The sequence below is a fragment of the Pleuronectes platessa genome, chromosome 10 (genome assembly GCF_947347685.1).
Source record: "Pleuronectes platessa chromosome 10, fPlePla1.1, whole genome shotgun sequence".
NCBI lineage: Eukaryota > Metazoa > Chordata > Actinopteri > Pleuronectiformes > Pleuronectidae > Pleuronectes > Pleuronectes platessa.
This window is the reverse complement of record NC_070635.1, coordinates 24,943,545-25,006,455: the sequence shown is the minus strand read 5'-3', so window position 1 is coordinate 25,006,455 and position 62,911 is coordinate 24,943,545. Positions and strand designations below refer to the sequence as shown.

General features: G+C 40.6%; 2 protein-coding genes across 2 annotated transcripts; one reads left to right on the top strand and one right to left on the bottom strand.

The window, feature by feature from the left end:
* Positions 1-6,011: 6,011 nt before the first annotated feature.
* On the top strand, positions 6,012-7,298 carry pou3f2b (POU class 3 homeobox 2b). Its single transcript, XM_053432975.1, has one exon. It carries the CDS (start codon positions 6,012-6,014, stop codon positions 7,296-7,298), a length of 1,287 nt encoding a protein of 428 aa, XP_053288950.1.
* Positions 7,299-23,837: 16,539 nt separating this feature from the next.
* On the bottom strand, positions 23,838-41,619 carry fbxl4 (F-box and leucine-rich repeat protein 4). Its single transcript, XM_053432067.1, has 9 exons — positions 41,482-41,619; positions 39,223-39,859; positions 36,494-36,830; positions 34,538-34,782; positions 34,097-34,310; positions 30,998-31,069; positions 29,266-29,390; positions 28,498-28,685; positions 23,838-27,313 (listed from the first exon to the last, which is right to left on the bottom strand). The coding sequence occupies exons 2-9, from the start codon at positions 39,717-39,719 to the stop codon at positions 27,150-27,152; spliced, it is 1,842 nt and encodes a 613-aa protein (XP_053288042.1). The 5' UTR covers positions 39,720-39,859; positions 41,482-41,619; the 3' UTR covers positions 23,838-27,149.
* Between the last annotated feature and the right edge of the window lie 21,292 nt (positions 41,620-62,911).

The window sequence follows — 62,911 nt, the reverse complement described above, 5'->3', positions numbered from 1 at the left end:
TACAACAACTCCACGTTGTGTCTCCAACCAAAGCTGTGCTCTGCGCCTGCCTGAGCTCATACACTTTAGAGGTGAAACCAGAAAGAAAGAGAGGGATAAAGAGACAGAAAGACAGAAAGACAGAGGGAAAGGGACAGAAAGAGAGGTAATCCTCCCTTTTTCTGCTCCCCGGGGTGGTCTCTTCATCCAGGGCCTCAAAGAGGCACAGAATACACCTCCCTGCCACAATGGAGGGAACCCACAGGGGCTATTGCTATCTGTGTGTGTGTGTGTTTGTGCGTGTGTGTCTGTGTGTGTGTGGGTGTCTGTGTGTGTGTGTGGGGTGCAGCTTTAAGCAGGCCTTTGAGTGGCCTAATTGCATTGGAATACAGCAGTATGAGAGAGCGGGCTCAGATCACGGCGGGCTGCTGGAGGGGTTAGCGCCCGCACCTCGACATCCACACTCAGCAAAAGAGCCCCGGCACAATGCACACAATTAATGCTCTCCCTCTCGTTAACTCGCTCCCCACTTTTTGTCCTCTCCCACTTTCCTCTCATTCTCCTCCCTCTCATTCCATATCTTTCTCTCCCTACACCCTCCCCTCGGTGTGTCTTCACTCAACCACTGTATACAACCTGTCAGTCTGCCTCTCTTTGATGCACACAACAATTACGGTAAGAATGTGAGGCGTGGGTAGGCTCCATTATGTAAGATGGGAAAACGGGCCTCAGCAAGGACGTTTGATATCTGAGTAACTCATCTGAAATAAAAAACAAAACACTAACATGAGTTCTTAGTCTGTGAGAAATGATCTGATCTTGATGGAAACGTGTTAAATGTTTTGCCTTTAACAATATAGACTACGGCAACAGAGCTGACCATTCAAAGACACAGTTTTATATAACTTGAATAACATCAGTCAAGTTTGATTCCCGAGGTCTGAGCCAAACAAGTCAAAGTTGTTGCAGGTAGTTGAGCTGCAGAGCAAAGAGGAAACCATTTAGTCATGATTGTGCCCCGACGATGAGACTGTAATAAACCAGTAATGCTCCTACAGGGAGGTGTGGTGTCTTTATGGTGATAAATACAGAAGTTGTTAAGATCTTATTGTACTTACTTGAGTTTTTATACCTTACACTAATAGTACAGATAACAAGTACAGATTGATTCATTGTACATTATTGAGAAATTAGTCTGACTTATTTTTATATATAAATATATATATATCAAACATTCTTTCTTTTCAACCTTCTCAGATATAACTATTTGCTAGTTCTTCTCAACTTCTAGGATATTAAACTAAACGTGTTTGGGCTTTGGACGGTTTCTAAGAAATAAAAAGCGATTTAAAGACATCACTTCCAGTTCTAAGAAGTAGAAAAGCATTACTTTGAATAAAAGAATGTGTCTGATACATTTCCCTTACATTGTTAAAATTGCAATTACTTAAATTACTCAGCGCAAGATCCTACTTAGCTTGAAAGTCGATTCTGATCCATGCTAGTTATTCATATGTCCACATCATTGTTGTGAGGTGTATGTTGGACGGTGTTGTGCTTCAAAACTGGTTGAGCACCTCTTCATTAGACCAGTGTGTAAACAGCCTGTGGTGTCACACTCTGCACCTGCATGAACCTGCACAATGACAAGCAAACACCCAAGTCAAGGAACAATAAACAAATCGTATTTTTGAGTGGAGGGGGAATTAAAAATGTCTACTTTGGGAAATTTTTGGATTGCTCTATATTACACACTGCCAATTCCCAGTGGTGTTTGTAATATGCCTGATTATATATACTATATGTATTTCTTACTGTATCCTCCCTCACCAGCTGACAGTGGAGAGTTCATTACATGTAAATGAGTCACACACACACAGACAGATTCCAGTCCCTCTCCTCCTCTGATTCCAACTGTCCTTGTCTTTAAATGGGACTCAGTGGACTGTGTGTGGACCAATCAATGCTTTTTAAAAACATATCATATTTAACCATCCGCTTCTTTGATTTTCTTCATAACACGAGCCGTGTCTTAATAAAATCTAATTATTTCCGCTCGCAGGACGCTTTCTGGTGAGAAATTGGCAGAGGGATGTGAACTGATGTATGGGGAGACAGTCGCCTAATTAGAGCGTTAGAAATTGAATCTTTACAGCACACGGGTCATATAATTATCCTACTGTTAATTTAACGCTTACATTCTCTGCCGTTCATTTTTAATTCCCTTAAATGTAGTTTGGCAGCAGCCCTCAGCGCTCCGCTCTGGATTTTTACAGTAGAAGAGGAGGCTGCCTGGTCCCTTAATCTGGCCCCTCTGACTGACTGAATAACTGAGGACCCTGCAGTCCAAATAACAAGGCTCGCATCATTTATGCATTGTTAAGCCCTGTAATTGAAACAAGCCATAGTTTGCATATTACACCATTAAAATAATGTGCTTTGCGTTTCTCCCAACACGACTATTTAAGCCTGTGTGGCGATGTGGTAATTCCTTGAATTATAGCCTAATTACCACAATGTTCTTTTGATTTGGCCGATTTCAATGTTATGCCACAGTAGCGTTCAATATTACCAGGATGAATTACTGAACCGTGTCTGGAAACTTTTCCGCGTACAACTTAAATTCTAGGTTCTGCGTGTGGCGCCAGTGCAGCTGGATTCACATCCAAAAAAGATTATTAGCCTATGAAATGAGACCCATTTAAGGCCCAATCAGTAATGCTTAATTGAAGAACTTGAGCTACACATGGAATATAAGCGTGTTGTGTGATTCTGTAGGCCTGGTTTATAGGACTGTTCATTGATATCATTCATGTAAACAGTCCAACACATTGTTAACTTGCGCTGTTGTTTACTGTTTATCCTCACAACAAAAGACATGTTAATTACAAATCATATGAATATATTATATTGAAATTATGGTTATGTTTGGGGGGTTTCTATGTTTGAGACACACGATGTGCCTTTAAAGGAGGAATATAACATAACTATGCATTTATTTAGCAATTTGATGGCCATTAATTCAAAGATAATTACAGTTTAAAGCAGCATGGTGAAAAACAGCTTAAATGGGAATTGGTTTGTATTTATATAGTGTTTATCTGATCTTGATGACCACTCAAAGCACTTTACATTACAGTTTGCCATTCATACAGTGTATCTATTGGCAGCACCTTTTTTTCTATGAGGGGGAATCAGGGTTCAGCATCTTGCCCGAGGACACTTCGGTATGCATATGGGGAAGACTGGGATCGAACTGCCGACCTTCTGGTTGGAGGACGACCACTCTACCCCTCAGCCACAGCCGCTTGTGAAATCAAAATCCAACCCAGGTCATATAAAGCAGAGAATAGAGAACATCTTATAATTAGCACTTGTCCTTTGTTACATGCCGCTGTATTGTTCCCACACCTCACATGACGTGTGTCCCTGTGTGAACTTTTTGAATAAATTTAGGATGCTAAGAATGATTTGTCTGTCTGCACATTCACTCTCTGTTTTATCTGGACATTTTGAATAATTTTCGTTGGAAATATTTCTTATAAACTGCTTTTTTTATTGATTTTAATTTTACTCCCTGGTCCAAGTTATTAAAGAAAAATGTTTAATTACAGTTTCAGTCATTTGCATAGTTTGGAAGTTATAAATTGAGAATATTGAAGAACTGTGTGCATTGATTTATAGGTTTAATTTGTAGGAAGTGTGTATTACTTTATTTCTGTAGGACTGAATTGTTATAGGCCTTAGACTAAAAAAGTGCTTTTTAATTAAACATATACAGGAGGAATTATTAATACATCTGAACATTCACAATTAAGGGTTTTGTGGAAAGTTAACGTTAGAAGTTTTGTTTGTAATTTCTTTTTTTTTTCACACAGTTTGCTTTATCTCACTGGAGTGTGAAGAGCAGCTTTGAGGACAGACATAATCTCTCTCATCTTTTTCACTTGCTCGGGCCCTTTCTCCCTCTCAGGGCCCTGTGCTCTTTACTCCTCCCTCCTTTATCCCTGCGAAGGCTTTGTCCCGACACCAGAGAGCCTTTCTCTCTAAATAGAGGCCTTTAGATAGTCCAGGGACGGGGTGTGGGGGTTGGAGGGGGGCGAGGGGCAGCGACGCAACTGCCGTTGTTTCATTTACCTCTCCCTATGGCAACGAGCAGTGGTCGGCCAGGAATGTCCCCTCTCTGGACAAAGTCCTGGTCCCCGAAGCTGACACCGAGGGGGACGACAGCTGGGATGGGATGGAAAGCTGCCCTCCTTACCCCTGGACCAGAGGCCTGAGTCTAGACTTAATCCTCCTCTACACGTGTGTCTCTCCTCACTTGAAGGGAATGATGAGTGGCCAAAGAGGTTTTTCACACACTATTAACTCTGAAATAGTTTGGATATACGACCAGAAAAATCATTTCTGAATCTGTTGGTGTTAAGAAGCATCCTGGAAGGATCCCAGTGCGGCTGCACCACGCTCTGCTGGTCCCACATAGAACCTATTCAGTGCTGTAAACAACCATTTAGAGAACACAACTCTACATTTACCAAAGGAACATTGCAGGGACGAAGGCGCAAAAGACAAAAACTTTTTTGAAATATACATCTTTTAAGTCAGTCATGATACAAAATCTCAGCCCCAATCCAGGCACCTTATTTCTTTCTATGTGTAGCCTCTCTTACTGAGATGGAGCTTGTAAAATTGACTTTACAGCCTATTTGGAGACAAAACTTTATTTGATTATTTCATGGGATGTTTAAGGTTTTTAATTCAAGGACATATGAAACTTCCCTATGGGCGGAGATATACAAGTCTACACTTTTATTTGTATTTGAGAAAGTGCAGCCAATTAACCAATTCATTATTTTTTTTAAATGCAAACACACTAAAAAGAAAATAACAGACTGATGTCAGCACTCAGTGTAAGTGTCACCTTTTCAAATGACAAACGCCTCCATTTGAACAAACAATACATCTTAAAACCTGCATCTTCTGAATGCAGATCAGGTGCAGTCAGGAGCAGGCTGCATGTCAACAAATGAGGTCAATAACTGCTCAGTCGCAATTTACTCCAATTTATTGCTGCTTAATCGTCAGGACTTTTTATATTAAATAAAAATATTCACCTTAATTGTGTCTTCTTTCATCTTTTAACGTGATTTTATTCCTCTTACATTGTACCTTAGGGCTTACATCCAGAAAATCATGGTGAAGTTTAGGCTGTAAGACAAGGTTTTTTTTATTTGTTGATTTAAAACCAGTTTGAATAAATGTTATATATTATTATTACTATGTTATATTATATTTAAATTATAATTATTTTGTCTCACACGTACATAACTGGCAAAATGTCCACATTTAATTCTGAACTTTGTTAAGGAGTAATGTAGCAGTAATGGTTGATTGATTCTCCTTAAGAATCAGGGTACATCAATAATTTAATTCACACACATTTACACACACACATTACACTGCACAAAATAATACAATTGTATTAATTAATAAGCACACGCCTAATAACGTCTCAGCAGAACTCGTGAAAACACTCATCTGTACTTTTCTGTCGAGCAGCTCCAATTTGCAGCCTGACCTGTTGTATTCTGCAGATAACATGAACATGCTCTGAAATCCAGCTTGCTTTGTCGCAAAAGTTGACGCTGTCTGATCACATCAGGATGTTGCACACACGTTTCCAGCATTTTTTGGCATAAACGTGCGCGTGATCACAGCCAACTCTTAAAAACAAAAAGTAACTCAATGATTAGACATACACATCAGAGGAAACCCTGCTCTCCACGAACTAGCCTGCACCCAAAGCCGCAGTCTTGATACAACATGATTATCAAAGTAAATCAACTGTATCTTACAGTTGCACTGCTCATCCCGGTGCTCCGTCTCCCCACGCTGCACTCCGGCTCTCCGCGTCCACGGGAGCCTCAACTCGCACCTCTCCGACAAAGAGAGTAGTGTTTGCGGAGACTTCCCCGCAGCCAATCGCCGTACCGTTGCCCCGGGTAACCACGTCCATCATCTTTGCCCGTCCAATGAGTGGCAGGGGCGGGGCGGAGTCCAGGTGCGCCTCGGCGTACACTTGGCAGAGCGCCTGGGAGCCGCTTGTGGGCAGGAGAGGATCTGTCAAATGCGAGGTTCCTATAATAAGAGCGACCAGTCCGGCTCCGAAAGTCATGGCGACCGCAGCGTCTAACCACTACAACATACTCACCTCCAGCGCATCCATCGTGCACTCGGAGCCTGGCAGCATGCAGCAAGCCACGGCGTACCGGGACGCACAGAGCCTGTTGCAGGGCGACTACGCGCTCCAGAGCAACAGCCACACGCTCAGCCACGCACACCAGTGGATCCAGGCGCTGTCCCACGGAGAGGGAGCCCCGTGGTCCTCCAGCCCGCTCGGCGCGGAGCAGGACATCAAACCCACGGTGCAGGGCGCCCGGGACGAGATGCACAACTCCAGCAGCAACCTGCAGCACCAGTCGCGGCCGCCCCACCTGGTGCACCAGACGCTCGGGAACCACCACGACAGCCGGGCGTGGAGAACAACCACCGCGGCTCACATACCGAGCATGGCGACGACGAACGGCCAAAGCCTTATTTACTCCCAGCCGAGCTTCAGCGTGAACGGGATGATCCCGAGCAGCGGGCAGGGGATGCACCACCACATCCTAAGAGACAGTCATGATGACCAACACAGCCCGCACCTCAGCGACCACGGCCACCCGCCGTCCCAGCATCAGCACCAGCACCAGCCGGGGAGCCACCACGACCACTCGGACGAGGATACGCCGACCTCGGACGACCTGGAGCAGTTCGCCAAACAGTTCAAACAGCGGAGGATCAAGCTGGGCTTCACGCAGGCGGACGTGGGACTCGCCCTGGGGACCCTGTACGGAAATGTGTTTTCCCAAACCACCATATGCAGGTTTGAGGCCCTGCAGCTCAGCTTCAAAAACATGTGCAAGCTGAAGCCTCTGTTGAACAAGTGGCTGGAGGAGGCGGACTCCACCTCGGGCAGCCCGACCAGCCTGGACAAAATCGCTGCGCAGGGCAGGAAAAGGAAAAAACGGACTTCGATCGAGGTAAGCGTAAAGGGAGCGTTGGAGAGCCATTTTTTGAAGTCACCTAAACCGGCAGCGTCGGAAATAATCGGCCTGGCGGACAGTCTGCACCTGGAGAAAGAGGTGGTGCGGGTTTGGTTTTGTAACAGGAGACAGAAGGAGAAACGCATGACTCCTCCCGGAGGAGCTCTGCCAGGGAGCGAGGATGTGTACGGGGACACGCCGCCGCACCACGGGGTCCAGACCCCGGTCCAATGAACTCAGCCGGACCGCTCCTCCAGGACTTGTTTATCCTTTTTATTTATCCCCGAGGGTATATATAAATCACTGGACTATGAAGCGATATAGTGGTGTTTTATGTGTAATAGATTGCAGTGAGTACTCACACAATATCTGCAGTGAATCTGTGAAACCCGGAGAGAGAGCGAGGGGAGGACGGGACATTTGATTTCCTCTCCCAGAGCTAAAGGAACATAAGCCTGTGTTGTGTTCTCCGAGGATACATGGCCAGCACTGTGACTCCAGTCGACGCAGTTTCGAGGTGTAGCCCCCATTGTGTTATTGAAATCATACTTGACGAAAACAAAAGTAGAGGGAGGGGGAAAAAGGCATACGTGTTTTTTAGACGACAGGTACAGCTCAGCGGTTCCCATTTGATACTTTCTTTTATTTTTTTAAACCCAATTCAACATTTATTTTGTCCTGTGCGTAAAGGGAGAGCAGAGGCGTTTTAGTTTTATAGCTCTACACTGTGCGTCCAGCAGTGGATGGATAGATGGCTGGGTGGGTGGGTGTCGCAGTGGGGGTCAAAGGAGCTGCGTTAATGGAGTAAACTGGGGGCCAGTGGAGGCTGCGGCCCCAGTCCAGTGGAGTCCAGCTGAGGGTGAGCATCGGCCGAGTCCCATCTGTCAGCCAGGCAGCACAGAGCCGCTCTGCGCTGCGGGAGGAACTCTGCTGGAAGCTGCAGGCCATTCAGCTCGTATTTATTCTGAGAGGATGTGGTCATGGACATTATTATTATTATTATTATTATTATTATTATTATTATTATTATCATTATTAAGTTCACTGGCTGACCTCTCCAGTGGCCTGCAGTGCAGTCGGGCCCTGACCAAGTATTAACGTGATATTCCATGATATTCTTCACAAAACCAGCGTTAAATAATATAAATAATATAAAATATCCTCTGAGAGTCTCCCAGCTCAGGCTCCGTGGCGATTGATTTGATTATCTGGCACTTTTCCCATAACAGGATGGGCTATAGATATATCTACATAGATATATGTCAGCAACTCTCACATACATTTTGGATCCACTTTTGTAAATATTGTATAACTTTGAAAAGTCATGTCTTCATCCCTTTTTTGTTTTTCTTTCTTCACTGGGGCACTTTTCTGGATCGATGTTTTCAAAAACAAGCGGGCTGAGTTTTCTTGTACTTGTTTGCTATTTAACGTTATTATTTTTTATTTTGTAGCCGAAGTCATGCTCGTTTGCGGTTTTATAATTTGCTGTTTTAATTTGACTCTGACGACGTGTTTAAAAAAAACACGTTTTAATGAGTTTAATTTTGATCAATTGTCCGATGAGTTATTTTTTCTTTGTGAAACTACGTTAGATTGTGTTTCCAATCAAATGACTGTCTGAATTCAGATTTAACATTACTTTCAAACCATAAATGAACCAGGACAAAAACAACGAGATCACCACCATGATTAGTCGGTTTGGAAAATAAAATAAATAATGATAATACATTTCTATCTAAATTTATATTTTAAATCACATTTGGTGACATTCCAAAAATTGCAGCATATGATCAAAATTATTATTATTGTTATTATTATCATTATTATTGTCATTATTATTATTTGTTCGTGAGCTTGTTGCCATGCGTTTTATTTCAGCCATTTTGTTTATCTTCGTGCTTTATTCTAGGGGAAAATTGTTGTGGAGAACTTTTATTTTGTTTTTTAATGAGATTGTAATTTATTCTACGGTGGGTTTTTATATAGGTGACACGAAGAGCAAGATATATATGAAATGACAGCAAAGAGGCTTTTGTTTTGAAGGGAAGGAGCGATACTTAGTTTTATTTTGTTTTATTTGACTTTTTTCCAGCGGCATTGCCACAGCTTGGACCGGTACATTTAAATGTACATAATACATATTTTCTCCGCACAGCATATTGTCATTTTTGTAATTATTTTATCGTATCTTGTTTTTTGGTTTGAAGCAAACACAGATATCCAGGGATGGGTTTTTCCTCTCTCATGTGGGAACAGAATTTATCTTCTCTTTTTTTTTTTTTTTCATGCCATTGAGATGTTTTCCTCGGTAGCTTTATTGAATCGAAGTTTAAATTCACTTTGTGGGACGTAGACCTGACCTGTAGCAATCCGAAGCCGTTTTCCTCTGGTTTTGGTTGAATCGCCTGCTGTTAAACCTTTATTTTTATTTTGTATGTTTTGATGGGGGTCGGGTGGGGGGGGGGGGGGGGGGGGGGGGCTCTGTGGGCTCTGTCATAATCGCTGGATGAACTTGGGGTGAAGCAGAGGAGAAAAATGCCTGTAGGTGTTTCATCACTTGACACATGAACAACGGACTTGCACATTTTTAAATAATGGGGTTGATATTAAACAGCTTTTTTCCAACGTCAAGGCTAAATGTATTTTTTTACCCAAACCTGAAAGATGATGATGATGATGATGATGGTGATGATGATGATGATGATGATGCAGTGAGTTCACTGTCTGCTCTGCAGCTGTGTTGTTTAAAAAAAAAGAAAAAAGAGAAAGAAAAAATCTGTCTCTTGCTTTGATCCCATTGGTCTGGGCGGAATTAATGGTGGGGAGAAAATCAGGGTTGATGAATGGAAGATTATGAGCCGATGATGTGTTGTTTCTGCCCCGGGCTGATTTTAAATCGACTGGCTCTGCCTGAGAAAACCTCCGCTTCAATGTAAGGTTAAATTAGGGGCTCCCAAAGTAAGGTGCTAGGACCCACAGCGGTCCAGGGATTGGCTGAACGTGGCCCAGCAGATTTTGGTTGCACTTCCATTTCACTGAGACTTAAAGGTATGACTTTGTCTGTTGTATGCTCACAGTATTGGGAACTAAAAAAAACACAAGCTTAGAAATCAAATATAAATATATACATATATATATATTAAATCTATAAAGTTGAGGGTTTGTTTTGTTTTTTGTATTCTTGCTTAAAGACATAAAAACCAACAACACTTTTTTATTTATTTCACGTAATAAAACCTTTTTCAATGGATAGTTCATTCATATCAGTCTAAATCCAAAAATATAAGCTCTCCATCACATCAATAGCAACATTTTAATGAGCAGACCTCTTGACTTATCTGTGAAACTGCTAAACCAAACATGTGTACTCACAATTCTGATACAGATAATGATAAATAAAAGTTTTTATTTCTTAAATAATATTAATCAACTTCAGAAGATCAAAACTTGCTTAATTTTTACAGCCCAAAAAGTCCCAAACAAAGCAAGTTTGCAAGTTTGCAAGTAAATTCAACAACCCAGACTTTGAACGCACCAGGGATCATTTGATTTAAATAACTGCCTCCTGCTATTCAAACAAAACCTATTGTATTCAATTTACATAATATTCCCTCATCACCACTGAAATTATCTGGATCAATAGATAAAGCAATGCCCTAAAGAGGAAAAAGAAATCCACTATAATATTTCTATAGGGACTTCTAGTGACAGTGATATTGACAGTGGTGACCGTGGTGGCATTTCCCCATTCTCCAGTGTGTCATTGCTCCATAATACTCCCAGAGGAATGTATGGTGTGATCGGATTCTAGTTGATTTTATGATGAAACTGATGGCCATAATGCACAGTTGTTATTTCCTTTCCTTTCCACCTCCTGTTTTGACTAAAAGATATCTGAAAGAAAAAATATATAAATTCATATTCGTTTCAATTCAGCTCTGTTTCACTCCACAAGCGGCCGGCCTCTGTCCTGCTGTTTGCAGCAGTAGTGAGGAAGAAGAGTATAAACTGAGATTTACAGGGCACACTTCAGCATCATTATTGATACATGACAAGGATCAATTGGGTAATTGAAAGCTGATTTCTCAGTGATGACCAATAAGCCTAATCATAAACCAAAACAAAAAGTAGGGTGCTCTTTAGGATCCTAAATCCATTGAACTGAGAGAATAAACAGAACAGACTATTTTAACTAGCTGTTGCGATGAATGATTTCCTGTGGGGACTTCATGTGTGACTATGTAAACATGTTTGTACTTGCTGAACCTATTGGCACTGTCTTTCTACTGTGGACAAAACAATGACATAAAAAGTAACAATTTTCTCAAGTGAAAAATTTGTAGGCTGGGCATAATATTCCAATAATACACAGGATTAGAGCAGCCTATGTGGCTTCTATTCAGAATGTGTCGTCAATGGTAACATGCATTTTTCTCAGCCGACATTTTGACTTGAGGCCCAGATGTTCGGGAAAACATTAACAATAAGTCTGTTGTTAATGCTCAACTGATTAATTTCATTATTTAAACCCATGCTTCATTGTTTCATGTAAAAATGTCCCTATATGTTTAATTTGCCTCCATGTAGGCTGATAAGCAAAGCTGATATTATCTCTCTTTAATGCACTACAGTGGCTCCAGATTACAGCACAATACAGCGCGATCATTTCCACATGCTGGTATGTTGCTGATGCAGGGGAAATGAGACGCTGACCCTCTGTGCATCATCGTGACCGTTTGACCTGCCATTTGGACGACTGGCATGAAATGACACCCTGACATAAAGGCCTCTCTCTGATCTGTGAAGTGGACATTTGTGGAGCCAAGTAATCAAAAAATAAAAAGTGTGCCCTCCTGCCCTTCACCCACTCTTTGGCAGATGCAATTAATAGCATGTCGCGTTAATTACACCTTCCTTTTTATTTAGGTGACTTGAAATTTCCCATTAGGCTTCTAGGGAGGAAAAAAATTAAAAACTCCACTGTTGTGGTGCTGAGGAGAAACAACACAGAGGGGGGATAGTTGGTGCTCTAGCGCCATCTAGTGACACCATCACAACCCAAGGGTGAGTCGAAGCTGTAAGTTTATTACACTGTGACTGATTCAAACTTACAGAATCTATTCAAATCTATAAAATCATTAAATGGGGACCGATTCATGTTTATAAGAGTTTAGTTTGTGGACTAATGTTTTACTTTGGGGGTGTTTATTGCAGAATCATTTATTCAGTATTTGATCAAAGGCAGTAGAAGCCTTAACAACAATGTTAACTGGTATTAAATGAATACAATAAGATTATGATTAAAAGGCCAACACTATTTACAGTCAATAGAGATCAAAGATATTTTTAGCAATTTCTCAAACTGCATTCAGATGACACAGTCCACCGTTAGTCCCTGTAGGACTGTTGCTATTAATCTTCCTGACACAAATAGATCAGACATCATCACATGATTATCATATAATTAGGAAGTAAAAGGTACACTTTCAATATTAGTTTTCTCTTTTCAAATGAATTAACATAAAGATAATTTTATCAAGTGTTAGCGTTTATGTACAAGAGCAAAACGTAAAACTCGAGAAATTCAACTCAACATGACCATGTTATGATTACATTTAACATAGTTATGAAAAATTATAAAAGATGAATAATTACAATGGATACATAACTATAGTTTATATAAACATTAGAGAAAATATCAGTCTAAGAATATCCACTGAATCATACATCAGTGTTTTTTGTTTTTCTGCCTGCCTGTAAGCAGCATTACACAAACACCCCTAAACAGATAACCAGGAAAATTGGTCAAAGGATGTTTTATGGATTAGAAAAGAACCCATTACATTTCGGTGTGGATCTGTATCTGGGGACGAATCCAGGAACATTGGGGTTTGGGTTTGTTTTCACTTTATTTGACAATTTCTGCATATTTCTAAAAAAAATTATATAAAGATCTCGAAGAAAAAAACATACAAAGTGTGTGTGTAAATAATAGTGGAATGATTGGATTTAAGGGGCTTTGGTGGAGGAATGTGCTCTACTGTGTGCCATTCTAGTTCTCCTAAGTGATAGTGCCGAGCAACACATTTTAGAATTTATTAACCAACTCAAAATGTTTAATGGTTGTAAAGATTATAAATTAAAAAATTCTAACTTTGCTGCTTTTTCAATCATTGTGTGAATGTGGATTATTGGGTAAACAAGCAGTGAGCCTCGTTGTCAAATGACATTCAGATCGGTAACAAAAGTAAATAATGTAATAAATGATGCCTGAGTTCCATTGAGCTGCCTCAGTTTCTGGGCTGTAGCTCACTGAGACACTCAAGACCAGAGTTAATGTTATAAATGACACCTATGATTTTCCTACTGTGACGAGTAAAACGTAAAAAAGAGCAGTGAAAGACCTCACCTCAGGCTCTGAAGACTCGCAATGGCCATTTTAAACTGGGTTGTCACATTAGTAGACTAAACAATTAATCGTAAAATGATACGACAATCAATAATGACAATTATCATACAAGCAGCCCCAGATCAATAATAGGAGTATGATAATCGTGCAGACCAATACACTGGTTGCAGAGAGCTTTTTTACCAAACTTCACATCTCAGCCTCACAGCTCTTTGCCTGAAAAGCAGCTAAATGTGAAAGGACATCTCAGCCTGTCGAGCCTGTCCAGACGAGCTGGAAACCTCATCGTGCAGAGTGTCCTCTCCGACTGTCTGAAGAGCCTTTGACACACATTGTGATCAGGTTATCAGGAGGAGAGCTGCCCATCATCTCTCCCTCTCTTCTCCCTGGCTTCTCATTTTCAGAGACAGAGTTGGTCATGCCTGCACCTAATAGTTGCTGTTATTACGTGAGACGATATGTAAAGTACAGCAACCACTTCCTGGTGTCAAGATGCGCTTAAAGTACCAATACGGACTCAGCAGTTTTAGTCCTGTTTCACGAAAAAACATTGTGTAATGAGTAGATTCATTTACTGATAAGCATTGTGACAAATTACAAATTAAAGAGTGAGTACAACATCAAGCAGATATATTTATGTCCGTCCCTGAGAAACAACATTAATACCTAATCTTCCTCTGATCATATTATGTCATTTAACATTGTGTGCAGCTACATCGTGTTTCAATATGATTTCCTGGGGTCTAATTAACTTTGAAAAATGAATGTTCAATTTTTGTGACTAACTTTATTGACTCCCTAGAGATCTCCATTGAACGTGTTTGTACAAAGTTTCCCTGTCAAACATCATCTCTGAATCTTGTGAAGCTGAATCAGCCGTCTGTATCAATCACTCATTCAGCCTGTCTTTCTCTCTTCGCTCACACCTCCACTCCTCCTCCTCCCCCCTGAGCGCACAGATAACAGTGATACAAGCTAACGGCCTGAACGTAATTCCACCGTTTGACATTGTTGTTCTTCAATCTCACTCAGATGCATCGCAGCTAATTACACTTTGCACACTTAAGTACACAAATGCGTGTGTGCGTTCATTTGTAAACGGGTTATTGTTTAATTATAACTTCACATGAACTTTGCTGAGCAGCGGGGCGAAACGTGTCTCCCCTTCAGCACATAATTATTCAGGCTGTAATTGCTCGGCCTGTTTGTGAAACATGCTCATCTCTCGGAGGCCATCTTGTGCTGTGCACCGTTCAAACCCAGCACTAATGTTCAATGAAGGGGAATTACGAGTCCTTTTTCAATGAGAATGCCTCATAATCAAAGCGCTGACCTTCCGGTTAGTGGACGAGCCGGACCAACTCTATTGCCTGAACCACAGCTGCCAAAATCAACACTTAAATGTGTATGTCCTTTCCGCCTAGATGAGAGAAGATGAGTTACGGAAGCTAAAAAGCCCAACATCTTTAAATGGATTGGTGTGTGTGATAAGCCCTAATAAGCCAAAGAAGTTGAAAACCTCTGGTCTCTGACACATTTCTGAAAGATGTATCTCTTGCTTTCAAAAAATAAAATGACGAGTAAGCAAAAGAACAGGAAAAAACTTGGCTCAAAAGTGTTTTGATAAATATCTGGTCTTCATTTTGAGAAACATAAGCACTGAATCTGCACCAATAGCATCTGATCAGGGTTTCGAAAAATGTTCTCAAATGTGACTTCACTTGTTTACAGTAATTACAGCAGTTAGACAGTGTGTACAAAATGAAAACTGTTATCCTGGTGGATTTAGACATGGCTAAATAAACATATCCCCTGCCTGCTGCTTCAAAAAGCTACATATGGATTATAGAATTTAGTTGGATTTGACAAACTCAGTACTGACATTCTCCATATCCTTAAAAACAGAACAAAAATAACAAGCTGTCGACCCAGCAGCGCGCTGACTGACAGGGACGACTTCGTTATTAAGAGTCTAAGGTGGGAAACAAGAGAAGGAACACCACGCCACATAATGATGGGTATTACAAAGAGGCCTCCCTCAGGCAGGTCTGAGGTCTGTCGAGTCTCCGCCTGAGGAGGACAAGACAGACCACAGCACTCTGCAGACATGTCTCACTGAGGATAAGAGTATTACTGTACTGGCAGGGTGCTGCAATATTTCAAAAGGAATGTTCATGTGTCACTTACGTGGTTTGTATAGAGAACAATATAGCACAGGGCAACCTTGCGCTAGCAACCACTAACCCTCTATTTTAATGTTGGATTTATTATTCAGGAACAATATTTCCATCCATATATTCCCACTGAAGATTCATCAGGCTATGTCTGTACGTGCTTGAAAGACAAATAAAAAGCTGAACTAATTGCTGTGGATCCCCCCAGGATATATCAGCTTCACAGAGTGGCGTGACAGCAAGGAATCAAGCTGTAGCGCAGAGCGGAAAAGCCTCCATGAATCACGCTTGCATCCGTTCTCGCGCACACAGCAGCAGAGGCAGCAGCGGTGGTGTCGCTGGCTGAGGAATAATCATTGGGGAGGCAGTCCAAATTAATACTTCAGCCGAGGCCGCCTCGTTCTCCGTCATTAGGGCACATTACAGGGCCACAATATACATCATTAAACCAGGCATAAACAATTCATTAAAACACAGTTAAGAAGACAAACTAATGTCACGTCTCCCTGTGGTGTTAATAAACTGTAAAATAGCAGAGGGTTAAGGACATAAACGATCAGTCCACCACTACTGTTCAGTCAGTCAATCTGACTAAAGGCTTCTCTGGTGGTTGTGGATTCAGTAGAAGACCATCCTTTCCTCCAGTCCCACTTTACACTAGTCTTCTGACAAGGCCTTGGCATGACAGAGTAACGTAATCATTTTTTACGAAAGTGATAGTTCACTGTGCACTAAGGCTGGAGAATAAGTAAGAAAGCCATATGAGCAAGTTAAAGGGATAGATCACCCAAGAAATTCACTAATCCTCTACTCACACCTATGGAGGGGAGGGTGAAGTGTTTGAGGCCACAAAACCCTTTTGGAGTTTCAGGTTTAAACAGCTTTGCAGCCAAATCCAATACAATTGAAGTCAATGGTGACCACCTCTTCAAACGTAATAAAAAACTGAAATAAGAAAAAATGCCTTAACATTGCTTGTGTGGTGTCATCAAAGTGTTCTAATGCCCCAACATTCAAATTAGACTCGAAACACTTTGATTAAAAATGTGTTTTAGCCTAACTGTCCTCTGATATCCTCCCCTGGAGCCACGTTAGCAGTTGAATCAAATGCTTAAGGACACTCAGATGACACCAGAGGAGGCATTTTATTCTTCTTTTTTTTTTAAGTTGTTCTTTTACAGTTGAAGAATCTGTCACCGTTTACCTCAATTGTATTGGATTTGGCTGCAACACTGTTTGCCCTTGAAAGTGTTTTGTGGACTCAAACATTTCCCTTTAATCGATTGAAGCAATGAAGAAAAATATGTCCTTGAAGGATGGCAAGAGAACTGTGGAGTCACAGAGCAACAAAGCTTTCAGTGTCGGTCATCAGTGTTCAGGTTATTTCAAATCTGGTGAAAGGGAAGCACCCGGTTTCATCATGACAGAGGCACAACCTTTTAACACAACAGTGGTGTTCGCGGTCATGTCAGCATCACTGCATGTCCAACCCGTAGCACAAAGGCTGACCACACAGCCAGACAGGGAGGAGAGAAAAATGCATACTCTTGAAAGAAAAGCAGGGTCGTCGCAGTCACCCAAGGTGGCAAATAAATACAACACATAAGTAATTATCTTGAAAATACTTGTCTTGGGTGGGCCAGAAAACCCTGACGTGCACACTTCTTAGCTTCTAGTCAACCAGCCATAGTCAAAAGGTTTTCATCCTCTGTTGTCTGATTCCAACTCTCTGGGGTAATGGTTTCATCATCCATAAGCCCTCATAGAAACACATATTAATGCCATACTGTAAGCACACCTTCTAGTTCAAACACAACCACTGAATACAACCAAAAACAAATAGAAAAATTATACATTTCAACGGAGCTATGACTTTAATGGGACAGTCCAACCTTTTAAAGGTTTTTAAGTTAAACCAATTATTATATTGGATGATTTATATCTGTTGGATTTCAGGCTCATCCTACACCAGGCTTCTGTCAGGAGTTTATCCTAGCTTAGCAAAAATGATCAGCGATACCACTAGCATCAGTCCCCCAACAGCATTTTTTTCTTTTCGTTGATAAATTAGCCCGATTTAGGCTAAACATTTACCATTCTTATTACTAAGCTAAGCAGGAGATACTTCTGTTCTTTTTAGGCTACTTAGCTTAGGGCAGGACATAATGCTGTTCCTTGTACTAGGCTATTAGTCTGACTTTTGGCAACATGACAGCTTGGAGAATCAAAGTGCTGTCCATTTCTTCTGATCCTCCTTGAGATGGTTCTACTCCTTCATTGGAGTCCAGCTGTGTTTAATTAAACTGATTGGACTTGAGTAGGAAAGGCACACACCTGTCTATATAAGACCTAGATAGATAGATAGATAGATAGATAGATTACTTTATTCATCCCCGAGGGGAAATTAAGTCGTCATAGCAGCCGGTACATTTGAATACAATAAAATACAATACAATAGAATAAAATATAAAATATAAAATATAAAATATTGCGGTAGAAAGAATAAAAACAGAAACACAAGATAAAATAGGTAGATAAGGTGCAGTGGCAGATGATGGTAATAGTACTGATGATATGATGGTAATGTTATTGTTAGACAGTATATAAAAAATAGTACAGTATATATAGTATATAATATATATTTATATATGATAGTAATTATACCAATATAATAGCAGTATATAGTAATAATAGCAGCAACAGTATATATAATAATAATAATAGTAAAATATAATAATAATAACATGTACACATGTATAAATAAAATATGTGTATATAGACTTATATATACAAAGAATATACAAAGAGTATGATATAATATATGATATATAGTACGGGTATACATATTTTTTGGCGATACAATAGATAATATAATATACTGTGAGTGTAAGAATATGTAGACAGAGTGTGCAAAAGACAATATTATTGTATAAAATGATGAATTGAGACAGGTCAGAGCAAAAGAGAATCATGAGGTCGAAGGAACTGCCGAAGGAGCTCAGAGACAGAACTGTGGCAAGGCACAGATCTGGCCAAGGTTACAAAAGAGTTTCTGCAGCACTCAAGGTTCCTAAGAGCACAGTGGCCTCCATAATCCTTAAATGGAAGAAGTTTGGGACGACCAGAGCTCTTCCTAGACCTGGCCGTACAGCCAAACTGAGCAATCGTAGGAGAAAAGCCTTGGTGAGGGAGGTAAAGAAGAACCGAAAGATCACTGTGGCTGAGCTCCAGAAATGCTGTAGGGTGATGGGAGAAAGTTCCACAAAGTCAACTATCACTGCAGCCCTCCACCAGTCGGGGCTTTATGGCAGAGTGGCCCGACGGAAGCCTCTCCTCAGTGCAAGACATATGCAAGCCCGCATAGAGTTTGCCAAAAAACACATGAAGGACTCCCAGATTATGAGAAATAAGATTCTCTGGTCTGCTGAGACCAAGATTGAACTTTTTGGCGTTAATTCTAAGCGGTATGTCTGGAGAAAACCAGGCACTGCTCATCACCTGCCCAATACAATACTAACAGTGAAGTTGTAGACATGGTAGATACCAAATTAACGTGTAGAAGCACTACAAAAGTGGAATTTTCATAATATGTCCCCTTGAATGAAAGATAACAAAACACAAATAGCTTTTCTTCTTTGTTTATTCTGTGGTATAAAGATTTTCATTTCTGAAAATATATATACAGATACATGTTTGTGTGAACGGCTCATATCGGCCAATATCAGCCAACTAATTTAACGGCAAGTCTACATGAAACCTCCAACATTTTAGTTTATTTAGTTATTAGTTATTATTAAATTTACTACCTCAAATCAAATTGGACACTATCGATTGGTGTTTTGAGCCTATTTGTTTCACAGCTATGGTGCTAGGGCCAGACGCCCTTAATCTCAATCTCAGAATCCTCAAGTTTTTTAAAGGACATTTTTATTAAACTGCCTCGTTATTGGAATGACGTGGTTTTTGGTAACTTTGCATGTTGCAACATTAAGGATTTAATCTAGATTAATTTGATCTAAATTCAGATCAAATTTAACATACACATATTACTGGAGTCAACTAACAAAAAAAAGTCTGAATTAATGCAGACTCATCTCAAAGTCAAGGATAAATTCAGATAACAATTAAGCTATAGATACCAAGACTATTAGTGTAATCGCTTGTCAATTCAGCCGTCTTTTTAAAGCTACATAAAAGAGAGATGAGTAAATGATGAGAAATCCCTTAAAAGTCTGAATCTAAATCCAGGAATGATAAGAGGCAAATTCATTTTGTTTTGCGAACAAAGGAAGCAACTTTGTCCTTGAAAAACCAAAGATGCAGTTAAGACAATACATTTCTGTGTATACTTTTATGTTACACTATGGCCTGCTAGACTAATCAGTCAATACCACTTTTTGAGCAAGCATCTTGAGATGCAATATCATTATTTTTCGTAATTCTTCGAGTGGATTACAATTTCTCTTAATTTTATTTTTACTTTCAAGTAATAGTCTTTGCATTAATCAAAGAAATAAATAATGAAAACTACATATGTAAATGAAACTTGAAAGGTATCAAAGCTCATATAAGCTGTTTAGCATAAATTTCCTTTGTTAGTATGAGTCTGTGATTTGATGAAAGGAAAGCTACAGTCTTAAAGGTAACTTCAAAGGAATCAAAGTTCATATAACCAGAGCTTTGGCACAAGGAATCAAAGGATAAGGTTATTCTATATGGAAGTTTTTTTCAGTTCTCAAGCTATTTTAATTGATCAGGTCGGAGTGGCCAAGGGGGTAGAGCGGGCGTTCTCCAACATGAAGGTTGCCGGTTCAAACCCCACTCTTCCCCATCTGCATGCCGAAGTGTCCTGGGCAAGATACTGAACCTCTAAGTGGCCCCTCATAAATGTTGAGTGTACTAAAAATGTAAGTCGCTTTGGACAAAAGCGTCAGCTAAATGACAGGTAATGTAATGATTAGAGAAGACAGAAGATTTTTTTTTTCTTGGGAAAATTGACTGATTTATCATGAGAGGAATGGACTTAGTTATTAGAGGAAGATCTTTTCGGACTTCTCGACCCCCTGTAATCAGAAGTAGCTCCCCCAGTTGGAGAGGGAGGCGGTCTTGTTGTGTTCAATAGGTTTTCCTGAGAGAAGTTTCAGCATTGGAGTGTGAGAGAGGATGGTCTCCTGTGCAGCCGATTGCGTGTATACCACAACCCTTCAATGCTTCAGCAACAGTGCCTCATTGGTACATCAGCTACATCTACCTCTTAACCCAGCAGTGAGTTAATGCATGAAATGTACATGTGGGTGTAATTATTCTATATATACCTCATAATTACCTATACAGAATACAGTCATTTTTTGTTCAAATGATTTTCCATTATAGTTATTGGGTTAAGGGGGAGGGGGGATTTAAAACGTGTGTTTCGAGTTCTTCTTTTCAGAGGATCACCAGGAACTCCTAACTCATTGTTTGTACAAGTTCCCTTGTGCATCAAGCATCACGTAAGGTCACTAAATATATTCACATTTCTCTTAACATTCATTGTTTGGCTAGATGCCTCCATTGCAATTCCTTTGCAATTAGTTATTAGACTTTGTATTGACAATACAGTAAGTGAACTATCTGTAAAGGATTTACTTATTGCATAATAAATGCATAAGTTGTTGTGATTGAATACAGTTTTGGTATGCGTTTGTTCTTTTGGGGGACTTGTGTGGGTGGGGGAGCTTTCCTGTGCTTTTTCAGATATGACAAAGTTTGGATCTTTGTAGAACACGGATGTGACCTGGGCTCGTATGACGCCCTTTTCAAAGTGGAAATTGAAGGCAGATAAATTGAATCCATCAAATATTGATGTTGGAAGCAAAAAATTCTCAACCCTAGTGGGTGTCACTTATCTTTTATGGGTTTAACTGCCCTCATTGTTCTTGGAATGAAAGCCACTTGCTATACTTGACTGTAAGCATCTGCTTAGCTTTCTTGTGGTAAGTGGAAGATTTGTGAACGTTCATTGATTCTGACATTATCTGCAGTAAAGCTTTTGGGCAAGGATAACAATGGTCAGTTCTACGATTACCTTGGGGGGCATAGGGGATGTTTCTTGTCTACCTCTTGTTTGATCTTGCAGAACAGTCCGAAGGAAGAATGCGGTCTACCTGAGATAACAGGAATCATCTCAACCAACATGCAGTTTGAACAATGGATTGAAATGATTAGCCCTCAGCTGCTAGCCCTTGCGCAACTGTGCAGGTGGTAGGTTGCTCAGATTAAGTTCTTGAAATCCTGCAACTGCGTGAAGTAAAAAAATAATGTATTCAGTAGCTGAGGAAGGCTGTGCATGGTGCAGCTTCAATTTGGTCTGAAATGCTGTGCAAATGTGTTGCAGTAGTTTATATTGCTATTGGGTTTGGTATGGTGTATCCCTGCACTTCTCTTCACAGAAATAAGAGTGCAAGACTGGCTCAAGAACGAGTGAAGTCCTCTAACCCGAAGCATGTAGTAAGATTCTGGCTTAACTCTTCATAATGAACTTCTGCAATGTTGTAGTTGAAAAATTACATCTTGGAACTGGCTTTATGTTAACCTCAAATAATTAGTAACAATAATGCTTTACTAGCATGTATCTTTGGCTACAGGGCCCTACTGCTTTGCATGTTTAACCAAAAGATGAGTAGACCTCAAATCTTTGAGTATTGTGTGGTGGGTGTTTTGTGTAGATCAATCTTTGTTTCAGATCATCCTCGTTTGTCCACTCGATCTCGCCTGCCTCTGAATGCAAAATCGTCTGTGGAAGCTGTCAGCGAATATGAGTGTGGCCCCTGAATGAAGTACCATCCCCCTGTGCGCTTGAGCTTTAATCTTCATTCGCAGAAGCCCCGCTCTCTGTTTGTGTGTGTGCCTCTTTTCTTTTCCCTTCGGTTTCTCAGGTTTAACTGCCCAAATTGTCTTTGTATGTCATCTGGGATAGCCTAACCTGTGTTGGAACACTGAGAATCCAGCCACATTAAGATCAAGAGCTGCAAGCTTGTCTCGCTAATACTGCATCACTTCAGTCTCATGGGTGCTAAGTTAAGTAATTTCGGTTCCCTTGATTTTTCTTTAACACGCCAAGGCTTAAATGTGTAACTCAACATGTTGCATGCACATCAGCTCTGCATAACATTTTATTTGTAATGCACAACATAATGTTCATACAGTCGTTGTAAAACACTGCAGTAGTGTTCAGTCGAGGGTTTTTCGTGAGGGGGGACGGGCATCACTTTTCTCTCTTTTCAGATTTCTTGTTCAGCTTATCTTGCGACTGAGCCAGGCGTCTTAACCTTCTGCAGGGAGTCATGGGATGTCTTGGTACAGCCAGCCTCTAGGGTCTTTATTTCTTTGACGAATTGTGCCTTGCGGAGGGCCGATAGCTGTGGTAAAATGTGCTACGCCATTGGCGGTAAACAAAAATTGCACTGATCATTTGTCTCATTGTAATTTCAGTGTGGGGTTCATGTGGGAGGGGGTGGGGAGATTTACATTGTCTATCTTTTTTCCATTACAGCGTTAAACTTGGAAAGAAAGCCATACCATATCCTGACCTGTGAATCCTGCCAAGTTGCAAACGGGAAAACAATATTATCAGGGATGCTGGTATCGTGGCTTTGCTAATATGGATAAAAAGATAGCTTGGAATTAGTCATTCGCCAATTCGGTGTCGTTGTGGGGAATGCTGGGGAACCAGTTGTTTCTTTCCTTTAGTTTCAGCCTCCTGACCGAGAGTATTCCCCATGTGATGACAAACTAATATAGCAGACAGGTGCTGAGTGTTTTTTTCTTTTCCTGGGGGAACAAAGTCTTGGTTTTGTTCCTCCAGGTTTTGCTTTTGCCCGTATTACAGCAACAACAAAAAAGCAAAAGACCCCGGTGGTGGCACTCTTGACTTTGTCAGGACAGGGTTCAACTCCCTGTGGTGTCTTGCTCTTCAGAATGCTGTGCAATGGGGTGAAAAAAAAATTCGAATGACAGTTCATCGCATTTTGAATTGCAAACCATTAAATTCTTAGAATTTTTCACGTTATTTACTACTTGTTTGCATTTCACTGTGTGAATCAAAGATGACAGATTTGTGCTTTTTTGAAATCAGTTAACTGCACATGATTGCAAATGTCTTACGTGGCACAGTGACAGCTGTGAATAAAAGAGTACATAAATACCTTCTGTTCACTTATATTTTATTTTTGTCAGTACAGCCATAAATTAATGATATGATTAGTCTGACTTTTGGCAACATGACAGCTTGGAGAATCAATGTGCCACCAAAGAAACATTTGTGCATCTGTGATAACTTGGGGGTCATCATAATGACATTGTTATGTTGGATTGAGGGGCTCTTTATACTTAGCTAGGCTAAAGATGTCCTCCCATCCTCTGTGCTAAACTAGGCCAGACCTGCTGAATGCATGGAGGTGAAATATCATTCCTCTCATTTCCTCCCAAATAGAACATAACAGTTTTTTATAAAAGGATAATGATTTTAAATAGCATTTTAATCACACGGGGATCAATATAAATAAATATTGTTTTGCATATTAATTAACATGGCTGTTATACAACATTTGGCATATAAAGTGGTCAAATACAGCAGTGACACTAATGACCATTTTTCTGTGTATTACTTTGGTTGAAGGTCATAAAAGCAAAGCACTTCACTACAATCTATACCAAATCGACACCACACCACATTCAAACTGGAGTATAAGGCACAAATACTGACCAAACCCATGTGCTTTAAATAAAACTTCACGTTGTTTTTTTCCAGAAAAAATAAAAGAAATGCCTTCCAAGCACTTCAACCACATTGCAACTGTGGCTTTATATATTACAAAAATGAAATAATTGATTACAGGAATACATTTTTCATAATCATATAATTAATGCAACATTTAACACCCAATGAGCTGTGATCTTTCCTGTGTGCACTTCAGTGCTAATTATCATTTGTGTAGTGTTTGTTGGTCAAGATCAACGCCTACAGCAGGTAAGCTGAGTGAGTCTTGTGTTACTATTAAGATGTGCTGGTTTCTGGAATAAAATATATATTGAAAAAATTCAAACCAGATAAAATATAACCCCTGAGTTTCAGGACAAATACTGAGATCACAGTGGGCATTTACACTGTGTCACTTTGACTCTACTCAGCTTCATTCACAGAGCCCCTACATCAGTTTGGTGGTGAGCACAGAAAGTAAGTGGCTGTAATCAAACAGCTTAATGTGAATAACAAGAGGAAAAACATGCAACATCACAAAAGAACTTTGGAACAGGTGATGTTAAAACTTGAGCTTTGGAGACAAAACTCTCAACATTCCAAAAACCCAGGACCTCCAGCTACCTTAAAATAAAATCCAGTCCCAAACAACTTAATGACCTGTATGGCTTAAGCATACTCAATTATCAATTACAATTAACATTGGCCAGGCTGACTTAAAAACCTGACCTGAATTTTTGCTTTACTTGAGCCGACTAAAGTGAATTTTCTCATTAAAAACTGAAGAAACACATAATTTTTAATTAAGGGCAGATTTAAACAGAAGTCAACCCAACACATCTACAAATTTAAACCAACTTGTCTCAAGTTCAGTTGAGCCTTTCATTTCTCATTACGTGATGTTCCTGGTATTTTTAACCGGGTCCAATTTTTGTGTCTAAACAATTAATAGGGACAATCCATCTGCTTGTATGTCAGTTTCAAAGTGCATCAATTCAAAGTGCTTGTTTTTTCTGAAACTGTATTGAAAAGATCCATACAGAGATCGACCTTTATGGTGAAGAGCAAGATCCTATTTGTTTCACCAGTAACAAGCCCAGTTCAAAGACACCACACTAACAAAACAGTCAGTAAACCTAACCGAACACATTTCGACCGGGATGACGATACTGCAAGTCATATAGGGAAAAAATCTGTGTTCGACTAAATTACAGCTTTTCTCAAAGGAGTCTGGTGGTTTTGAACAAAGCGCTATAAAAGCCATTTAAACTCTTTAACAAGGTCTTTCTCTGTAGGGATCCTTTCCGCAGAGTTATCAGACACTTGTAATAACAATCTGAGCCTGGGGGCAAAGACAAGCACTTTTGGTGAACATACTATGATGCACACTACTGCCGGTGATTTCCTTGCGTTTTGCAGCTATTATCAGGATCATGCTCATTATTGGATATATTCCAAACATTATCGCTCTAATAATCATTAAGACACAAATTTATGGTAAAATAGAGCCCTAGTTTAAAAATACTGGAATAATCCTCAATCACCTACCATGCCAAAAAACTCAATAAACACGACCGGATTCATATATAATTATTATATCCATCTGCAAAGTAAAAGAAAACACATATTTTTTAAATCTGATACATCAGCTATTTTTGGTTGAAAGATAAGTCAGTTAATAAATTGGCCAACTGAGAGTAAATTCATTTAAAATTTAAGGTGATTGACAAACGCAAAACAAAATGTCAAACAGTCAATGGTTTCAGCTTCAGGAGAGAATTGGCTGGTCTTCTCTGTTCATACCACTGTAAAGTTGTTCAAGTGTCACTTCTTACTACTTTTATTTGAAAAGATTTCCTTTGTCTGCATTTGTAGCATGTGTAAATCCAAACTACTTTTGTTCCAGTTTAGTTATTCAAGTTCTCACATGTTTCTGGATGACAACATGTTGAAGGTGTATCTCAGGCATGTTTCTGTTCGAGCGTGAGATTAAGCAGTCAGTTTGCAGCAACACATAACCAGCGATATCTGCATCTAGGTTTGAGTTGGCACAATCCACACAGTAGTGTGTGAAATAAGGCTGCGTTCACTGCCATTAACACCCCCCTTACCTGTGAGCACAACTGCATCGAGTATGAATTCTTAAATCAAAATCAAAATGGCTTTATGTTGACAGGTGCCGTCAGAGTGACCCTCGTGCATTAAAATAGCTTGTTTGCAGCACATTCTGACAAGGCACTGATCAAGGCCCTGATCTTTAGATGTGTAACCAGCGAACATGAGTATGTGGCTACCAAACACAGGTTTTGTTTTTCACAGTTTTCATAAAGTGTGAGTTTTACACTTTTTTCTCCAATTTGTTGCACTCACACAATGTTCATGGGAGGATTTCTCACATTGTCAGATTGTTTGTGTGTCTCGCATCCAGTAGGAAGGCATATTTTACAGCTTTTCTTGCAATACGTAAGTGGTGATTCATATTTTTGGAAGATGCAGAATCTTTCCTGATAATTTCAAGTGTCCAAAAGTATTAACAACAAAAAAGTCTCACATTTTGTAATCCTTTAACTAGCAGTCTGTAGTTGTTAGCATCCAGCCAGTTGATAAAAAACCTCCTCATCCAGTCTGGTTTGTTTACTGACCACTAAAAGATCTCGTCTGTGACACAGATGCAGGCAGGTTTTCCTCCAGTAACTGACTCACTCTGAGGCAGTGTTTGCTGATGAGCACCACCCCGCTCTTACTTCCTCTGCTGGGGATCACTGAGTGAAACTCTTCTTGATGGCAACGTTGGGGAAGAGGCCACAGAGCTCCTGGACGACGCGCATGTCTATTTGGGAGCAGAAGGAGACGTCCAGGAGGAGAAGCCGAGGACATGCCTGGAGTAGCTTCTTCAGCGAGGCGGCACTCACCAACCGTGTACCTGTCCGAGAGACAAGTCCCAACAGGGAAACAAGCATAAGCAAAGAAATACAAGGCAGATAATGGAAGTAAATGTGTGCAAATTTCGGAGTAGAGAAAAACAGACATGGACAGCAACATGTTAAACACCAAGCAGATTAATGTACAAATAAAATAAATGTCAGCTCTTGATACCAATTACAATTTCCTCAAATTACAAATCATATACTCAAAAAACTGTCTTCAAAAAAGAAAGCTTTCCTCAGGTGAGTGTGTACAGTGATTATGGACGAAACATCTGATCCTAGGATCCACTACTAACAATGTGTCCTTAAAATCTAGAAAAAAAAAAAAATAAAGCCAGAAAGGCAAAACTCTTTACTGGGAGAATATACAGTGAAAAATTATGTCATTATCATATAAAATTATAATGCTTCAGATTTATTGCATTCAACTAGTAATTTAAAGTCGTTGAGCTATAACTGATAACGGAAATCTCATAATTTTACTATAGGCCACTGCTCTGTTTCATAATGTTAGTAGTTTTTTCTTTGTATTTATTATTTGAAGGCTACATAGCCATGAATGTTTTTTGTATGTTCAAATATTGTTATAAAGGTATGTTTGTTGAGGTAAATGGGATTCATTGTTTTGATTTTGTTCTTTGCTGTGGTATCGAATTGGGTATCGAAAATCATGGGAATTTCATGGTATCTGTATCGACTACAACATTTTTGGAATCATTACGTCAAGAGTTCATACCCACATGTGCCTGTATATTTACAGGGATATGACCAAATATCACAGGAGAAACTTGGACATTAATATTCTAAACTCAAGACATAATGAGAAAACATAAATCAAAGGCAAACACAATATTTGTTTTCTATGAGCATGGACACATGTAGTGCAACCAAGCAAAAATATGTCCATGATTCTTTGATGCAGTCCCTTATTCATTCATGTGACGATCAATGGCCGAGAACAAGGCAACAGTGTTGGAGTGATTCCATTATACATTGATTCTGTCTTCAGAGGTTGCTACTGTGAATCTGCTGTTCACTATGACACCTGACCACATCCTACAATGCTAAATGTGAGGTTTACTTGAAAAACACATAAGCAGCTTTAGTTGCATGAACTATTAAAAAATCATTATTAAATAACAAATGTTTCTGAACACATATGTGTGATATCAGTCTTTACCCAGTATGTCGAGATGCTGCAGTGAGGGGCAGCTGGCGGCCAGCTCCTCTATGTCTGAGTCGCAGACAGTGCGGTTGGCGGTGAGGAAGAGTTTGCGCAAACGTGGGAGGCTGCGGGCGAGATGCTGGAAACATCCAGTGCTGCTCTGCAGTGTGGGACACCATCCCAGGTCTAACTCCTCCAGCATCCTGAACAAACACAGAACAATTCCCATTCAAATGGAATCAGATGTGATCTACAACCTGTCAGTCTGTCTGTCGGTCTGTCTGTTGGTCTATTGTCACCAAACATTGGAAGTGCAGTGTTGAATTTAGTGCGATTTGGGCATGTGATACGTTCAATTTAAATAAACTGAATAAACTGTTTACCAGTGCTCTGTCCCACCAGCGGCTGTGAATTATGAATGTTACTGACTTTGCAGTTTTTTTCTCAGCCCTTAAAGCCCTTCTTCACCTGGTGACTTGAAACAAAACACCACATTTCTGTATTTTTAAAGATTGGAAAGGCACTGGGGCATAATGAAATAACTCAAATGTAGTGATTTACCAGACACAAGGTGATCACTGGGAATATCATCCGTCCTAACTGGTCACTACATTATATTACATCATGACGCGAAACATGCCATCTGTGTTATTGCTTTACAGCACAGAGCAGCAGCCCGACACTGCAAAAGAATGTAAACCTGATAAAAAATGTATTTTGACTATGTTTGTTCTCGTATAAGATAAACACTTTCAAATCATGGAATACAACTGCACTGCCTACCTGCAGCCAGAGACGAGCTCGGCCAGGCCTCGATCTGTCAGGTTTCTGCAACGCCACAGGTCCAGTGAGCAGAGGGAGCGGCAGCGAGCAGCCAGCATGCTGGTCACAACGTCACAGTCCTCAATCTGCAGGAGAGACAGTCAGCTTTACACATCCATTTTCACTCTGCAGTTATTCTGTTTGCCTGTTCGTAGCACTAGCTTCACTGGGATTCTTTGGAGGAAGAAATGGGCCCTCAGAGTATTAAATACTTTTGAATGGATATTATGTTTGTCTAAGAGACGCTGTCAAGATGGAGAGAGATTCTGTGGAGTTTACTTCCAATACTTTAGATACTTTAAAATGTCTCTGTGTATTTCATGCAGTCTGAGGACCTATATAAAGTTGATGCTGAGGTCGGAGAAAATTATGCTGTTAGGGGGAATGAAGTAATGAGCGTGTCACTACTTTTCTAACTGTCTGTCTTGTGTGTTTTGAACAAACTTTTGAAATGCAGCAACAATAAAAAGCTGAGTAGATGTATCGGCTGGTTTGCAGCACATAACCTCCCTCTCAAGAGGGAACAAAGCTCCAACAGAGAACATCATCATCATCAAAAAAGGAAATGATATAGTCTTTCAAGAAGTGATTTGTGTTTGAGGGACTGTTATTGTTCTATGGTGTCAGGTAATGTTGGCCATATTTCATCCTTTCATCCTAAGATGAAAGCAAAGAAATGTAATTTAGCAGCCAACAGCCAGTGCGGGCACCCACAGAAATAACAACATGCAACACATTAACCGTGGTTAGCAGTGGACGGTTATTAAAACTTCAGCTGAAGGAGATGCTGTCATTGTGTATTTCCATTCCATTAATGACGACACTTTGGGTCTTAAAAAAAAAAGATTTGGATTTCCACTCATATTTTACGATTTGCAAAGATCTAATTTGCATCAAATATGAATCAATTGGTTGGAAACTCAGCTAATGACAAGGTGTGTGGTCGAGTTATTGAGTCACTTTGTCAGTTAAAGACTGGCGGAGTGAATAAGTAAACAGAGTGCTTAAAACCAATTTTCTATTTCTTATAAAATTTCATATAAAAGGGACTAGTCCTGAGACCGATTCTGATACCTGGACTTTGCATATTCGTCGATACAGAGTACCGATCAGATAAAAGTGCATTTAAATAAAAAACAACTTAATATATATTAACAGCTTTATGCTACAGACCCTGAAAGGAAATTATGATTGCTATCATTGTTGGCTTGGCTCGGGTTAAACCATTTGAAAAACAAATAAATACAGATACTGATGCTATAGTACTTATTTTATCGTCTAGTTTCACCATCATAACTAAAAAAGAACAAAAGTGAATAAATCTAGGAAGAATCACTACCTTTAAATAGCTTGAAACTTAAGTCTTTCATACGGTGCATGTCGCACAAATTAGTTTTTAATGTGCTGACAAGTAGTTTTTACAGGGGAATAAATAGACAGCTCTTTGCTCCTGTTCCCAGGGACTGCTGGATGTAGCCTTCACAAATCAGAACAGATTTTTCCATCTTCTCACCTAACTCTCAACCAGAAAGCAAATAGATGTATTTACCAAAAATCCAATTAGTTTATGTGGAACCTCACAGAAGCAAATTGCACATTTGTGTAGAATAAACTAAAGGAACATCTAGTTTCTGTGTGTGTGTTAGTGTGTGTGTGCGTGCTTGCATGCGTGCGTGCGTGTTTACATTCTCACCCTCACACAGCTCCCTAGGTTGAGGTGCCTCAGCTCTATGCAGAAAGTCAGGATGCTCAGAATAGATGTTTGCTGGAGATACAAGGAGAAAGAAAGTCACAGGGTTAGAGATTTATTCTTGAAAAGGAGGCATCATTCAATTAAACTGAAATGGGGTTATATTTAGAAACAGCAGCAACATGTATTAGAATTAGACTACAGCAGGTAGCAATAAGGGTCCAAACAGCTGGAAAAGATCAATAAATAACTTCTTTACTGCAGCAACATGATCAACAACAGAGTAAAGTCCTGATATCTGATCTGGTATACATCCAAATAACAAATTACGTTTAAATAATAAGAACACGTCCGATGCAGAAAGTCAGGATGCTCAGAATAGATGTTTGCTGGAGATACAAGGAGAAAGAAAGTCACAGGGTTAGAGATTTATTCTTGAAAAGGAGGCATCATTCAATTAAACTGAAATGGGGTTATATTTAGAAACAGCAGCAACATGTATTAGAATTAGACTACAGCAGGTAGCAATAAGGGTCCAAACAGCTGGAAAAGATCAATAAATAACTTCTTTACTGCAGCAACATGATCAACAACAGAGTAAAGTCCTGATATCTGATCTGGTATACATCCAAATAACAAATTACGTTTAAATAATAAGAACACGTCCGATCATGATGATTTCCTGGCACACTCACATAGAGTAATATTTACTCTATGTGAGGGAAGTTAATATTGCAAAACAGATTTTCTTTTACTTCTCCTCACTAAGTCAGCATTGCAAGGACAGAGGTCTCTCCAGGGGAGCTGCAGCTAGAAGGGAGATATGGGAATTCAAAACTGCACCAGCCAACACATGAACCTCAGTGGCAGGAGAAAGTGTCAGACATGAAAGGAAAAGCCTCTTGTGTGTGCGTTTGGTGTTCGTACTCAGACTCGTCACTGGCATCTTTATAAACGCCTCTCTGCGGCGAGCTAGCCATTTAATTAGAACAGTGACAGGGTAATGACAGCTGAGATGTCGCGGCTTAAAACAGACACACAGCGCGCTCTGTCTGCCCGGGAACAAACAACTTGCAGCATGTTGCCTGGCTCCGCCGCAGAAACTCGACGCTGCCTCGTGCTGCTCTAACAGACAGAAAACACGCTGAGGTGTAACACCAACACAAGAGACAGCGGTTTAATACGTCCGACAGGCTTGAACCTGCACATATGTAGTATGTGTGTTTAAGACCCCCTGAGCTCAGAGTTGTTCATGTTCACCCACTACATCAAAGAATTAACTGATTCCATCACAAAGCATATATCATCAAATAAGCAGATAGTGGAAAAAGATATTAGTCCTCCACCCTCACAGGGCTTTCTAACGTTTGTATTCAAATTAAGACAAAAGTGTTTGTATTTTTATGTATGAAGCTATTCACCATGAACTGAAAAAACTGCAGCCAATGGTTTTTATCAAATCAAAGTTTTGTGAAAGAGTTTTACCTCTTTTTGAAACTATAAAAATGACGCTGACAATGTAAGCATGGAAAATTGTGACTGGGGTGTTTGTTAATTTAAGCAAGAGTCACGTAGAAAGTAGTGGTGTAGGAAATAGCTACTTAAACATGCTACTTAAATAAATGTATTCAATTACAGATAAAAGTACTCAAAGTATTAAAAGTAAAAGTTCTTGTTGAGTTTACCCTATTCCCTAATGCAACAATCAACTGTAAAACTATTTTGATAAAAAAATTGTTCAGTCTCTGTCATACTAATAAAGAATGCTAATGCTACTGAAAACATGTAATTGTAATATTAATCAATGGTTGAGTCTCGTGGTCTATTTTGAATCCATTTAAGGTGTTTCTTCATCAGTGATGCTGCTGCTGCAGGATGAGGTGGGGTCTAATGTTACATGTCTGTTCTTATTGGATCAGTGGACCAAATCCCCTCTCATTATTGGTTACTTTTAAAAACACAAAAAACAATATGAACCTCTGGTGATGCAATACTTTGTAAAAATTTGTAGAATAGAAAGCAAATATATTGGCCGATATATGTAGTCGAGTGAAATCTACTAACCACTTGAGTAAAAATACATGAAAAAATGTAATTAAGTACAGAAAAAAAGTAAAATGGATTTCTTTACATCCCTGATGAAAAGTATGGTGAGCTTGATGATGACCCATTCTTAAAACACAAGGCCAAAAACCCCAAGCAGTCTAGGCTTCTTCTTGTCTTCTTTTCACAGATCCGACTTGCTGGATTTTTTTGCACCAGATATCAAGCATGCTATTGAAAAATTTGGAAGGAAGGAAGCTGTTATTAGTAAAGCAGGCCACTGCCATCTGCTGCCTTGTAATTTGGCATAGACATATATCAATTAATCAGATCTTTGGTAAGAGTTGAGGCAACTTTGTTTTCGTATGGTCTTGGTGACCAGCTGAAATCTGATTTGCATCTGTGTAAGAAGAGTGAAGTCTGAATGAAGTCGCTGTGGAACTATCTCGCCCAGCTAACAAGTACTGCTATAGTGCAAAACTGTTTTTTTTCCTCGATTAATTTTCGAGGAAACCATTAATCTATTAAAGTCAGTACATTTTTAAGGCCAGTTTTGATTAAACGGAAAAAGAGGAAGAACCATTTAAACAAAGTTGTGCAGGACTGGATCACTGAACAGGAACAAGAGTACATTAGGACGCCAATGAAACGTTATACACCTCTAATCAACATAACAAAGTATTAGAATTGTCCTCAACACATTGTACTTTGACAATTAAAAGAGCTGGTAAACACCACAGTGTTTCCCTATTGCTGAAACAAGCTCAAAAGTATATTCTCCTATATCATTGTTAATTGATTTAGTCGTTTCTATTATATTGGCGGATTTTACTTCTTCTGACTTAGACACGCTGCTGTAACTGTTTGCAATATCCTAGATAATAATTAATATTGGCAAAAAATAGAGGCATATGAGGTACTTCTTTAAAGTAACTGCACAACATGTATATATCTATATTACAAACAGCCAGGGTAACCAATTAAGAAAATAAGGTCCTGCAGACACAGAAAAGAACAGATTATGTCTGCAGTTGAAAATGTGATTTTGATTGAGCCTACCTCTATTTTGGTCCGATAGAGCACCAGTCGGCGGAGGCGGGTTAGTTTAGAGATGTGAGTGAAGGCCTGCGAGTGCAGGCGGTCACAGGAGGACAGGTTGAGCCCTTGCAGCTCTGGACAAGTCTGAGAGATGACCTCCAAACAGGCCTCATTAAGAAAATGGCAGCACGACAGCTCTAGACAGACCAAGCTCACGCCACACGCCTTCATGAAACTGAGTAGGAAGATGTGGGGATAGAAAAGGAAACAAGATTATCAACTACCTAGTCCTCTGCCCCTTTATTTCTAATAATATTGCCTACATCTTTTTTTCAAGATCTCTTTTTGGGGATTACTGAAAAAAATTTATACTTAGTATGTCCCTCAGTCAGAACTATGCTTATGCTAGATTTACAAGGTCATCTCCATTTTCTATCACTTATGGCCCACTGACAGTCTGACCTGCTGAAGCCGGTCAGGGTGAGAGCGGTGCGGTTGCCAGTCCAGGACAGGTTGAGCCTCTGGAGGAGGGTGCAGCGGCTCTGCAGGTGTCCCAGGGAAGCGTCACTCAGCCGGGCCCAGTAGGGCTGAAGACTCAGTTGGGTGTACTGCAGCGGGTCACAGCAGTGCTGGTGCAGCAGCTTACAGCTCTGGGCCAGACGGCAGAGGTCTGGCAGGGTCAGGTGACTCAGTATCAGCTGAATGAGCTGTGGACGGAAGACAAGGAGAGGGGTTAGATGAGGAGAGGAGAAAGGAAAGGGTAAGTTTTGAGAGGGGGGCAACAAAAAGACAAAAGGTGTGACTGGAAAATGACTTTTGCAAAAAACAAAGCATATAACAGAAAACTCAAGAGAAGTAGGACCTTGAACAGAACAGAAAACGACAGAGCAGGGTAGAGAATGTTAATTGTGTCCCTCCTACAGGCAGATCCAAATAGTGGTTATCTGGGACACAAAGCACTGATTGCAGGATCAGTGGTGAGGTGAGCGGGCTTGTTTTACACTTTGTTCATGTACCTCTCAAAGTGTGTGTGTGTGTGGGGGGGGATGCAGTTTATTACCAATACAGTGTTAAAGCGGGTATCAGCCGACAGATAATAGCTGTATTGTGTTTCTGAGACAAACCCACAAGAACGAAAATTAAGAGCACTGCTGGTGTTTTGAAGCTCGCCTCAGACGACATGATGCGTCAGTATGGCATGAAAATGACTCTGTGTCCATGAGTATAAACAAGATCAAGTGTCAGGTCAGGCCCAGGCCACAATGTGCATGTGTTTTTGTGGAATACTGTTTAATGGAGTGTGTACAAACACGGGGTACATATAATGATTTTTGAAGAACATACTGCAAATTAGTATTGCATTGTTATAAGTTAAGATAATAATCTATTGATTCAAATCTAAGCTAGAATCCTAGCTACTCATCACTGCAAAAAGTTGTACAATTCAGTGTGTACTTTTTATTGTCCTTAAATAATTTTAGCCAATGATTCCTATGTTTGTATTGATGTTTTTGTATCAATCGGTTCACTGTGCTTTAGTACTGTACTGATGTTGTGTGTGTGTGTACTTCTTCCCCACTTGTATATATATTAGAAACTTTTTTAATTCATTGCTACTATTACAAAATATTATTAAGATTGTTTGAATCGGATTAGGTGATCAATACAAGCATTGCCGTTTTCATCCTTTTTTGTCAGTTAGAGTCAGAAAATAGTTATTAAAGATCCCAGTCAGTCTTATGCGTCGGACATTTTTTAGAAAAGAGTCAGTAGTAAAGCTTCAGCTCTGTGCACTATGAGGCAGCTGAAATAAAATGTGTTATGTGGACTCAGGATCTCCTCATCTACCAATTGAGTTTCAGGGAGCAGCTCTGAATAACTTCTTAGCATAAATATCAAAGAGGCTTTCTTTCATGACAATATCCACAGATATTTTAAAACAATGCCAACTGCTGGAAAAGTTTGAAATGTAAGGCTGTTAAGGTGTTAGTCAACAGACGACTCGTCCACAATAGTTCTAATATCAATTAATAGTTTCAGTCGGTAAATTAAACAATCACGTTCAGAGTTTCAAACTACTTTCCTACTTGCCAAAAAACAGAAAAACCCGAATCTAGAATGGCCTACAGAGAGTGCATATCTCCGCCATGGCCCAACAGTAACCTTCAATTCTAGCCATCAAAATTGCACATACTCATTGATATATCAACAGCAGACTGATATTCTTTCAATACTCAATCAATTTCCAAGGTTTTCAAGAGAATGATGCATGGATCTTGATCAAAGATTATGATTTTATGATCTGTATTGTTTTGAGCTATTAAAACAATGCAGCTTTATTCAATTTAAGGGGACTGTTTGGTCCTGAATGAGATGTGCGCTCTACAGAGTGGCATTATAGTTCTGCTGTTTAATTACCTCATAGGGCAGCTTGTCAAAGTAGCCATTTCCTGTCCTCTGGTGCTTGATGTCACCTCCCTGTCTGAAAGGAACGCCCGTGTCAGACAGCTCCTCCTCGCTGTCACTCAGGTCATTGATGTCGATCATGGGCATCTTATACAGGGCCAGCATGGGCCTCTCTTTTACCCCGCGGAGAATAACAGCATCCAGCTCGGTGTAGTAATCCAGCAGAGAACTGTTCACCTCCAGACGCAGCAGGTTGGTGGGGAAGTTGATATGTTGGATTTTGGGGGAAAACTGGCGTGCCTGAGATGTCAGCACCTTGGTGGGCCCTCCTGACCAGAGCACCTCCCACCTGGACAAGAGAAAGTTTACATGGCAGTTGCCCCATAAAGCTAAACCATTCGTTGAGATTTCAAACTAGGGCCAACATCTTAGGAGATTGGTAATGATTTGTGAGCACCAATCTACCTATAGTACAACACACTTTGCTATTAAACATACAGTCATTCTTTATAGATTAATGGATGTGCAATGGGATCTTGCTACAGCCCTTCTTATGCAGGTTTATACTTGGGTAAATGGGAGGAAGACTATGTATTTAACCACAAAATAAATGGTTTTCTAAAGTACAATATCTTGTGGGGACGGTAAATTTAAGATGTCTGTTTGTTTTGGACAATCAAGGGACCTTGCATAAATCAGTATTAAGGAAACCTTTTGACAGAAATACCATTCTATATGCCATCAGTTTCCATCCAAAGTGGCGTGAAGAAAATCTGCCTTTTGGCCAGTTTCAACAAATACTCAAAATCTGTGACAAGAAAAATGATTTCGAAGCCAAATCAAAAGTATTGTGGCCACGTGGTGTCTTCCAGGAATGGGAATACAGTCAGTAACTCTATGCTGTGGAAAGCATGCACTAGGGCCAAACATCTAGACAGACAAACTTTACGCCAAAAACTGCCTCCAAAGTAAGAAAAGATAAAACAGTTTTTGCCACAAATTACAGTACAGAAGCAGAAAATATTAAACTGATCACAAACAAAAATTCGGGTATCATTGAAAGTGATGGAACATTATGCCAGAGCTTTCCCGAACCAACATTAATCAGTGTCAGGAGATTACAAACAATAGAGGAAGAACTGGTACATGCCAACATGCATGGCAGGGTCCAAAACCTAAGGGGTCCTACAAAGGTAACCACTGCACACATTTTAAGCACACTAAGACACGTATGGACTTTACAACTCAAAGGTAGTTGTAAAGTTTCTCCATCAGGAGAACAAAAAGACTAGCAGAACAAAATATATGGCATCCACACTGGTAGTGCCAAACTCTCCTATGGCTTGACATTTTCTGTACTTCAATAACACTTAACCATCCACACTCCAAACCTTTGGCATTAAACACATCCCTGTTTCCTTTCACAAAAGTGAGAGAGAGAGTAAACTAAACCAACGGGAGGATCTTTTGATCCATGAATCCCAGGCTACAGAGTACCCAGGCTTATATGTGGATTTAATTTTGTTTTACATTTTTTACTTTGTTTACAAGTTTTATATTGTTCTTTGATTAATTTGTGATTAATATGTTGAGCCAAACAGCACCATCTGCTGGAGTTTTTATGTGCCCACACCCTTTAGGCCACAACCCAATAGCCGAGTGGCAGTTTTCCTATTGGCTTAACAGCACTATAAAAAAGGAAGCCCAGAATCCAAGAAGTTTATTATTGCAAATATCTTATTATGGGCCCAACAATGTATTTACATATAAATCAATTAATTTTATTACGAAAGATAAGGCTGAAATACAACATATTAATCATTGATTACTCTCATTGAGATACTTTCTAATCTGGTTAATGACCAGCAGGACTGGGGTTTACTGATAGCCAGTTTCTCATTGGGTTAAAACATGATCAGGTTGGTTTGACATGAGTAAAATATGTCTGTCCCCATTCCTGGTATTTACCCACAGCAGAGCACATTGTCTTCACAAGCTTCGCAAGCCAATCCATAGTTGTCCATTTGAATTGCCCTCAAGGGACAAATAAAGTTGTATTGCTTTCATTTAAATTTTCTTCACTCAAGTGACTATGGGCAATACAAATAAAATGTGATTGGTTGAAGTTAACCTTTAAAGCTTTTGTATCACTGAAACAGAGGGTTAAGCTGATCGTAACAAAACTGCATTAACCATCAATATGTTTCCCTTAAACATAATTTATACTTATCTATGATGAGGTTGCTTGTCCTACAAAAGACCAAAAACCAATTTCACCCAGGGTCTATTCTAAATGCCCCCTCATTGGTTAATTTTACTGGTCTGTTGGTGGTCTCGTTTTCATACCTCTTTAAATACATATTTAATCAAACTGTTAAACCTCTAGGTTTTAACTGATGGAAAAAAGAAACTCTGCTTGGATATGAAACTTGCTGCTTCTTTGTATAGGTAGTCCCCGATAAAATCTAAAAATGGTGTATGAAGATAAAAGGCCTGAAGTTTTAGCAGGAAGTGAACAGAAAGCAAGCCATAATTAGTAAAGTCGGCAGATATAAAATACAAAAATGGGATGCTTCAACATGTTTAGTTAATGCTTTTTCCAGAGAAGCCAGAGAAGCATGCACCACTGATGAAGATGTTTTTGCTGCAAGAACTGCTAATGCTGTATGGTTTTCTTAAAAATATTATTTCAATTAAGATCTGACTGATGATGGTTTTCCACAACAGATGGCTGTTGTTACCTGACATCAGTAGGTGGATTCTGGGAGAAGGGGTTGTGAGAGCAGGCCAGGATCTTGACGATGGCTCCTGGGTAATATGTCTCAAGCACCTCCACTGCTGTAGGATAGACAGGCTCCTCAAAGCCAAGCTCAATATAATCCTGGCTGCAGAAGCCTTTAGGGGTGCGTCGGAAAGGTGGTGGAGCACTGGCGCACTGTTCCCACCATGTCCCATATGCTCGGAATACAGCTGTCTGGGTGAAGTCCCCTGAGCTGGGGTACACATTGGGTACCCCTGCCAAGTTCCACATGGTGTAGGACATGCTATTCTCACTGCCATAGTGAGAGCTGAAATCAAGAACCTCCTTTGCATACTGCTCCACCTCCACACTGACCGGCAACACCGCTCGCTGGCCCGATTCCACGGCCCGTCGACTGGTCAGCGCCTCACCTCGAGTCCCACTCCTGGCGCGTCGCCGTAAACAGATATAGTAAAACATGCTCAAGAGGGTTAACATAGGTAACTCTAGGGCTGGTGGAGGATGAGGGGAGAAACAGAGACTAGGGGGAGGAAGAGCCTCTGCCTGGTGGAAGCACACTGGTCTCAAGGGTTGGGGATGTACGAAGACATTTCGAGAGGCCTGGCCACATACATGATCTGTGGGTGAGAAAGAGAAAAAACATGTGAAAGAGTGAGAACAATAAAAAGTGAATTAGAAAAAAGAAATAGTTATGTATAAAGACTATATAAATATACACATACAGCCATTTCAAAAATGGAAAACATTCAGGCTACATCCACACTTTAAGTCTTTAAATGAAGGGTAAATAAGAAGGCAAACTGCACTGATGAGAGAGGACACGTCTCCTGACAACATGTATGATGTGCTGCCATGGGTGTAACACGGTCTAACCTAGCAAACACAACCTCACACAAACCTTTCTACAGTTGCCACAGCACCCCTCTCATCGAAAGGTAGACTGATGGGTTTGTCTATTTAAGTACTTCATACCAACAACAGTTAACATGACTGTATGTTTAACATGTCCAACTGGAATGTCCAAAATGTATGCAACACCCCAAATCATCAAAGCACCCCTTCCCCCCAGGCCTCAGGGACTAGGATCCTGCAGACAGATATTCACACCTTACCTGATGTCAGGCTCTGTAAGTGGCAGGACTGGCCTGCAGGATGCCAGGCACCTCAAGGTCTGGTGTCTGACACCCCCACTGCCATTCATGTTTTTACTAGCAATTCATTTAGTGACAAACTGTGACTCAAACATAATAAATGAAGAGTCACACACATCACATTTATTGTTTTAACATTGGCTCCCAGTTTGTATTAAGATTCATTTTAAAATGTTACTGACTACTTTTAAGGCTCTTTGTGGTCTGGCCACAAGTTATATCTCAGATCTTCCCATTACTTCTGTGCTGCTTGTGATCTGCTGTCACTTCCAGAATATAGGACGGACATTAGGGGGGAGCATTTGCATCAGGGCCCCAAGGCTCTGGAATGAATTGCCTGATGACATAAGGCTGTCTGGGATGATGTCTTCTGTTAATTTCAAAGAAATATTCCTGAGTTTACTTTGGGTGCCAGGTTATTTAAGTCTACAATATTTAATATTATTGTTGCCATAACTATTATGTAATTCCTTCTGTAATTCAACAATTTGTTTGCTGTTGTGCAGCACTTTGTTCTCTGCGTTGACAAGTGATTTATAAATAAATGTATCACTATTATAATCGAACAATATTCTTAACAGGACTAACACCACCATTTCCGATCAGCCACTGATGACTGTTAAACCCAAATTGTAATTTAAAACGTTGGCTTTAGTGTCAGTGTTTTTCAAAGAGCTGACGTGTGGCACAAGCTTTGAGGTTGTTTGTACAGGAAACGAGGTCATCGAGGCCAATCGGTCGTACGTTAGCTTCACTTAATCAATGCTACAGAGGAATGGCTTTGCTCGTGAGCATCAGCTAACATGTCATCTCTTATCTCGTTTGCTCCGATTGCTGATCTACCAGCGAACTTTCTGAAGACCCCGGTTCAATAGCAGTACCAACACGAATTAACAAGCGGAGTGACACAAGCAAGAGAGGTGAGGCTGCTACCTTCCCCCAGCATATGTTGCTGGGGTTTAAGCTAAATAGCTAGTGTTAGCCAGCGTCAGCTAGCTAGTCCACAGACAGCTGAGCTGTCAAAACATGGCTGTTAGCCTCCATAGGTCGTTTAGCAATAGTTAGCAGTCAAAGAAGACGGGACGTACGTCAGATTTACGGTCAATAAGGAACGATATATCCATTCGCAAAGAGCAATTGCTTTTCTTCCAGTTTCAGGATATCATGTTTTTCAACAGACCCCACTCCTGTCCTGCCTTTACCTTATGATGCATTCATGGACAGTCCGATAGCTCTAAACCCACTGCGCGCACTGGTTAGGAAAAGGCAACACATTCAAAATTCCCTATTAAATTGTATATCCCCGCTCCTGTAAAAACCTGGTGGATATATTTTCGCACGCAAAACCAATACGGAAAAATACAGACATTTTCATGTCGTCTTTGATAAGAGTTCTTCCTAAATTGGTATCTGAATACCATTGTATTGAGAGGTCACATTTTTGCAAAGAGTTACGTAGGAACTTTAAAAGCACCATCAGTTCCGTACAACAAAAGATCAACATCCGGTCGGAGACTGTCCTGAAGAGCCCCGAAACAATCCCAGGGACACCATCATGCGAGTCCCTTGAAATGATTTAACGTTGCCTAATTTCTTTACACTTCTAAAGATCGAGTCACGGATTAAAACTATTTTCACCACGTCAACACATAATACCTGTATCATTTCGAGGGACTCCTAATGTACCTGTGCCAAACCTGCCTGTTTGGAATGGACTGTAATCTTGGTCTGTGTTAACAATGAGGAAGTCCTTAATTAATTCTCTTGAGTTGAATTCAGAATTATTCCTTGTCATTCGTGAGTCCTCCTTAAACAGTTATACAATATACTGTCTATTGTTTGTGTGCAGAGCTTTTTATAAGCAGTCCATGGACAGGGTGACATTAGAAACCTTTGTGTGCATCCTACCCAGTTTATCTGCGAAAAAGTTTTATAGGCAATGTTTAAAAAAAAAAAAGACTTTATTGTTTTTACGTGTGTGGTTTATATATAAGTTTGAATGATTTCCGGAACTGCTGTTATCGTTTTATTAAATTACATGTCGGCGGTTTTAGAGGCCTGTTAAGTAACTGACACAATCTTCAGACCGTGGTATACATCTTTTCTAAATAAAAGCTCTATTCAAAAGCTTATCTCAGTATTTAAAGCACAGCACTACAGAAAGAAATCGAGTATTGTGCTTTTACATTGAAGATAATTTTTCAAACAGGAAGTGATAGTGTGAACGCTGTGACTGTATGCTGAAATAAAAATATTAAAAAAAAGATCAGGATGATCTGGTGGCAATTTTGACCTGGAGTTTGGCCCAGGTGCTGACCACTGCTGGAGTTTATCAGAGAACGTAGAGGGAGACATGTTTAACTAGGTCCACAGACTGACTGTTAGAACGTTAATGTTAAAAAAAGCCATCACCTCTAAATGTATTTCTTTTCGTTATGTATGTTTGTGTTATTTGCCTTTTTGCCCCATAAACAAGATAAATCCCCCATAATATGACTTCCCCCCACCACCACTACCAAACAGACACAACCTTGTGTGTCTGTCTATAGTCAGGACACTCAAGTCTTAACCCTTAAACAGCCCACTGAAAGTGGGTCAGAAAGTGAGAACTGTACATGACTCATCCCTCACCCCTCTGAAACAGACCCATACAGTTAAGATAGAAAGACAGATAGATAGACCTGTCGACCCATCTGGCAGCAACACAGCAACAGTAAAAAAACAAATCAGAGGAAAGAAAACACCACCCCACTCACATGCACACACATACACGCACACATGTGCATGCGCATGCAAGCAGGCGCGCAGAGAGTATATAAATAGTAGCCAGCCAGATTTAGAGTTAACAAGATGATATGAATAGGTGGCTAGTGGGCATACTCTGTGAGTGACAGGCCTGGCCGCTGTCAGCTCCTCCATGCAGGCATCAGCGAGCAGCAGTCCTGCTACTGTCAGAGCTCAGTTCTGGTCCGCTGTGCCACACATACATATGCACATGGCCTAGCACACACAAATGCAAATGGAGATGGACACACACTTAAGCACATGCACAGAAACATTTGTATGCGCGCACACACACACACACAGTTTTTGTGTTTTCTCTCACACACATACATGCAATCACACACTTTGTCCCCTGTTATGCCCCAGCTGTCAAAAGGCAGTCAAATAACAAGCATGGTGCTCTTCTTTTCTTCCTTTTTGCATAGAGGCAGAAAAGTTGGTAATTGCTTGTGTGCAACAGTATGTGTTTGACTTTCTCCCAGCTAGAGCATGGTCAGCCTGCGTGTCATGAAGCTCTGAGAATATCCATATAGCTGCCCATCTCTGATTAGATTGAGGCAGTGAAAGCCACCCTTTCACTGTAGCTAACCTCCTGTTTTAATGCACTTCCACTTACAGTAGGGCATCGCATAGTATTGTCCTAATTAAGGCACTCTGAGTCTGAACAAACACTAAGTTATAGAACCTTGTGCTTTATAAATTGATTTTCATAGTACAGCATGGTCAATGCCATTACAAACATGAAATCCAGGTGGCAGGACATTTATTATTCACATACATTTAAATATATCTGAGTGTAAAACATGTTTTATGCATTTGGGCATGTCAGTAGTAAAAAACCTGAACGGGCAGTTAAAATGTGAAGTGGCAGAAGTTGAGAGGGGCCCGCATATGATTGACAACAGGATTAGGAAAATATTTACTTATGTGTGTTATCAGTCAGCGGAGGTGACTTAAAAATGCAACACTGAATAAGTAAAGGATGGAAATAAAGATGCACGTTACAATTTGTTGTTATTTCATTTTTAATCTTGGAAATACACTGCATTGTCATATTGTTTGCAGAGTCTACAGCCATTCTGCACTGTGAAGCTGTACTTAGACACAGTAGAATTTTGTGATAAATCCTAGCATCAGCATACTTGACACATGCACACTGATAATGTTGTTGTGTTGTTATTTTTTCACAAAATTTTATAGGTATTATTTTTTCCATGATCACTATCCTCATTAACTGTGTCAGCAGATATATGCTATTTAGCATTATGCATAAAGTACCACTGAGGCTGAAGGGGATGTCTTTATCTCTGCCTGTATTTTAGTAACAAACTAAAGTACTGGCTGCTCAAAGATGCTAAGGAAACATTGAGAATCACCATTTTTGTTGAGAAACATCATTCAAAATGACTAATTTCAGATTTGTGTTGCTGCTATTTGAGAAGTCATGGGATCACCAAAGTGACTAGTATACATTCTTTGGGACCGTGAATACTTAAATTCAATAAAAAAACTGCAATATTTCAATCTGGATCAAGATTGTAAGGTCAAATAATTTTTACGCTCAAATCCAATTATGATAAATGCAATGACTGACACAAAAAATAGATAAATGTACTTTATTCATCCCAATTTGGGAAACTATTAAAATGTAACATTTACAGACAAACTGGAGGAAGAAATTTTGTTTAACTAAATGTTAAGTTAAAAATACCTACCTCAATACTCAATACCCAATATTCTACGTATTATATAATATTGATGTGGTTAATGTGGAATTTTATAGTTTTTTGGCATTTTAGACCCCTATGTGATGTTATCGGGATAAGGAGTTTGAAGCAGAATGTGGTTAAGTGAAAATGGTAGAGGACTTTGACAGAGTAGTGAAATTGATAAATGATTCACACCTTGTAAATTTAGTATTCTAGGCAAAGACAAAACGAAGAATTCATACCTTACTAGGACTAGAAAATAATTACAACATTTATACAATATAATTATTTGTCAGATAATTGTATTGAGGTGAAATAGTTTTTGTTAGAATTTAGCTTAAGCCCAATTGATAAATTGAGATATATGAGAAAATTAAGGTCTGAGGACCAAATTTATAAAAAATGGTTTCAGCGACTGATCAGAAATTAAAGTCAGCATGACAAACAGAAATTAAAGTCCTTTACACAATGCATACATCGCAAAGACCGTATGGGGTCCGAAGACCATACAAGGTCCAAAAGACTGGGAATGCAAGTAGTGTGGGGAGTGACCCAATGTAAAGATACATTTTTGAAGAAGAAAATGTTTTTATATCACTAGCACAACCAGAGCCAGCGAGCAGTTAATGTAGTAAACGACCACCAGTTAAATGCATGACTTACGATATAAGGGTTTCAGAAATCGTATATTTAAATGGACAGTGTGAATGTCAGCGAATATAGGAGGTGAAGGCAGAAGAAACCCATAAAGCCAATAGGAATACTGGATTAGGGAGAGGATACAATTTCTGAGAACTGACTGCATTCCATCTTGGAAGAGTAAGAGATACCTCAGAGATACATTTTAATTATAATTTATCCGCCATACTGGATCCACCATTGCGACCACTGATGCGCGATCCACAAATCTTAATCCATGGTGCGGCCACAGAGGCCCTGGATCTGCGGGTGATAAAGCAAAGGGACTCGGGGAAGGGGTCAAGTCAGTAACATGTACTGATGAGATATGACTTACTTAAATGTGATAGGGATGAAGAAGAGTAAGGAGAAGCTGGAAAGAGAAGCTCCGTGTGTCATGACTCATGTGTCATAAATTCCCTCTGTATCTTAGGATCATCAGGGTTTTTTGCCTTGTAATAAATGATACAACGATACAGGCCGAACTTGGGAGTACACTGAGGCTCAAGGTAAATCTGACTGGCTACTGGTTTGTATGGTAGTACGATGAAAACCATGTGGCCCTCTCAGTAGATCAGCCATAAATACCTCTATGCCTTTTTAAACTAAACACTTCCTATTTTAGAACATAGGAAAAGTAATGTTCTGCCACACTAATTAGCTCTAACTATAAGCTTTATCAAAAAGGAAGGTTTTGAGCCTACTCTTAAACGAACAGATGGTGTCTGCCTCCCGAACTGAAAGTGGTAGATTATTCCACAGGAGAGGGGCTTGATGGCTGAAAGCTCCGGCTCCTACTCTACTTTTAGAGACTTTAGGGACAACAAGTAGGCCTGAATTCTGGGAGCGGAGGGATCTAGTGGGTTGATAGGGTACTAACAGCTCTTTAAGGTAAAATTGTGCCATATCATACAGGGCCTTGAAGGTGAGGAGGAGAATTTTAAATTCTATTCTAGATTTAACCGGAAGCCAGTGTAGCGATGCTAATACTGGAGAAATGTGCTCTCTTTTCTTTGTTCTCGTCAGGACACGTGCTGCGGCATTTTGGACAAGCTGTAGAGTCTTTAATGACTTACTGCCTGATAATAATGAATTACAATAGTCCAGTCTCGATGTAATAAAGGCGTGGACTAGTTTTTCTGCATCTTTTTGCAAAAAGACATTTTTGAGATATTACGCAAGTGGAAAAAGGCTGTCCTAGAAATTAGTTTTAGGTGTGAATTAAAGGACAAATCAGGATCCAAGATCACTCCTAGGTTCCTGACTGTTTCATTGGAAGCAAGGGCAATGTCTTCTAGCGCAGCTATATCTTGAGATAATGTATCTCTAAGCTGTTTAGGGCCTAGTATTATAACCTCTGTTTTATCTGAGTTTAATAAGAGAAAATTGCGGGTCATCCAGGTTTTTATGTCCTTGAGACATGCTTGAAGTTTAGTTAATTGATTACTTTGTTCAGGTTTCAATGACAAGTATAACAGGGTGTCTTCCGCATAGCACTTGAAATTTACCGAGTGTGTCCTGATTATGTTTCCTAGTGGAAGCATATATAATGAGAATAAAATTGGGCCGAGCACAGAGCCCTGTGGAACACCATGGTTTACTTTGGTGCGCACAGATGACTCATCATTAATTTGCACGAATTGGGAGCGATCAGAAAAATACGATTTAAACCAGTTAAGGGCGGTTCCATTAATGTTAATTAACTGTTTAAGTCTTTGTAATAAAATTTGATGGTCAATTGTGTCGAATGCTGCACTGAGGTCTAACAGAACGAGGACAGACACAAGTGCCTGATCTGAAGCTATTAGAAGGTCATTAGCGACTTTTGCTAAGGCTGTCTCTGTACTGTGATTGGCTCTAAACCCCGACTAAAAGTCTTCATATATATTATTTTCCTGGAGTAACTCAAACAGCTGATTGACTACAACTTTTTTAAAAGACTGTGGTACATAACCTGATGATAATGACAGATTGATTGTATTAACGAACTATCAATTAGGGGCAGAATTTCTTTAAGTAATTTTGTCGGAATCGGATCTAAGATACAGGTTGTTGGTTTAGAACCTGAGATTATTTTGGTAAACTGATAACGGGTGATCAGAGAGAACCTGTCTAAATAATGGGTAGGATTCCCAGCCGTTTCTGATATTTCTGTTGTTGGTAGGGTATTAGTGCCAATTGAGGGCAGGAGATGGTTGATTTTATTTCTAATAGTTAGAATTTTATCATTGAAAAAGGTCATAAAGATATTGCTATTTAGGGATCGAGGAATACTGGGTTCGCTGGAGGTGTCAAAAACAGTGTCAAAGCATGAGAAAAGGATGCCGGAAACAGCTGCAGAAAATGCAGATCAAGAAGAGGTAGAGGACGAAGACTAATGTGGGTACATTGAGTATGCTTAAACATACCAAGCTGCGAACCCTTAGTTCATAACTTCTGTGATGTCGGGACAACATCTCATGCTGCAGGGGAGTGTGTGATAGACAGTGCTTAATTTGTAAATCACAAGGTGCCGGAACGCAAAGTACATATGACAGCGCAGGGATGACAAGACGGGCACAGGTCCCGGCATAAAGAAAACGGTGCTGAAAAAAACATGCAAATGCTCACTGACAATGCTGTGGGACTTACAAGCCTTAATTTCAAATAATATCCATGGTATACATTTTATGACAATAATTTACAATTATTTTAGGCTATACTGCACAGCACAGGCAAATGTGCAGTAGGGGGGGGGGGGGGGGGGGCGTGGTGGCGCCGGCCCACACTGCCTTCGCGATCGACGTATTGGCCACTTGTAAGAAATCACTTTTTTTTTTGGCGTGAGAAATTGGATGTGTGTCACACGCCGAAAGCGTGAGCGTTGGCAGCTCTGTATTATTTTTTTTTCTATATGAGAAGTACCGGATCAGCCCAAATAAGTCCCGGAACACGGGCAGGCCAAAACCAAGAGGTGCCGGATCCTGTTCCGGCAGGATCCGGCACAAATTAACCCCTGGTGATAGATAGTTAAAAAGAAGAATTTCCATCTAGATTAGTTAATCTGCACTTGATTAGTATAGCCTGATTGAGAGATGACATCTGCTGATCGATAAATAATACCTGGAGAGGCTGGATAGGGGAACTCTCATAGATATATATATAAAGGCCAGATGTCTCAGCCAACAGAGTCGAACATCCGCACATGGTGGCCATCTTGCCACAGGCGACCTGCTCACCCATAACATTGTGTTGGTAGTGGTAAGCACATTTTAAATAACCATAGCTTGCTCAATTTTTAACAGATTTTTAAACGGTTTGGTTTGTTATAAACATCAGAGATGTAGTTATGACACGGCATACTTATGAATAAATATGTTATTTTTCAAAAAAATATAATAATGTTCTAAAATAGGTATGTTTCCCTTTACAAATATACATCAAGAATTTTTTTATTTAATTTTATTTAAAAAGTACATTAACCACTACCAACACAATGTTATGGGTGAGCGAGCCGCCTGTGGCCAGATGGCCGCCATGTGCGGACGTTCGACTCCGTTGGCCGGCCACGCGGACGAGACATCTAGCCTTTATATATATATCTATGGGCGCTCTGGGCACGGTGTTATTCTTGATGAAGCTGACGCAGCAGAAACACCGTGTCCGAGTCCCTTTATTAACATCTCCCTTTTCCAGGTAAGAAAATTAATCTTTATGCTCCGTGAACATGTTATGACATTGTTTTGTTACAAGATTATAATTATTTTGATAATGGAATTCGTGATTGTGTGATGTTTGTGCAGCTAGTTGTATCACACTGTTATGTAGCTGGCTAAACTGCTCTTCTAGTGGAAGGCATTAGCACCACGAGGTTAGCATGAGTGCAACAGATGTTGTGTGCATTGTGACCATAGTTAGCTTAGCAAGACACACAAACAGAGAGTTAGATGTTGCCAATGTGTATGTGTGTGGTTAATGTTCACTATGTTTATGGGTGTAAATAATAAGGATTAAGATATTTTTGTTTATTGCCAATAATTTAAGTTAATGTTCAAGAATTAATAGGCCATTTCTATATATTGTTACCTGTCCATTTACCTGTATAGGATAGGTGAATGGTAAGAAAATGTATGACATTGTTTAGTATTTTTTCAAAGAACTGTTGTAACTGTGTAAATTGATTCTGTTAATTATAAACTATTCTTGATGAAGCTGACGTAGCAGAAACACTGTGTCCGAGTCGCTGTATTAACATCTCCCCTTTCCAGGTCACAACAAATACAGTTATTTTGCTAATGTTCTCACACACATGCAGCATCTATTAAAGTTCTGTCCATCATGGGAGAGGGATCCCGCATGTGGCTCTCTGAAGTTTTTTCCCCTGTTAAGGGGCTTTTGGTAGTGTTATGAAATGCAATACAAAATATGAAACATGTTTTTTAAGTCACTATGTTTATTACTCTGAACTTATTTAGAAATTAAACACACTCAGTCTGCACATAACATCAGCCCCACTGAACACAGTCTATTCATGATATAGTAAGGCCCTATGACAAATAATGTATACCCTTTCTCACACACATCATAATCACTCACCAGTGTAAACATGCACCAGCATACTCTCACAGGCTCGCCACTATAGTCGTACTACTATACTTTCTGTGTGAGAGAGTATGATTAAAATGGAAGTGAGTTTGACCAAACAGGGAGAAAGTTTAAATTCTCAATCCCGATTGGCTTGCAGTCTTAAATACAGAGCCTGCACCTGCTCAGAGCACTTATAGCTAAATTGGAGATACAACTAGCATTTAAATAAAGCAGCAGCACTTTTCAGGATGACTTTAAAGCATTGTTAGGTGGGAGGGAGATAACCATGGTATTTCTTATTATTTATCTTATTTTTCAAGGTCAGTCAGTTTTTGTAGTAATGAAGGGGACATTACATTTCTTCCACCAATACAATGAGGTGTTTTCACGGTTAGGGCAGACAAGCTCCCAGTTTGAACAACAGACAACCAGTGTGTCCCCGGGATGTAACGCCCTGCCAGCATTATATTTTTTACATAAGGTTTGCCCTGAAAGGAGGTGCCCCTGGTCCTCCCTGATAACGCTACACCTGATAAACCAGGTCGAGGTCACCGGTGCATTTCCTCCTCAGGCGTATTTGAAGCGTTCCCTTTAGATGTCTGTATTACAGAAGGTCCCAGTGTGGATCCAGCATTTCTGACATCGTTGTTATGGTGGGAGAGTTGAAAGTATTCCTCAGGAGTAAGCGTGGTTCCGCTCCCAGTCCACCATCTATCCTTGTGGATCTCTAGTTCGGCAGGCGGGCCATGTCAGTGAAACCATGCTTCATCAAAGATAACCAATCAGGAACTGAGAATTCAATGTTATTTCTTATTCAATCAAAATGTTCTGTTCTGGGTTGTCTGTAATATACACCTGTGAATACTAAGGGGAACTCCTGTGTCACAGTGTTCCTTTCAGGGAGAAGAGGAAGAATGTGGAGGAGAGGGAGCTTGAAGATCCAGGAGTGTGCAGAATGGGAAACGGTTCTGGCCTTAGAGAGTAATGTCTTGCGACCCTTTAATGTGAGTCTAGCGGCAAAAGTAGTTGCGTCGTTGAGAAAAGAATAAGGGAGTGCGTGAGTAATACACAGATGTTTGAGAAATGCTCTGCCTTATCGTTAGCCTAGCCTGTTTCTTGTAGCGCGTCTGTGGGAAAGGAAAGGCTGCACCAATCATCTCGCTAGTCAAACTGTCGGAAGAGAGGAGCTTTGTCGAATCGCCTCACCAGTCAAACTGTCGAAAGAGGAGCCGCATTGGGCCGCCTCCCTAGTCAAGCTGTTGGAGGATAGGAGATGTGTCGAGCTGCCTCGCTAATTAAGCTGTCGGACGAGAGGAGGAGCGTTGAGCCACCTCACCAGCCAGGCTGTTAGAGGAGAGGAGCTGTGTCCAGTGTCGGGATCTAGGGAGACTGCGTATGTGTGGAGAGGCGGTGCGGAGTAGGACTTCTGTCACTCACAGGTCGTGGAATGTGGCCTGGTGCGGCGAGGCACGTGTGAGTCTGCGTCCTTGGCAACCTTGTTCCAAAGTCATGCGGTTATCATTTAGGCTGTGGGATTCCCCTATGGTTTGTGCCTATTCTGTTTAAATTCAGACTGGGAGGGCAATAAGGGAATGTAAGCACTAAACAACACAGTACATCAAGACCAGTTCTTTTAAAGACATGATTATTTGCATTCACTGTACTATTTATTTCTCTTACATATGCTATTATTCTCTTTCAAATATAATATAGCTGTGCAAGAGAGGGCAGTTTTGTGTGTATGAGCATATGAAAGTTTGGTGGAAAAATATTAATAAGAATTCTATAACAAAAGAGTATATCTAAGAATATAATTGAGAATCTATCATAATATATCAGATTCTATATTCAGCTGAATAGGACAGAGTTCTCCACATCAGATTCTGATGCAGAAGTCTCACAAAGAGTTCACTCCTTCGGCTAAATATGATATTCTGGTCATACCAATATCGTCAGAAAATGAAAAAGACTTTCATCCAGTACCCCTCCGCCAGTTCCTACACTGCACAGTCAGCACTGGATCAGCGCCAGTGCTTTTGGTCGCAGTGCATCTTGCTTCTTACAAGGTCAAGGGAGGTCCATGCACTAAAGGTCAAATATAGTTCATTGAATAGAAAAACATTACATACAAGGTATAACAGACAGTTAAAGTTGCATTACAGATAAGAAATAAAAGAGAGTATGATTTTGCTTGTAAGAGAGTATAAGTAGTAGTGTGTGTAATAAGATAGTGTTGTATGTGTAAGATGATGTAACATGTAGGAGCAATTTTGAATTTCCAGTGTGCCTGCTGCTTAGTGCCGGTTTGACAAAGAGAGAAAGAGAGAAGCGAGCAGGGGAGTCAGTGGCGATTTGAGAGAAAGAGAGAGACTGTCCAACAGAGTAAGAGAGAGAAACAGATAGCAAGAGAAGAGAGCAGAGGAGTCTGTGTTTGTGTGTGTAAGTGTGTTTGCAGAGAAGTCAGCTGAGTCTGTGCCGGTTTGAGAGAGAGAGAGAGAGCGACAGAGAAGCAAGCAGAGGAGTGTATTAGTTAATAACGTGCGACTTTAAGGCTCTTTCCAGAAATGTCCACTCTGATATAACGTTGGAGTGAAGGGAGAGTTCTATGGTACTCCTTCTGATTTAGAGCTCATAGAGCCAAAAGATTAATTCTGATAGATTTCACAGTGATATTTCTGTGAAGAGCACGAATGTTCCTATGCTTTGAGGTAAAAATTATGTGGGACAATGTCCATTCATGGGTTTGAGAGCAGTTTCAAAACAACATTTTAGAAGAATGTCCGACTTGCTCTCAATCTGGTGTTGATGTCATCAACTTTCGCTCAAAGGGCGAGAGACCTTGACTCCCATTCAACATTTTTGACGATTTTCAAGCGAACCGTTTGGTTAATGTCTTGGTAAAGTCATAGCACACTATTCCGGATAAAGGCGCACGTTTTTTTATGTTTTTCTTCATTTTTCGTCATCTGCTATTGTGTTCCAATCTTTGCCCTCCATGTGAACTTCAACGACCGACAGTTTAATTGGTTTCAGGGAGTCGGGTGTGAAGAGGAGTCATGACCTTGATCTTTCTCTCTGATAAGTTTTTTTTTATTTACCAACTACACATGCAAATATGCTGTGTGTGTGTGTCAATGTCAATTTTATTTATTTGTGTGTAGAGAGAGAGCGAGTAGAAAGATAGGTAAACAGATACAGAGCATCTCATTTTATCGTGTGTTTAGTGGCTGATTAGGGGCCTAATTAAAAACAATGTTATATGAGTTCAGAGGCAAACAGAGGAGACACCGACCCTGCGACTTCTAATGCTCACCGGGATCATCTGAACAAAGAGAGTAGATGTACACAAGCTGATAGAGAACATGCATTCAGACTTTGAACAAACAATCATCATCAGACGTTTATCAACAAAACCCTCCTTGATTCACTTCCAATTGTATGATAAATATGTATAGGAGGGCAGGGGGAAATTAAACAAAAATAAACATTAATTCATGGTGACGCTGATGTGGGGTAAAAAAGCTGGGTGCCTTTAATTATGGAAGAGTGTTCTTAAGTATTGTCCCTCAGTTTATACTTGGTGAAGAGCTCCAGTGTGGAGTATTAAGATTTACCACCGCTCATGCCCTTACATCTGTGATGCTTCCATTTTCATGGTGGGCAGTTTGGTAACAATAGAAAAGAGGCGAGTTGGGCAGGTAATGCGAAAGCTTTTGTCAGTATCAGATTTCACTATTTTACCCCTTGGCGCACCCCTTGTTTTCGAGGGTTATCTTGCCCCTAAAAAACGGAGTCATTAGAGCTAGTGGTTGAAATCCTCCCCTACGAATTGGGACAGCCCTTCAAGAAGCCGATACATCATCAATAATCATCGCGAGAACCCAAAACACGATAAGTAGTCGTCGATGTAAACAGACGAGAGTTTTGCTCTGGATGTCATTGTAATAACACTGATGAGATTTTAAATATACCAATGCTGTCGTTTACAGTGACTAAAGTGACAAACCTTTAATATCCAAATAACATCTATGTTAATGCAGGTGAATCAATGACATTTGAAATTGAAAAGCTTGGATGTTCTGCATTATTTTATGTATGAATCAAAAGGTCACAGGCTGCTAGCAGTGGTCTGTATAAAACCCTGCCAGTATGCTTTGTTATTAGAAAAGCAGTTTAGCACAGTAACATTGTGTGTCTTCAAAGGGGGGGGGTTGCGATATGAAGTTATGTGAAAATATGGGATTATCATGCAAAAAAAAGATTGTTATCAAGCTAACACTAGTATGCTAAGGTTGCTGTGAAAGAAAAGACCTTCTGGGCACTCCTTGGTTTGAAGTGAGGGTCTGAAAAATCTCTGTTTCGAGGACTATTCAGCTAGCCTGGATGCCAGACGAACTTCGCCCCGCCCACAACATTTTAGGTCGGGCAGTTCGGTCTGGAGTCGCTCCGTTGAGGAAAAATTATGCCCGACCGGGCCAATCAGATTGTCAGGGCGGGCTTTATACGATGATTGACAGATGATCAACGGTAACGTAATCAACCACGTCATCAAAGTGCCCTTGGGTTGAATTCGTTTTCAACAAACATGCCTGCCGCTGGCGAGCTGAGATGTGTAGATGCTGCCATTGAGTCTGTTTTAGAAGACATCGACAGCGCATTCAGTTTGAAAGAGGAACACAGAACGTGGAGGCGACGCCAAAGCACCGCGCTAATCCCTATCGCCCCGGCGCTTGGCTGTTCACAATGGACGCTGAAGCGACGCTGAACCGCCGGGCAGCGCTAATAATATCACCCGTTGATCCAGTAGATCGCTACACGGCTTTGTGCCGGTCACACCGGAGGCTGAAGCACCGCGCTGCGCCAAGGCTGCCTCGCGGTGCTTCAGCCTCCGGTGTGACCGGCACAAAGTTTTAACATGGGAGTGGATGGGAGCCAGCTGTTATTTAAGGCTTGGCGCTGCGCTGAAGCGTCCGGTGTGAACCCGGCGTTAGTAAATAACTCACAATGCGTTGCTTAGCATACGTCACATACTACGTTGCTCTGATTGGTTGTAGGTCTATCCAATTGAGCGAAGAAGAATTTTACTTCCTGGTCAGTTGAAACACGCCCCATAATCACAGCCCAATGGAGCGGTCTCAGACTCACATTCTGACTAGAATTGTTCGTCTGACAACGTCAGGCTACTATTCAGCCCTAACACTTGGTCCTATCCCTCCGTCCCAACAGGAGTTGGGACAGCCTACCCCTACACGTGAATGCGCAAACCGATGGGAAAGGGATAGGGCCTTAGAGTGGGGAATTAATAAAATTGTAAATATTTAGGCAGCACAAAGCACAGTCTACTGTGTATTAAGGCACTAGTAGACAACACAATCTTGCCATATGGAAGGAGTGTCTGTGCTCAAAATGAAAGTTATACGGTCACTGAACGTTTTTTGTAACTTTTATTTTCCCTTTGTTGCGTAAAATACACATATTGTCAGAGTCTGATGAAACCCATGTCATAACCTCTATGCCTTTTTTAAACTGAGCTAAATACCTACCCTCATAGGCATCAGGGTCAGAAAATGTCATATTTGAGAAACTACATAAATTGTGGGTGCATTAAGGATTTAAAATAAAACAGTGTTACCAGAATTACAAATTGCATGGTAAAAATGCTTTTCTATAAAAATGTGTTGTGAGCAGGGATGTAGAGATAGGTAGTAAATTGGCGAGCCTAATCTCGTCAGGCAGAGATCCTAAATTTAACTGGGCAACCGGTTAAGGAATGCAAGGATTGGCGTAATATGATACCTAGGGTTAGTTTTAGTTAAAATACAAGCTGCAGCATTTTGAACAAGCTGCAAATGCTAACGAAGGTTTGACTAAGGCAAGTATAAAGGGCATTGCAATAATCCAGACGGGAAAAGAAATAGGCATGTGTTAGCTTTTAGTGTTAGGGAGATAGAACAAATTTAATTCAGGAAATATTTCGTAGATGGAAGTAGCAGGATTTAATGATTTTAATTAACGTGTGTTATGGAATTCATATTGGAATCAAATGCCACACCTAGATTTTTTGCTGTTGTTTTGATATTGGTTGCCAAGGGACCAAGAAATGACAGGGTGTGGGAGCCTGGCTTTGCAAAAGCAAACAGTGGGTACACAAAATCGGAAAAGGAGCAGTCAGACGCAGGGGGTGTGATGAATATAACATAAGTTTTATTTATAACTTGAGGGGAAAAGGGAGGAGGGCATCCAAAGGTAACTCAAACATCTTCACCTGGTTGGCAGTTTGCATCTGGGGCTCCGTCGGGCTATTTCTGATCCAACAAGAGAGAGACAGCATTATTCTTCATGAGAGTAGACAGGCTGGCCTCTTACCCTGATCGTGTTTGGCTGTAAGCGTCTGGGTCTCTTTCCTCTCCAGCTCTCACTCCTTTGTTTGGGGTTTAAGATGGCTCCTGATTGCCCGGCTGATTCCCTTCACCTGTGAGGGACAATCAGAGCCACCTGGGAGGGGAGGAGCTCCATATGATGATCCTGTGGAGTAGTACCGCCCATCCAACACCACACCCCTTGATCTCTCTTGTCTGGCTGTCCTCAGCCATGTGGGGCACTGCTCACCGGCTGGGCCCTCACAAGGGGTATATGTAAACGGCCATATTATCTCCTGTTATCATCTCAAATGATGCACTGAACAGCATTATCTTTAAAATCACTGCAGTGTGTTTACATTAGTTACTTTAGTCCACAGAAAAACGTAGATGCAGAGGGTAAAAATATATTGAGATGCAGCACATTTTGTTAAGGTATTCACTGGAGATGAGAATGCAATGTGGAGGCTAGGAGACTCTTGTTGTCTGAAAGTCAGAGAGTATACTGGATGCAGCACACAGAGGAATGGAGAGTGTAAAGGCTGAATTATAGTCCTGTGACTGCAACCGCGGAAGGCCTTGCAGTTGCATCGACGGACTCGTTTTGGTTTATACTTCTCTAGCGTGCTGCGCGTGTTGCAACGCAATTCACCGCCAGAACACTAGGCGGAGTAACTTTTTTTTTCAAAGACAAATCACACAAAGAAGAGACGTCTTCTTCTTCGTCGACTGTTTATTTACATCGCCACTCCGGCTCCTCATAGCTTATTTCTGGCGGACAAATCGGCCAGTCAGTGACGGGTTATACAAGTGGTCATACTTTCGGATCTCTTCTGCCAAGTGCTCTTCTATTTGGTCCATATTCGTTCTTCTAAATCTTCCGTGATTTCCGCGTATTGTGGAGCATGAACCCAGAAGCTAGACTCCGGACGGGATGTAGTAAGCAGACCAATCACAAGCCTTGCGGGCTGCGTGAGGCTCGCGTCGCTTTGTCGTGTAGTTAGAAAAATTGGCGGACGCACGCAAGCCGCCAGAGGGCACGAAAGGGGCGTGTTGCGTGTCTTGCGTGTCTTGCGTGCATGCGTGCGTGCAACCCGACTATAATTCGGCCTTTACGCACAACTGCATTGTTGTGTGTTGTCAGTGTTATCATCAGTAATCTCAGTCAGGGTAGGACATTGTTTAAAATGAACCAAAATATCCCTGCAGTGGCCAAACCTTTGATTTCCATTTAGCTTGTGTTCCTCCGGAGGCTAGTGAAGGCTATTTTACATGCAAACCCCCCCTCCACCACCCCTGCCCCATCCCCTTTTTATTCCCCGACCCTCTCATCCCCTCTCCACCCCATTGGCGCTAACAATACCCCTCTCACCGCACCGCCCCACTCTCTACAGGCTTCTGCGGAATTTATTCAAATATTTTGACATTTCGCCTCCCCTCACTTCCCGAGCAGAAATGATTTGTGACAGCTGGAGATGGGCTCGGTTGGAGGAGCTTCCTCCAACACCCTGCCTTCTTCTTTTTTTCACCCTTCCTTCTTTGTAGATAGGCCGATTTTTCTCTTTCGACTCCCCCCCCCCCCCCCCCCCTTCTTTATTCACTGCTGCTCTTCCTGTCAGCCTGTGCAGGCCTTGAAAACTCCTCTTCTCACTTTTTTTCATGTGACTCCACAGTGTGATAGACAAACTGGGTGATATTGTTCTATTTGTTGATATTTTTTTTGCTGTCTTTTTTGTGCCTTTTGCTCAGTGCCCACCTGCTGTTTGATCCGGTGCTGACACCATGTATCGGAAGCACGGAGGGCACCATCCTCCTCCTTGACGATTTCATCTGAATCCTCTGAGGCTGCAGCACAACAGAACCATTCCTTTTATTGTGATCAAGAAAATGATCTCTATTAGATAATGTCCAGCAGGGAGGTGTATATTCAGAACACAAAGCGAAATCTGAACTACTAACAGTTTCTAGCTGCCTTATTTTCCCACATGCATTTCAATAAGCGATAAACTGGTAAAGCATCAAAATGAGGAAGCGGTGCACCAGGCGATGCTGCCTGTGACAGCAGTGTGCAGACTGCAGCGCAGTGCACTGACAACAAAGACTCCATTTGAATAATGCTGCTCATTAGTTGGGGGACAGGGCCTTTTTCTGTTGGCGCCTGTCCCTGGTCACTTTGCACTGCTACAATAGACAAACACACACACTCAACACCAAGGTTGTCATCCATCACCACACTGAGAGAAAGGTGCGAGGCACCCAAGACAAATGCATCTTTCCTATTTTATTTCCAAGGCGATGATTAGAGTTTTTCCTGTGATGCATCACAGCGTATACGCACACAGAGAACAAAGTGTTGTCAGCTTTCTCACACTGTACACAGTGCCGTCTGCAAAGAGCTATTGAAGAAAGATCTGAAAATCCAGTCGATTCATGAGCTGCTGCAAGTTATCAATGGCAGTATCAACACGCTAAACAATACTGAACACCCAGATTCACCAGCCAATAAAATACTCCTCGTCGGTGCAGTTTGGGTTCCACACAGGAGGTTTCTTGTGGGGTTCTGCCAAATACCAAACTCTCAATTTGTCTTTCTATATTCTGTTATAGGGCAACCTTATGATAATAATTAAACATTTTATTTTGTATATAACGCTTGTCATGGTACTCAAAAGCACACACTAAAGATAACAACATAAAAACGCTACATCATTATACATTCAAATTCACTTTCACTTCACTTTTCCATTCACCTCACTGTACCACATGCCCATTTGTCCACCATGGAATCTAGAGCCTTCAGCCACACTGCCCCCCGCATCTGGAACTCCCCCCCACCAGACATTCGTAACGATACCTCACTCTCAATTTTTAAATCACGTGCTAAAACTCATCTATTTATATAGGCTTTTTCAGTTTGATTGTCATCGTTTTTTTATTCACTGGTCATTTCATTTGATTTATTTTATCGGTGTTACATTGTTTCTTATGGTGTATTTTTTATCTGCCATGTAAGGTGGCCTTGAGTGCTCGGAAAGGTGCTTAAAATAAAATGTATTATTATTATTATTATTATTAAAATAGAACTTAGATGCTTTCTTGCTGAAGGCAACTTTGAGAAACTGGTACCACCCACATGTTTGTACTTTAACTATGAAGCTACAACAGCAGATTGTTAGTTTAGCTCTATGTGGTAGTTATGAGACAATGCAGCACCTTGAAAACTCGCATATATATTGTATTTAATTTGTTTAGCTTTCACAAATTGCATGTAAAATGTAATGTGATCACCATGAAGTTGTTAGACAACCAACATAAATGGTAAATGGATTTGTATTTATATAGCGCTTTTCTAGTCTTGATGACCACTCAAAGCACTTTACAGTACAGTTTTACATTCACCCATTCACACACACATTCATACAGTGCATCTACTTGCAGCACTTTTGTTATTCTATGGGGGGCCATTCGGGGTTCAGCATCTTACCCAAGGACACTTCGGCATGCAGATGGTTCAGACTGGGGATCGAACCGCCGACCTTCAGGTTGGAGGACGACCCACTCTACCCCTCAGCCACAGCCACCCATAGAATCCAGGATAGAGGTTACAGCTCATGCATAAACAGAACAAACACATAGACATTTACCTTTGGATGGAGCAGGGCAAAGTATTTCCCTCGCTATAAACTATCTGTTGCTATATTTCTCACTTCTACTCTTCAAATCTGACTCTTGGCCACCCAGGGAATATGCTTATTTCCTGAAAATGTACTATTTATTTAACTTGACCATTTAAAACATTACAACAGACTATTAAATGCAGCATCTCTAACCGTTCGGCAAGATGCGCATGAGCTGGAAAGAGCTAAAGGGATTCACTCAGTCAAAGGCTAATCTGTTTTGCAAATGAAAAAATATAGAAAACTAAATACTTTGACTCAAAAAGAACCCAATGATTGTTTTAACAGACCTGAGGAAAATCAGTCATCTGACAAGGACAGCCGTAGCTAATAAGTGTGTAACATGATGGAAAAGAAAATTAGTTCATAGCTGTCATCTTCTTGATGAAGAGGCAATCAAAATCAAAGTGAATCATTCCGTGAGGAGGACTGTGTTTTGGAATTCAAACGGGCAATGCTTCAATATGACAAATCAACCGGTGTGGTGCATGTTGATTGATTCCATCCATGAAAACCTAATAGATTTAGCCCTCTGTGAATTTGGCTCTCATTAACCTCGCAGCGTTTTCATATGAGAATGTATTGGAGCCATTTTATCCACCACTCAAAGGCAATTCACTGGGCGATAAATCCTTTGGCTTATCTGGCTGCAGGTGACAGCACAGCAGAGCTCTAAGGCTGGCTGGGGCACAAGCACACTGAGACATGCACGCACATGCACACACACACATACACATACTCCACAAAAACATGCATACACACACATTTTTTTGAAGGGGTCGCTATGGTGACCCACGAGCGGAAAAACCTTGTGATCCAACCAGAACCGAAGACATGCTCCTCGACCGGAGCAACCAGCCGCAACAGAAAAGCCTTCCTCTTAGCTCTCCGAAAAAGGAGAGGAGGAAGTAGAAGGAGGGGAGAGGGGGGGAAAAAACTGAATTCAATTATACAGTCGAAACCCACTCCTTGCCCTCCGGGAGTGATATCAGCACCATTTAAAAGTCTGATTACTCACAAAACCAATAACATTTTGACTCCTTGGTAATGGACCAGTAGATTAGAAAATTTAGATTACATTTAACTGCCTGTAGATTCTCATTAAAACGCCACCAACTAGTTAGAGACAATAGGTAATTAAGAGTGTAATGAAGCGCAGTAGCGTTAGCACACGTCGGCTGTATGCTGCTCTTGTGGGAGCCAGCCTTACTTTGCACTTATCCTGCAGCAAAGCCATAGCAGCGCCTCATTTGGGCAATACGACATATTTAATTAGATTAATGAATTTCGGTGGCGTCTCTGCGGGGTTGGTTGCTCTCCCCTACGGTGACAATATAACAACAGATTATATATTAGGGCCTTCGAGCAGGCCAGCACAGGTTGGTCCCTCGACAGAGGTGCGATGTGTGAAAGTTTGGGTGGAACCTGTCTCAGGTTTACTCCTGCTAAATTGTCAAAAGCAAATAATCGTAAGCAAATGTCCTGCACGATTAAACACAAACTGTTATCCAAAACTCCAGATTTTATTTTTTCAATGTGAGGCCTATTGAATTAAACATGATTGATTGTTACCCAGGGAGAATATAAAGAGGCAAGAAAGCCCGAGGTGATGAATGAGTTGTGGCCGTGTTTGGCTTTAAGCTAGACTCTAGCTGGCCGGCCACAAGTAAATCCTGCCACACAAAGTAAAGATGAAATGAAATGAAACTGGCGTCACCCTGAAGCTGACATGACCTGCAGACTGTTTCACCCCCCATCAACAGTCATGTTCATGTGGCCTTTTTCACAGCAGACATTTTGAGCGGTCACAGTAAGAAATTTAGGAAAAGGTGTTACTGAGAACATTAATGGAAGCTCTGTTAAGATCAAATGTCTAAGTCATGACAGTGTGGCAGTGAGGTAACACACACACAATACTTGAACCCTGAAACACTAAAGCAGCTGAATGATGTTTATATTCACACTTGTACTTTTCCTGCTGTGACATGTCAAAATGTTTCATGTGAATAAGGCATATAAACACATACAACGGGCGGCTGTGGCTGAGTGGTAGAGCGGTTGTCCTCCAACCAGCAGATCGGCAGTTCGATCCCAGTCTTCCCGATCTGCATGTCGAAGTGTCTGCATGCCGAAGTGTCCTTGGGCAAGATGCCGAAACCCGAATTGATATGCATTGACAAATAAAGTGCTAATAAATGCACTGTATGAATGTGTGTGAATAGCAAACTGTACTGTAAAGCACTTTGAGTGGTCATCAAGACTAGAAAAGCCCTATATAGATACAGACCATTCAATATGAATTATGTGAGGATGACACAAATCATTGGAAGTTTAATACTGCATATATGAAAATGTGTATTTCATGGATAAACTAGCTAATAGCTTTAAAGCTTTTAAAATGTTGAATCTGAGCGGGGTTGGATTTATTGTCTGTTATAAATCACGTCCAATGATTTGCTATAAGAATAGGGAAAGGTTTTTCCAATATGTGTCACTGGAGTTAAACTGCATCCACCTCTCCTCTACACGGAAAACGTTCCACAACAGCTTTCACATCACATTGGCTGCTTGTCTGTGCAGCATCTTACCTCACACACCTTTTGGGTCATGGAAACAGGAGGCTCATCTCACAAAATATCAGGTGCCTAGTATATTTTGCCTTCTGCTTTAAGATAAATTATTATCTATAAATTATCTTTTAATGTGGGCCTACAAATGATTTATTAAGAAAAAAGTGAAGTGAGA

Bases quoted from the DNA above. Each gene is read 5' to 3' on its own strand.
- fbxl4 (XM_053432067.1), bottom strand. From the start codon at position 39,719: ATGTTAACCCTCTTGAGCATGTTTTACTATATCTGTTTACGGCGACGC. The intron at 28,686-29,265 runs GTAGGCAGTGCA...GTGTTTGTTCAG, and splicing joins GAGCTCGTCTCTGGCTGCAG to GATGCTGGAGGAGTTAGACC. The intron at 27,314-28,497 runs GTAAAGACTGAT...TCTCTCGGACAG, and splicing joins GCAGCATCTCGACATACTGG to GTACACGGTTGGTGAGTGCC.
- pou3f2b (XM_053432975.1), top strand. From the start codon at position 6,012: ATGAGTGGCAGGGGCGGGGCGGAGTCCAGGTGCGCCTCGGCGTACACT.